Source organism: Dreissena polymorpha, chromosome 10 (assembly GCF_020536995.1).
Source record: "Dreissena polymorpha isolate Duluth1 chromosome 10, UMN_Dpol_1.0, whole genome shotgun sequence".
In the NCBI taxonomy this organism is placed as follows: Eukaryota; Metazoa; Mollusca; class Bivalvia; order Myida; family Dreissenidae; genus Dreissena; species Dreissena polymorpha.
The window spans coordinates 2,619,022-2,691,110 of NC_068364.1; the positions used below are offsets into that span (position 1 = coordinate 2,619,022).

The 72,089-nt window shown below is 35.1% G+C and overlaps 2 protein-coding genes and 2 long non-coding RNA genes across 24 annotated transcripts in view; all 4 read right to left on the reverse strand.

Moving 5' to 3' along the window:
- Positions 1-15,222, reverse strand: part of LOC127848420 (uncharacterized) — a 21,200-nt gene extending 5,978 nt beyond the window's left edge. Inside the window, exons 1-3 of one of the 6 annotated variants that reach the window (XM_052380882.1) lie at positions 15,070-15,222; positions 1,173-1,401; positions 306-524 (exon numbers count right to left, since the gene is read on the reverse strand). In XM_052380882.1, coding sequence (XP_052236842.1) covers positions 306-524; positions 1,173-1,368 — 415 coding nt within the window. In that variant the 5' untranslated portion in view covers positions 1,369-1,401; positions 15,070-15,222. Of the gene's footprint in view, positions 1-305; positions 525-1,172; positions 1,402-9,032; positions 9,164-14,746; positions 14,858-15,069 lie in introns of those variants that run through there. The other 5 variants (XM_052380884.1, XM_052380883.1, XM_052380886.1 and 2 more) reach the window with 5 other exon arrangements.
- Positions 15,223-19,936: 4,714 nt separating this feature from the next.
- On the reverse strand, positions 19,937-22,962 carry LOC127848745 (uncharacterized). 15 transcript variants are annotated; one of them, XR_008034677.1, is made up of 3 exons: positions 21,670-22,962; positions 21,090-21,495; positions 19,937-21,031 (listed from the first exon to the last, which is right to left on the reverse strand). It is a non-coding gene; the product is annotated as an uncharacterized LOC127848745 (long non-coding RNA). The 15 variants fall into 15 exon arrangements; XR_008034678.1 differs by having other exon boundaries at positions 21,612-22,962; XR_008034673.1 differs by having other exon boundaries at positions 21,090-21,553; positions 21,612-22,962.
- A 384-nt stretch (positions 22,963-23,346) lies between these two features.
- LOC127847517 (uncharacterized) lies at positions 23,347-58,645 on the reverse strand. Of its 2 annotated transcripts, XR_008034006.1 has the most exons (7): positions 58,432-58,645; positions 46,974-47,600; positions 38,725-39,093; positions 38,052-38,178; positions 37,366-37,566; positions 28,315-28,492; positions 23,347-26,655 (listed from the first exon to the last, which is right to left on the reverse strand). XR_008034006.1 is itself a non-coding variant. In XM_052379518.1 (4 exons), exons 2-4 carry the CDS (start codon positions 47,142-47,144, stop codon positions 37,867-37,869), a joined length of 852 nt encoding a protein of 283 aa, XP_052235478.1. In that variant the 5' UTR covers positions 47,145-47,600; positions 58,432-58,645; the 3' UTR covers positions 37,779-37,866. The 2 variants fall into 2 exon arrangements, 1 of the variants encoding a protein (XP_052235478.1); XM_052379518.1 differs by lacking the exons at positions 23,347-26,655; positions 28,315-28,492; positions 37,366-37,566 and having other exon boundaries at positions 37,779-38,178.
- On the reverse strand, positions 45,527-46,447 carry LOC127847520 (uncharacterized). Its single transcript, XR_008034007.1, has 2 exons — positions 46,240-46,447; positions 45,527-46,083 (listed from the first exon to the last, which is right to left on the reverse strand). It is a non-coding gene; the product is annotated as an uncharacterized LOC127847520 (long non-coding RNA).
- Positions 58,646-72,089: the final 13,444 nt, after the last annotated feature.

Consider the following 72,089-nt stretch of genomic DNA (forward strand, 5'->3'; position numbering starts at 1 on the left):
TACGGAGTAACATATTCAGCTTTCTATCTGCTAGTTTGGGTGTAAACATAATTCGAAGAAGTATTAGTAAATTGGAATATAGCAGATGATTTTGTATATCACCAGTTAAAGACAATTATCTAAACATTTCTTAATTGTGTGCAACAATTATCGACCCTTAAGCAGTGTTAAGAAAAGAAATCAAGATTGAAATTCAGAACTAATAAAACGCTAATTTCAATACTACATAGTGGAATATACTCATTAAGGCAAGGTGGTTTACTGTACTGTATTAAAATAATATGATATAAACACATATAATATACCTGGCTCTCTGGTCGCTGGATAGTAATACAAGGTGTCTCCCATTGACTTAGCAAAGTCAATGACTTTTTCGACGAGATCCATTCGTCCTGCAACCTTCAGTAATATTTGCAGATACACCATGTTTTCCCTGTTGAGAAATTCTCGGTTCTTCAGAAGCCTGAACAAACTTCGTACAGTCTTAATTTCTTCTAGGACATGGGACTGAATTCCACCAGCACCTGACAAGTGAAACGATTTGATTGACAGCTCGGGCGAAAACGTGTGTATACATTGTCTTCTAAAGTAAAATAAAATATCGACATGATCATTTGGTAATCTTTTTTTGTTTATGTACAAATATTAAGTTGATAATCGTTGAATGCAGACTTCTATTCAATATTTATAGACGATAAACGCATCGGTGATCATTAATTGTGACTTCATTTTCAAATGTATATAAAATTTTCGTTCGCTTAAATCAATGTTACTATGAACAGTCTCGATGGTCGTTATTTACTTACAGGGATATACACATTTCCTCTTTTATGTATCGCATTAAGTCGGTTTAAACATGTACATGTATTTTCCTGTAGTACATATATACACAATTCGTTTCCTTTGTAATATTTAACACTACATCGGTATAAATATTTTATTTTCATTGTTATGTGTTACATTCGACAATGTAATGTATAACTATACATAAGAATACACATACTATCGTCTTTGTAATATATAACACAACACCGATAAAAACAATTATTTTACCACATAATATGTTTCACTACACTGGTATACACATTTCAATTCACTTGTTGAAATAAGAATTCATTCTACAATATGTACAAATTTAACATAAATTTAGATAAAAAGAATCAAACTTTTACCTGAACACTGGTATTTCATTTTCTCAAGATCATGATTGCCAATATCGTCTGCAATTTGATTAATGAACTGATTAAACTGCCAATCGTCAGGGGGCTGCGGGAATACCACCGGAACGCCAGCCTTCGGTATAGGTTTCTGGAACAGCTTGGTGTCATGGTCACCGGCATCTTTGGTTGGAAGACGAAATTCAGCCATTTTGTCGGAAATGTCTGTATTTGTTTTATTTCACTGAAATGTATTACGTGTAAAGTATAATCTAATAAAACCAAAACACCAATAATCTGTGTATGAAGTACGTTACATGTAAAAGGAAAATATAACAATCCCTAATTAGACAAGGCTTTTCCGGTAGAGCATGCAATTCAAGAGTCCTATTCCGGTCGGATGACATCCTATTTTGAATACAAAATTCCCATTACCTTCTAATGGCCGTATATCAGTACAAGTGTATTATAATAGAAAATAGAATTGTGTAATGGCTTTTATGTATAATTAACATGAATATTCCTTAAATTTGTAAAACACGAGTATATAATACATCACACGCAATTCAGATACAGAAATGCAATCATGTAGAAATTATTTATTTGTGCAATAAAACAATTGTGTTATTTCTTGTTTTCCCTAAATATTGATATACGGTTTTATTAACACAGAGCTGGAAGTATTTGGGCCGACTAACGTGGGTAGTAATTAAATAAGAAGGCCGGAACATTGTCAAAAACCGTATTGTATAAAAGACACGTCAAATATACAAGGTGGTTAATAACTGTGTAGTTCAAATACTTATGCCAGTAACTGTCAACTATATTTCTGCATCAGAGAAAGAAGAGAGGCCGTTGAAAATATTTAATGGCCAATCTCTACATATAGAAATGACACATTCTTAACCAGCGATCCGTAGATTAGAGGATCCAGCCTTTATTCATAAAACATATTTAATTTGTTGACTAGATATGTCAGTCGTTCACCGATCAATTGATCAGTACTGTAAAACTGTATCGTTCATGTCATTCGCATACTGCCATGCATGTTATAGGAAGTAATAATATCCACTGACACGACTGTGTGTAATAAACTCACAGTACTGACGTTAAATTTAATAATAAAATATTTACTTGAACTGAACATGAATTCAGAAAAAGAACAGTACTATTCATAAATACTGTTGCGATTCAATTAAACATATATGTGAGGAAAGTGTTTTTCTGCTTACTTACCGACAAGTTCGTGGATGCACAATACGTAAGACATACATGCACATAAAATCACTGCCTTCTATGTTATTAATATAATTAAGGAAAGTACCGCGCACTTACGGTTACAATTCGGGAAATTGTTATTGCACGCGTTAAGTCATCAATATAATGAAAGCTTCCACGTTATAAATAGGTATGCAATTTTAACCAGGGTTAATCTATACCATTCAAACAATCTACCTGCATGGCGATAGTTTTTTGTATCGTTTATGGCTGCCTTAAACTTAGTTCCTTCAAATGACAGCACTTTCAGGTACTTACTAGAGACGAAACAACACAAGATATTGATAGAAATATTAAAAATATTTTTTAAACATGCGATAATTTTACAAATTTTAAAATGATTACAAAACTCGCGGTATTTTGAATGATGTCTTAGAAATGTCAAATGTCCTTCTTTAACTTTTCTCGAAATTAGCAACCTACAACCTACCTAGCTAAATAATTAAACATATAGATCCCACACAAACTATTGAAACTTGTAACTTTCATTTTTGTTGTTTAACTTCTTATTGATGTTGATTTTGATGAATGATTCGTCCTCATAAAGTTCATTTTTATTATTTTTGTTCCTATAAATAGACAGCAGGTTTCTGAACATAAACAACGGTAACTCAGACAAATGAGGACACACACTGTAAGAGTAACAAAGTCATCTTATTGGCATCTCCCATATGGGTTAACTGCACACTTGCTTAACAAGAATATCTAAATCATTTTAGATCCTTCTTATATTGTTGTTGACGTCTGATGATTAAATATCTTTTAACATAAATAGAGTCGGACTCTTCGGATTTCATCAATATGTCATAGAACCGAAATTTCACTTGATTATATGTGAATAGGTTTATTTTATTTAAAGGTCTATTTTAATCTCATATGGCAAGTAGATTTTTTTACTGTACGTAGTTTACGGGTCATTTATTTGCTTGTTCCGTGATATAAAAGTCTTTTGCAAACGAAACTCTTTTAGTAAAGTTCACAACAAAGTATTTATATTTGTTGACACCGGAGACGTGTAACCAATAAAAATGTTTTGGGCAGTGTTTACATTTCTTTGTATGACGATTCCATCATTATATCCATTCTTACCAAATACACAAGCATGTATTAAGAGGGATCCTTTGATAAATAAGTGCTTTTAAATGTACATAGAGAAAAAACTACAATACGATACTAAATTAACCAGCATTATTTAAAAAACCGGGTATATTGAAAAGAAAACTAATAGGTTAATTAGAAAACAAACACAAAGAATGTATGATTCGCGGAACTTACTAGCCAGTATTTAAACCATATCTGAAACGTCTCTTAAAAAATAAGTAGTCTAAACGATGAATGTGTCATGTTGTGTTTGTTAGTTTATTTAAAATGTTCATTTGTCAAAATCTCACTCAGTGGATATATCACATGTATTTATTAAAATATTATGTATACTGGTTTTCTTCGGACTTTGATGTTCAATACCTGTACTAATCGGTAATACTTGGGATATCATTCATACGACTTTTATCTATCGTTATTTAAAGAGAGGAAAATAAAAAGATTTTGATTTTCAAGACAGTAGGCACCTTGAGTATTTGTAAATGTGTCAGCTTTAATCGTTTTTACTAGATTCAACTAGCAATCTAACAATAGTATGTGTACTTAAAATATAACCTGATAATTGTGTTAAAATTAAGCGCATAAGATTAACTAGCGACACGGTAATTTAAAACCCGACATGCCACTACGAATATCTTAAAGCAAATTGAATGCCCGCCTGTTACAACGAAGTAAAGTCCTCGCATTGTTAAGAAAGACATCTTCTGCTTTAAATATAATAATCGCAGTAGAGTATCAGCTTTCTCTTAATGAAGTCTAGTTGAATGAGTTATTTTATACACGTTTCTCACGGCGAGTGGATGATTTGTTCGGAAAAAATCGTGGGTTGAACTTTACAGTAGCCGTTGAATAGCATGCCACAAATTAATTACGTCGGAAGAAATAGTACAGATAAATTATGACATCACCTTCATTTATAACTTCGCACAATAAACTTCGCACAGTAAATCTAAATGTTTTTACAAAATGTGTAAAACATTTGTTACGTGTACTGTATCACTGTAACATTCTCGAAGGCATGTCAGTAAACGCAAATCAACGAAAGACCGTCGATGTATATATACCGCACGGGATAATTCAACACAATACTCACTAGTCTGCAGTCAAGTGTATAATAGCGACCAATGGAACTCTATATTTTCTATAAGCATTAAACGGATATAGCAAACACGTTTTATATTCCTTTATCTGTTCAAATACTTCACTTCTTTAATTAGCTGTCTGTTAAATAAATCTGCTTTCACAGGCATATTCCATTAATTGTTTTTAGGGGACTTGTTCAACGTTTGGAAACATGGCGATATTCAAAATTATTGTCAAATAATAAGATAAAAATGTTAACATTCGTATTAAGCAATCATACTAACTCTCATGACTTTGAAACATGTTTAAAATATTGGTTTGTCAATGGATAATTCGATCTCGGTAAAATAGTAAAGAATTGGTAACGCTTTTTTTCGAAACTTTGGATAATACGTGACTTACTAACAGAGCGTTAATGTTTCGATTACAAATATAAGGTCTGCGTGACACATTGGTAGCGCATTCGCTTTTGCTTCCAGAAGTCCCGGTTTCGAATTCCGGGGAAGATATTATTGTAAATTTAGCATGCTTTCTTGCTATTATAAGCCGTTAAGACTGTTTAAAACATTATATACTTGAAAATTAACATAAATAAATTATTTTTTTTAAATATGAAATTCTGTAAATAAGTGACTTTAAACAACATATCACATTTTAAAGTTTCAAATTTTACCCGTTGTCAATCCTTCTTCAGATTTCATTAATCAAACTGTCGGTCTGGTTATATTTAACGCGCACTGCACTCCCTGTTTCTACACATCGTGCTCATCTGTATGCACTCATTTATAAATCGTTTAACTATTTTCCGAAAGCAATGAAAAGGACAACCGTTCAGTTAAATACCTGCAATTATATCGTATACTTTATTCGTCAAGAGTTACAGGCAGTGACACAATAGTACTATTATGACAATCAACTACGTATAATCACAAATATTAATACCTCTACAATCTGTATTATATATACCAAGTTTCAGTTTATGACTTTGCAAGAGGATATTCACTATAAAATGGTCTTGACATTGATACCCGTTACAAATAATATTGTACTTTATTGCACACCTCCAGCCCTAAGCGTATTTGTTCTGACCTTTATATTTTGTTTTAAACAAATTATAAAATTACCCCTTGTCTGCATATTGAATTTCATTGCATTGTGTATACAATAAAAAGCTTCCGGTTAAGTAGATGATAATCTATATGGCTTGTTCTCATTGAGTCGTGGGTTCCCTTTGTGTCGTGGTTATAGAGATCGCGTGAAATCACTTGAAAGAACGTTCGCAGGCGCTGCAGTTCGTTCCGGTAAAAAGTTTGACAGAATCGGCGTTCTTTTTACAGATCGAAAATGCGTCAAAAACAGGTAAATAATTCAATTAACCATAACCCGATGCATTTTTATACACAAATAAACACTATTTCTACCCTTATATTGTTTCTAAGTAACACAAAATCCCCTATTTATGAGTATTTCCCATGTTACATCGTCTGTTGACTTTTTTACACAAATGACGGTCTGCGCATGCGCGAAGCACTTGCTGTAAACACACTAAAGTTTAGGTCACACTCAACAAATTGTTCCTTAATTGAATTGTTAAAATCAATTAAGAAACAATGGGTTCACTTTGAGAATTCCAATGAAACACATTTTTGTTTTTATTTTTCAGAAACAACCTATCAGACTGATGAAATGCAAGGCATATTCTAGGGAAATGATGATGAGCGCATACAAGGCAGTGAAAGATGACCATATGCCAGTTGATAGAGCAGCAATCATGTATGGTGTGCCAAAACAAACACTGAGGGACAGAGTGTTGAACAAAGTCAAGATCAGCTCAAGGTGGGGAAAAGATTTATTATTCACCCATGAAGAAGAAGAATTGCTTGTTAGCCATCTGGAAGGGTTGGCCCAGGTTGGGTATGGCATTAATCGCTCTCAGTTGAACATTCTTGCAGGTGATTTGGCTGTGAAACTGGGTAGACGTTTAACTGACTCCAAACTAAGCAACAACTGGTATTATGCCTTCTTGAGACGATGGACGCACAGGCTGAAAGTCATTAAACCAAGGGGTCTTTCATCAACAAGAGCAGCCGCTGTCACACAGGAGAATATTGACAGCTATTTCAGGGATTTGGATGCTATTCTTACCAAGTACTCCCTGAAGTGTAAGCCACATCTAATTTATAATCTGGATGAGACTGGCATTCAGCCAGAGCATCGACCATCAAAGGTTATCACAGGAGTTTCGTCAAGCAAAACTCAAGCTGTCACCTCTCCGAATACAGGCACCACAACCATTATAGCGTGCGTAAATGCGGCCGGAACAGCACTACCCCCTTACTATGTGTTCAAGGGAAAACGGACAAACGATGACCTATTGAAAAATGCAGCAGTTGGTGCCAACTACGCCATGTCTGATTCTGGATGGGTAAACGGGGAGGTATTGATGAAGTACCTTGAAGAACACTTTCTGAAATTTGTTCAACGAGGATCAGGTGACATTTCCCAACCTATACTGCTCATATATGATGGCCATGCTTCACATGTCTCCATTGACATAGTCAACTGGGCAAGAGAGCACAATGTCATACTGTTTGTGCTACCCCCTAACAGTTCTCATGCCCTCCAACCATTGGACATTACATGTTTTGGGCCGTTCAAGTCTATTTTCCACAATGAATGCCATCTATACATGGCTAAGCAGAGGGGAAGAGTCATTACAAAATATGACATAGCTGACTTGTCCGGGAAGGCATACTTAAAATCCATGACACCAGCAACAATCCAGTCTGGATTCCGGAAAGCTGGCATATTGCCATTTGATCCGACAAAAGTACCAGCAGAAATGATAGTGCCGTCTAAATCATTCCCCAAAATAATTCCAGAATTGCCAATTAGGACCATGAAAGAGCTCCTAGATGAAAAGTTAATGGAAACAGCTCCAAAAGCCAAACTTGAAAAACCAAAAGCTAATAAAAATAAGACACAGGACAAAAAGAAGAAACCAAAAATGGGTGGAAAGGCCATTACAGAAGACTCTACATACTTTCAGCTGCTAGAATACCAACAACAGAGAGAAGAAAATAACACAAAAGAAAAAACAAATAGATCAAAACAAAATTTGCACAAATCACCCCAACCAAGCACAAGCAAAGGAAATATCGTGGACTCTGACATTGAAAGCGAAATTGAAGACGAAGATCCAGCTAACAACTGTTGTATATGCAAGAAGTTTTCACCGCCAGGATTAGATCAGTGTGATGAACATGTGATCGTCAAATGGGCCCAGTGCACAGCGTGTGGTCATTGGTGCCATCTGCGATTTTGTTCACAGATCAGAGTAGTGCGCCGGCTATCTGATTTCTTCTGTCCGCATTGTGCTGAAAGAGAGTGTTAAATCTATTGACAGTTACTTAATCTGTTAGGTTGTTTAAATAGTATTTTTATTAAATTGTTATGGATCAGTTAATGTCATTCCATCAGTATGTAATGTTTATAATTGTTCTTGTTGTTGTGTAAATAGTAAGTGACTAACAAGTAATTATTGAGTTTATGCACAACAATGACTTTTGCATATTTGTCAATAAAATCATTTGTGAAGATATTTTGCAATTACTGTTTATTGACTTTTCTTGCATTAGCTTTATTAACAGAATTTTGTTGTTTTAATTCTTAATTATTGATCAAATAATTTGTTTGTCATTTAAATTATTTATTGTTATAGAAAATAAAATTGCATACTGTATGTATTTCAATAAAATTTTATGATTATTGTTTGAAATAAATTAGTTATAAAACACATACACAATAAAATACTTACTTGGTTTGCATACTACATTCAATAAAGAATGTATCCAGCAGTTTATATTGCATTAGTGTGTTTACAGCATGACATATTTGCTTACATACAACAGCCAATCAGAATCCACGACTCAATGAGAACGTATTTCCAAGATGGCCGCTTGACATGATGTAAACAAAACAAATAGTTAGAAGTTTTTGTATTCGTTTAAATCAGCGAAAAGTATCCAAATTGATTAACAAAGGGTTATACTTGTGAAATTAAATCTTAATTGATTTGAACTCTTTAGTTAATAAAATATTTTACCGATTTATACACAATTACCCACGACTTAACAAGGCAATAGCATAAATACTTTTTAATAAAACATTACTTCTAGGACAGCACTCTCAAAATATAAATAACGGTGTTAATAAAAAATCATCAATAGGTCTTTTCTTTTCTCAACAACACTTCGAAACATATTACATTAACTTTAAACGCCGTGTTCTGGTTTCTTACCAATACGCCCTTCAAAGAATTACACTCTGCTGCCATTTTATTGACACGAGAAGGATACATTTGCCTCAATATTTAAAGATCGTAATGATAATCAACGTTTACAATCTACATACCTTATTCAAATGGAAAGAAAATATTCAGTAAAATAGTCCAATAGTTATTTTGATGTTACGTTACTTATAAAAAGAAATATATACGAGTTAAACTGTCTTAGTTACGAAACTGAACTTTGGTTGTGGGGAGAAACAAATGTAGTTGTGCGCATGCTTAATAAATATCGTAGAACGTTATTCTAAATATAGATTTTTAGAAAATAAGCAAGAAAAGGTAACTATATAACTGAAAATCGTGATTATATCCCTTGCCTGCTACGGTACGTAGAGCATAAATATATGTTTACAGACAATGCGGATGTATGATAAAACGTTGAAATTGATTTGCATGTTAATGTCCATGTGGTTTGGTTTGTGACTTTGTTGTAAGAAATGTATACAAATGTGTACAATTATGTATGTATGTGGTATATAGTTAACGATGTATTGTTTATGTATAATCGACTAACACGAAGCTGTGATATGTTATTGTGGTTATAAATCAGGAAATCGGTATTGCAAAAGTGTAATTACTCGCAATACAAGAGACCTTTTTAAGTCGGATGAGATCCGCTTTTAAACACTAAATGCCAATTACCATCTAATTGTTTTTAACCGGTATATTCGCCATGTGACTTAATGAAATACATTACTATTAAGCACAGCACATTTTTTAACAATCAATAGATGGTTGAACTCTGAATAAAAATATAAAAAGTGCATACTACCGTCACCGTGCTATTCATTTTTGTAATAAGTTGCATTATTATTTACTATGTACTTTTTGAGAAATTTCATTGCGTCCTGTATTTCTATTTTGAAAACAGTCATCTGAGTTTTATATCTGCAAAATAATGGGTTACACGTAATCTTAAAAAAAACTTTTAATATATATACAAAATTGAATGATATTAGTATGGGGACCAAAACATGGTTCATTTATCGATATACATATAAATATAAAACAATCATTTCTGTATATGCATATGAGTACAGATGTTTCAATTATTCGAAATATTTCATTCACAAGTGACAGCCTGTTCAGATTAATGCATCACCTTTCTACCTAAGTTAATCTCCATACAAGCCAGGTAACGTCATTGGTTACTTTGATACATTTTGTACAAGTTTTGGTGACATTTGTACATAGATCATTATGTTGTGACAGATGTGTGTATATTGGCCTGATTGTTTAATGAGTGATGTATTGTTTAATGAGTGATGTAATACATTTATTTTATATCCTTATAGCAAAAAAAGACAAAACTAGTTGCTCAAGTTATACTTATTATTAATTGCGGTATTAATATATGCTTGGAAGAAATCGTCCTATAAGTCAACTTTAATTACATTAAAAAGTCCACTTAAAGTTTAAACTCCTTGTTTTTATGTTATATACATATTTCTTCAAAAGCACACGTATCAGATTTAATAGGGACACAAATAGTCAAGTTGGTATATTCAAATAATTTTGCTTCAGTGTTAGTAGCCCTGACCATCAATATAAGGAAGTGAAACCTCAGCTGCTGGAGCAGTAAATTGCATCGTCATTATAAACAAGATTTAGTTGTCACTTTATTTAAGTGGCCAATTGCCAGAACAGTAGGAAACAGCACAATACGAAACAACATACACACAAAGAAGAATAAAGCTGGGGTCGCCGCCTTGGAACGGTCAATGCAAAGCATTGGTGGTTTAAACCGGTTTTAATGCGCTAAACCTCACACTTGGCCCAGCAATATTCATGATACATTTAAGTGTAAATAAACATTTAACCTTAAAACACTTCAACTAAAATTAAACAATATTAAAAGGGAATTAAAACGCATTCAATTTAATAACCATTTAATTACTTAATGGTATGAAGGAGACCACAGAGGCAGAGTTACAGCAATTGAAGAACGATGATTGAAGAATGATTATTCAAAATACAGTTGATTGATGACGATACCGAGTAAAAAGTCCATCTAAATTAATCCGTTATATTAAAAGTGTTCGATTTTTATTCTACTAGTTATACTAGTTAATTGAATTGTGTAATGATTTTAATTATATTGAACGTGTACATTCCTTAAATGTGTCAAATACGAATATACAATACATCACAAGAAAGTAATATATATAAATGCGTACATTTAGAAACTATATCTTTATGGAATTAAATAAGTGTTGTTGTTTTGTGTTAGTTGTTTTGTTCTACCTTCATATTGATGTCAGGTGTTATGATCAAAGAGCTGAACGTATTTGAGCTGGCGAAAAAGGGCATTAATGAAAGCAGATTCCCGGACTATTATCATAAGACGTGTCATCATGATGTTTCCTTTAAAAGCTGGTTAATAACTTCAAAGTGCAAATTCTTATATATACCCGTAACTGTCAACTTCACTTCTTTCATAAGAAAAATGGAGTAGCCGTAGAAAAAAAGACAATCGAGCCAGAAGTCTTCGGATTTGAAGATCGAGCCCTCTACCAACTGTACTTTCTAGCAAGGGACTATGAGCAATTGATGGGGTTGGTTTCGGGAAAAATATATTTGGAGTCTTCACAGGCTTCCCACAATGCCAGTTTTAAATTTGAACTGTTGCTTTATGTGACTACTTAAATATGACTTAAAAAGTAATACACATGACTAATAAAAACAACATTATTGATTATATGTTTTGTCTCATTTTATTGTAAATTACATTCAATTATATACGGTAGTATGTGAAACTCTTTGCCAATTATTTGGAAGCATATCGTTAACTTATATTATTCATTGTAAAATAAAACGTATTCAATAAAACGTATAGGCAGCTTCAGTATCAGTAATGTTCAAATTCATAGCCAGTATTGGCAATACACTTAACGTGTGAAAAATGACAAAAAATGTTTCATTCATAAACATAAATTAATCACATACTTCTGCACATCAAACAATAAAACGATTGAAATGTAAGAACAATTATTTACATCAGTAGAATAGGAATAACTCTGAGGCCAACCATTGAAGCGAGTGGCCTGTACTTTGTCGTTGCATTCGTATAATTTAATGCAAAACAAGTTAAGCTCTGAACTAAAATATTTTCTATATTTAGAAAATAAACAAGAGCTGTCACTATAGGATGACATATGCCTCCTATAAACGCTTTGATAGAAATTATGAGCATTTTTCAAAACCTAAACGCCGATTTTGAAACCTAAACACGGACCCATGTTCAAGGTCAAGGTCACAGGGGTGAAAATGTTTGTGCGTATGGAACGGCCTTGTCAATATACACATGCACACCAAATATGAAGGTTATATCTGAAGGGACATGGACGTTATGAGCATTTTTCGAAACCTAAACGCAGATTTCGAAACCTAAAAGCGGACTCAAAGTTCAAGGTCAAGGTCGCAGGGGTAAAAAAATGTGTGCGTATGGACAGGCCTTGTCCATATACACATGCACACCAATTATGAAGGTAATATCTCAAGGGACATAGAAGTTATAAGCATTTTTCGAAACCTAAACGCAGATTTCGAAACCTAAACGTGGACCCTAAGTTCAAGGTCAAGGCCACATGGGTAAAATAAATTGTGCGTATGGAAAGGCCTTGTCCATATACACATGCATACCAAATATGAAGGTTATATCTCAGGGGACATATAAGTTACGAGCATTTTTCGAAACCTAAACGCAGGTTTTGAAACCTAAATGCGGACCCTAAGTTCAAGATCAAGGTCACAGGGTCAAAGATTTTTGTGCGTATGGAAAGGCCTTGTCCATATACACATGCATACCAAATATGAAGGTTATATCTCAAGGGAAATAGAAGTTATGAGCATTTTGCGAAACCTAAATGCAAAGTGTGACGGAAAGATGGACAGACAGACAGACAGACAGACAGACAGACAGACAGACAGACAGACAGACAGACAGACAGACAGACAGACAGACAGACAGACAGACAGACAGACAGACAGACAGACAGACAGACAGACAGACAGACAGACAGACAGACAGACAGACAGACAGACAGACAGACAGACAGACAGACAGACAGAAAGACAGACAGGCGGACGGGCAGTGCGATCACTATATGCCCTCCTTCGGGGGCATAAAAAGAAGCCAATTTTATCTGAATGATAGTTACCTAAGAAATCAAGGACACTTAGGAATAATGAAATACAAGAAAAATTATCAGGGGATAAATTCAAATTACACCTTGCTAGTCCTTACTAAACACAAATGCCAAATTGCATAGACAGTACAGGACAACACTTACTGACATACAATTTATTAAATCTGGGATCAATCTTTGGAACGATCAACACTATATATAGTGGGTTCAAACTTGTTAAATGACATTTCAAGCCTCACATGTAGCCTTTAATCTTGCTATCTTAATTATAATGTATTTGTAAGTACATATTGTGTATTTCCGTTTACACAATTCCTGTAAAACAGATAAAATAATTATACGTTCCAAACTGAGTAAATAATGTCAATCGACTTTTTTCTAGCATGCACAGACGTATTCAAGGGCTACATCAAAGTACAGCAACACACGTGTATTGCTTTGTAAAACATACATTATGTTCAATGTAAGGATCAATTTAAAACGCGTATATAATTTAAAGCACTTGACGACTTTGAAAGCAGTGTAATTTAAAGTGCAATAGCTGTCAGAAGACTGAATGATAATCATGTCACATCAAAGGCACATTCCTTCATTACAGTCAGATATCTGCTGATTATTTTCAACTTTCTACAACGAAAGATATCAGTACCCATAAATGTTGCACAGTATACATTTTTACATCTTGCTGAATAGCTCAAATTGATCGTATCGAATTTATGTTTAATTGATAGTTTATCTTAAAATAAAATACACCTTCAATTACAAATAAACAACCGGAAACTATATAACATTTGAACATGAACGCACTATGATCTAGATCTATGAACGAATCTTAATTATTTAAAACTTCAAAATAAAACGAAATTTCTATCATTGCTCACGATTATATTTGGGAAATATGGCTGTTCACCAATTGACTTTGAAACATGGGATGGTGTCATTTCGGAAATAGGATGAAATTACTTACAAAAATGCATACCTCATAATCCTTGCGGCTTTAGTTCTGTCATACCTACACACTCATATTGATTCAATTAAACTTTAAGCTGCTGGCACGATTAAAATGTTTATTAAATGGAAATTAAGCAAACTGATGTTAACTGACATCTTTAATAGTATACTTTAACACACTGTTGTTAATTGATATCTTTAATATGTGTAACTGTCAAATATAAAGCACATGTCCTATTCACGGCAAAACTCCTTTGATTCTTATTTGGGCAGCACATATTGTCTGTTCAATCAACACACCTATTGTATTATCTTCACTAGATTACCCATCTATAGAATAATAATACAACGATCGATTGATATGTTTAACAGTAGATCTATCGTGTATTTCATGCAAGTTCTCTCGTTTTATAAGTAGTAATTATATTCTATGGAACGGCTGTATGTAATTAACTCGCAGTTCAGCTACATAACGGATCTAAACAACCTGATAAGCATGTACATGATATTAATAACAAACGTTATTGTATCAAGTTATGAAGTCACAGTTTCAATACAAACATCATATATATATATATATATATATATATATATATATATATATATATATATATATATTGTGTTGTTAAACAAGTATACGTTTATGTAACTTTGTAAGAACACTGTTTACACCTACTTACAAGAATTTGGATGAAACACACTGGGAAACCAAACTCTTGACTCTCCGATCGCTTTTGTTTCATGTATGCCTGTCAATGTCATAGTACCTTCGTATAAAATCCCGTTTATTAATTCAATATAGAAAAAGGAATAATTGGAGATTGATAGATATCGTTAAAACTCTGAATCATGAAATAAATTTTACCAAAATGATATAGAAAGTCTCGATGATTGGAATTTGATCTTCACACCAAAGCCGCCATGATGATGACACGACGTTTTAGATATTTCGAATGTATAACTTTTGTTCTCAATATTTCTATACAATTTTTCTACAACATACCTTGCTGAATGATCCGCGAGTTGTAATTAGGTATCCCTGACACTCTATCGAAACATTTGGAAAATAATTGTTGATTTATTTCTTTACAATAGTTTTGGTAAATGATTCATCTTGATATAGTGCATTTTACTCCATATGATTTCTATATTTAGATAGCGGTTTTTTTGAAAATAAAGAACGGTAACACTATTTTACCAACACGCAGACTGTACACATAGCAAACGCCTCGCAGTCGTTACCTCCCATATTGGTTAACAACACACACACTTCTCAAGTAGATAACGTCGTTTCAGATCTGTGCAATATTGGGTGGACGAATTATGTAAAATATTTATAAACATAAGCAGGGTTGGACCGGTTTCACCAATATGCCCTACACCACAAATATCACTCGCATATATCATATCAGAATCGTTTTAATAGGTCCATTTGAATATCATATGCAACGTAGAGCGTTTGTTATTATTGTGCGTAGTTGACATATTATTTATCTGCCTTTTTTTCGTCCAAAGCTTGAATGTGGCAAATATGAATGAATATTGAATGTTTACACAAATATTGTTAAGAACTGCTCCTTCATACGATGCAATAGCATCAAAGGAGCACTATCACTCGTGAGCAAAAGGTCATAGAATCATGCATGTATAGTTACTTAAAAAGAAGAATCGCGAACAAGTAAACAATTAATCAAGTCCAACAAAATAAGTTACCGGTCCTGGCTTCTCATTAGCTCGCATGTCCGCTATGGCGCGAATGACAACTTCGTTAATGATAAGAAAGAATACTTCTGCGTAATATTTTAATAACGACAGAAGAGTAATTGCTGATTCCTCAAAAGCTAAGAATGACTACCATCCTAATAGTTTCATAATTGTATAAGAGTTATGGATCTTTCCTCAAAGGTTAAAAATCTATTTCTAACTTATATTATAATAATCGTATTTGATGTATAGCTTTTCGCTTAAATTATGATCTTAAAATATGGCAAACATTTATGTTAAATACATAAATATTAATACATTTTTCCAGAAAATGACCTGTAGATTGATAGGTATTTAGACACATGAAGACGTTCACTTAATCCATACTTACATTTCAGATCAATACAAATCGAAAATAACGTGTTATACGGTGATACAGACATACTTTGATTTAAATGTTATTAAATTTTCACACATGTAAACGTATGGAACGCCATAGCTGCCTTAACATGACAACGTGCATTACATTACGTTATTTATCATTATATGATGTTTATTTTATATTATATGATGTTACTTTGGCATTATACGTTGTTAATTAATGATAGTAAGATGATAAGTTACCATTATATGATGCTCACTGTACATTATATGATGTACAATGCCCATCGTATGATACTCCCTCTCTATTATATGGTGTTCACGGTCCATTATATGATGCCCATCGTTCATTTTATGATGCACACTGTCAATTATATGATGTTCATTGTTAATTAAATAATGCTCATTGATCAATATATGACGCTCACTGTAAATTATATGATGAACATTGTCCATTATATGATGCTTATTGTCGATTATATAATGCTCACTTTTAATTAGATGATGCTCCCTGTCCATTATATGATGCTCATTTTGCATTATATGACGCTCAATGTCAAGTATACGATGGTCACTGTCCAATATGTTATGCTTATTGTCCATTATATGATGATAGTTGTCCATTATATGATGCTTATTGTCTATTATATGATGACCATTGTACATTACATGATGACCATTGTCCATTATATGATGCTTACTGTCCATTATATGATGCTTACTGTCCATTATATGATGATCATTGTCTATTAAATGATGATCATTATCCATTACATGATGCTTATTGTCCATTATATGATGATCATTGTACATTATAATATGACCATTGTCCATTATATGATGCTTATTGTCCATTAAATGATGATCATTATCCATTATATGATGCTTATTGTCCATTATATGATGATCATTGTACATTATAATATGACCATTGTCCATTATATGATGCTTATTGTCCATTATATGATGCTTATTGTCCATTATATGATGACCATTGTCCATTATATGATGACCATAGTCCAATATATGATGATCATTGTCCATTATATGATGCTTATTGTCCATTATATGATGCTCCTTGTACATTATATGATGATCATTGTCCATTATATGATGCTCCTTGTACATTATATGATGATCATTGTCCATTATATGATGCTCCTTGTACATTATATGATGATCATTGTCCATTATATGATGCTCCTTGTACATTATATGATGATCATTGTCCATTATATGATGCTCCTTGTACATTATATGATGATCATTGTCCATTATATGATGCTTATTGTCCATTATATGATGATCATTGTACATTATATGACGCTTACTGTCCATTATATGATGCTCACTGACCATTATATGATGCTCATTGTTCAATATATGATTCATTGTGATGTCTGGTCCATTTGCTATATTTTGGCTCTAGTTCGTTCTTGTTTGCTCATTATTTATTATTCTTAAATGCTCAGATTCTATTTTAGAAAGTTATTCTAAACGTGAGGTTGGAGGCTATTTAAATTTCCATGTTGATAAATCGTTATTGTTTAGTGTAAATTTTTCATGGTGTTGTGACAGTTTTAATTGAAAGGAGAGATACATAAGGCTGCATGTGTCATGGTTTAGTCAACATGAATGAAATTCTCAATAAATTGGGACTAAGTGGCGTCTGTGAGACTTTCGAACGTGAGAAAATTACCCCAGACATTGTTAGCAAATTATCAGCGCATGAAATGGAAATGCTAGGTATTTCTAATAGAACTGACATAATGCGTTTACGGATTGAAAGTAACAAGCATGGATGCTTTAAACCAAGTAAAGACGCGTCTCTAGGCGGAGCACCACAATTTAACATACCAAAGACTGTCCTGGAGAATCTTGTTGAAAATGGTTTTAAGATAATTGATATTGCACGCTTGTTAGCAGTGTCTGAACGAACCGTTTACCGACGAATGATGCGATATGGTTTAAGCAAACAGTCATTTCCTACTCTTACTGATGACAACCTTGATGAACACGTTACAGAAGTCATTAAGGAGTTCCCATTTTGTGGTGATAATATGATCATGCAACTCCTTCGCCAAAAAGGCATAAATATCCAGCGGTATCGTTTGAGGGAGAGCATTCACATACTAAACCCAACGGGGATTTCAGAGAGAAAACGTGGTCGACTACACAGACGTGTACATTTACATGTAAACACGCAGTGATTTTCATAGAACTCCACAAACTGTATGGTATGATCTGGTTCATGTATGTCTGTCTATGATGCCAACATCTGCACTAAGACATTAAATCGGTCGTTTTTATATATTATATGAAGTATAAAGAAGTAAAACTCCAGTTGCTCCTGTAGTATTATATCATATGTATTTGTGAACTATGCTCCTTAAAATGCATTTTTCTAACATATAGGCAAAACAAGCATATTTAAAGAAAATATATCCCCGCCGAAACGTATTAATATTGCAATGGATTCGGCTACAACTCTGAACTTTCCAAATCATTTTAACGAAACTTATGTAAGAGCCACCTTAGCATGATAATACGCATTAAATTTGAATTCCATCAGTCTATACGACAGCTTCAGATAAAAAAAATCCTCAATTTCAACTAATAAAGAGGCCATATTAATTCTAGAGTAAATCCCAACACAACTTGCCAGTGTACTTCCTCAATACGATACTAAACATGTATTTAATATATCATAACATTTCATACTATACTTAGGAAACAGCTAAGGACGGACAATTTTCTCAATGTATGGGCCAAAATGATTCCCGACAAAACTTCAGCATACACTACCCAATTATGGTGATAGGCATTTCTACACATTAGTAACTGAGAAAAAGTTCAATTAATAAATGGTTCCCAACTCTGGCGTTAGCGAGTCGTTTGCGACAGAATTAATGAATGCACCACCACCGTATTAAATAAGAAATGTGTCCACACGACACTGATGCCCCCAACTGTAACTTTGTCACTTCATAAAAGCATAACTGTGACAATGTTTTTGAGATATACATCGCCTTTTTTTATCAAACTATTAGTTTGCTGCATAATAGGTGTCATCTAGATAAAACTTGTAAGCAAGTTTGGTGAAGATCGTATGAAAACTACTTGAAATAGCGAGCGGACACCATGCTGAATGTTTAAAACGCACTAAGTGACCCCCTGACCTATATTTTGACCCCGTGACCTAGATTTTGGCTCAGCATGGCACATGTTCAAACTTGGCCTAGACATTATCTAGATAAAACTTGTGACCAAATTTGGTGCAGATCGAATGAAAACTACCTGAATTAGAGAGCGGACAACATGCTGAATGTCTAAAAAGAGACCCCGTGACCTAGTTTTTGGCCCGGCATGGCCCATGTTAGAACTTGGCGTAGACATTATCTAGATACAACTTCTGACCAAGTTTGGGGAAGATCGGATGAAAACTACTTGAATTAGAGAGCTGACACCATGCTGAATGTTTGAACCGCACTAAGTGACCCCATGACCTAGTTTTTTGTCCGGCATAACCCATGTTCGAACATGGCCTAGACATTATCTCGATACAACTTGTAACCAAGTTTGGTAAAGATCGGATGAGAACTACTTGAATTAGAGAGCAGAAAAGTGTCACCGACAGACAGACTGACCGACGGACAGTGCGGAAACTATATGCCGCCCGTTGGGGGCATAAAAACATTTATGTTTAATGTCAATCAATTACGGGGGCATAACTCTGGAATCACTCAGACCATCCCGACTGAATTTATGTGGACAACAACACAGTATAAAGAAATACATTTATTTTTTGTTTTCATGACATCTTTGTAAAAGTTACAAAAAAACAGCTCACGACAGACGCAATTCCTCAGTTTTAATCACATTGAATGATAAAAACAGATGTAGGCAATTTTGTGACAAGTCTTTACCGGGGGCGACTAGAAGCCGATTCTTGTCACCCTAGGGTGACTTCAGGCCGATTCATGTCACCCTGGGGTGACATGAAGCCGATTCTAGTCACCCGGGGGTGACTAGCGTCGGCTTGAAGTCACCCCAGGGTACCATGAATCGGCTTCTAGTCACCCACGGGTGACTTCAAGCCATTTCAGGTGGACAATGACCCAATGAGCCACACTAGACCACTGTTCCATTGTTGGATCCACACTATACTACCTGAATATTCTAAAACATATACTAGACCACTGGTCCATTCTTGGATCCACACTATACTACCTGAATATTCTAAAACATACACTCGACCACTGGTCCATTTTTGGATCCACACTATACTACATGAATATTCTAAAACATACACTAGACCATAGGTTCATTCTTGGATCCACACTATACCACCTGAATATTCTTACAAAAACACTAGACCACTGGTCCATTCTTGGATCCACACTATACTACAGGTCCATTCTAAAATACACACTAGACCACTGGTCCATTTTTGGATCCACACTATACTACCTGAATATTATAAAACATACACTAGACCACTGGTCCATTCTTGAATCCACACGATACTACCTTAATATTCTAAAATACACACTAGACCACTGGTCCATTCTTGGATCCACACTATACTACCTGAATATTCTAAAATACACACTAGACCACTGGTCCATTCTTGGATCCACACTATACTACATGAATATTCTAAAATACACACTAGATCACTGGTCCATTCTTGGATCCACACTATACTACCTGAATATTCGAAAACATACACTAGACCACTGGTCCATTCTTGGATCCACACTATACTACCTGAATATTCTAAAAAACACACTAGACCACTGGTCCATTCTTGGATCCACACTATACTACTTGAATATTCTAAAACACACTAGACCATTCTTGGATCCACACTATACTACCTGAATATTCTAAAACACACTAGACCACTGGTCCGTTCTTGGATCCACATTATACTACCTGAATATTCTAAAACACACTAGACCACTGGTCCATTCTTGGATCCACACGATACTACCTGAATATTCTAAAACACACTAGAACACTGGTCCATTCTTGGATCCACACTATACTACTTGAATATTCTAAAACACACTAGACCACTGGTCCATTCTTGGATCCACACTATACTACCTGAATATTCTAAAACACACTAAACCACTGGTCCATTCTTGGATCCACACTATACTACCTGAATATTTTAAAACACACTAGACCACTGGTCCATTCTTGGATCCACACTATACTACCTGAATATTCTAAAACACACTAGACCACTGGTCCATTCTTGGATCCACACTATACTACTTGAATATTCTAAAACACACTAGACCACTGGTCCATTCTTGGATCCACACTATACTACCTGAATATTCTAAAACACACTAAACCACTGGTCCATTCTTGGATCCACACTATACTACCTGAATATTTTAAAACACACTAGACCACTGGTCCATTCTTGGATCCACACTATACTACCTGAATATTCTAAAACACACTAGACCACTGGTCCATTCTTGGATCCACACTATACTACTGGTCCATTCTGAAAACATGCTTACCTAAAAAAAAAGTTTTTCTACAGGCTGAAACTATTTCACATTCAATAGGGGTCTTATAAGAACATGATTCATGCCAAATATCTAAGCATTTTGGTTTCAGAGATTCTAGAAATTTGACTATTGACGGCTAGAACAGTATTGTATTTTCTAAAATATATTTATACATTAAGAAGAATTTATTAAATGATTTCTTAAAACACAGAACTCGTTGTTTAGAATATTCATTAAAATAAAAAAGTATTATACAATAGCTCACTCAGAGCACTTTGTAAAAAAATAACAGTTCTGATAACCAACCCTTTTAAAAATATATGGCAGTGGCACTGACCTATTAAACGTAAGTCAGCATGAACAAACTGAGTATTTAGATAAACATTTTCCTTCATCACAAGTTTGTGAATGCATGTTATAAATAGAGCAAAACCACCTGCATATTTATAAATACTATTTTAAAGAAGACAAAATAACATTGATTTTAGTAACTGAAAGGCTGGGTATCAATTTCAAATTACTAGTATTACTTAAAGTAAACTTCCAAAATTGCAAGTATTTGTATGAATATCGGCAGGTTCGGGAATATTTAAGTTATTGATCGGCAACTGAAAACTGACGCCTGCCCAAGATAGTGTCATTAAAATAACCAGTAATGTTTTCATTAAAAAAACTATTTAACAGTTAAAGTTGGCCATTCTTTTCCATGAGACAATACAATAAACCTATACAGAACAAGACACAAAAAATCTTACAAAAAGTGAAAGGATAACATGATGCTACTTTCAGTGGAAATAATATAATAACTCATAAACGCCTTATTGGTGCAAGTTGGAAAGAATCAAAGGAGGTGTGTATGAAAATGAAACATGTCAAGTAATTATGCAATTCTTTTTTAAACTGGAAATGTAAAGGAAACTGAGTCATGCCTGTAAAACTTTTCTGCTGTACAATTTTAATATTCATTCCAAAACAAAAGTAACTTGTAGGACATGATTTGACCTTCAATTGTGACCACTTTAAGAATCCAAAACTGAGTTATTTCAGAGCAAAATTTTGGTCAAATTGTTTCTAAATCTATCAACAATCGACAATGGCTGAAGATTATCTGATAAATGTACATTTTGTACACAAACATATGCATACACACAAAGGGTAGATATTAAATGCTAGTTTTCCATTTTCCATTATCATTTGGGATGAAAAATGTACTCAAGTTATCCATACATGTTTTATCACACAAAGCATGGATTGTTAAACATTTAGTTTATGAGTTCTTTAGTGGGGGGATTGGGGGGGTAGGGGGGAGTGAGAGGGGGGTATAATGTGGGGTGTGGTAATTTATAAGATGTTTAAAAAAAAAATTTTGGGGGGGTGGGGGGTAGGGGAAGTGGGGGTAGGGGGGGTGAGAGGGGGGTAATAATGTGGGGTGGGGTAATTTATTAGATGTTTAAAAAAATGGGGGGGGTGGGGGGTGGGGGGGGGTAGGGGGGAGTGAGAGGGGGTATATATGTGGGGGTTGTAATTTATTAGATGTTTAAAAAAAAAAATGAGGGGGGGGGTGGGGGTGGGGGGGTAGGGGGGGTAGGGGGGATTGAAAGGGGGTATAATATGGGGTGTTGTAATTTTAATGATGTTTAAAAAAAGATTGGGGGGGGTGATATCCTCTATTCATTAAACATGAAATTTTAACTTATTGCCTTTGTTTCCCCTTATATAAGAAAGATATAATAGTGTGTTACCTCCCCTGTCCTGCTGATATTTATATTAATCAACAAAATTAAATATTAACACAATATTTAATATACAAAATATACAAAAAATCTCATATTCTGATAATATTTTTACTGATCCACTGTATTTCACTAAAAGGATGATGTTTCATTGAACTGATAATTATAGATTTAGGATTACAGACCAGTTGCTTCAGTAATATTGTTCAGAGTTTGCCCTGTTGGCCGCGTATGCATTCTTGAGTTATCATTGAAAAACCATTTATCTATTTCGGGTCACCGTGACCTTGACCTTTGACCTAGTGACCTCAAAATCAATAGGGGTCATCTGCGAGTCATGATCAATGTACCTATGAAGTTTCATGATCCTAGGCCCAAGCGTTCTTGAGTTATCATCTGACAACCACCTGGTGGACGGACCGACAGACCGACCGACATACCGACATGAGCAAAGCAATATACCCCCTCTTCTTCGAAGGGGGGCATAACAAGAGTTTTGTCACAGACATGACGATTCCCCTACATGCCGCATTGATACTGAATATTTAACTAAATATTTAACACGTTGTTTTCACAAAGTAAGAGAAACTAATTTTATTTTATTTTAAAGAATAATTTATTATCATGCAAGTGTGACCTTGACCTTGGAGATATCGGAGTAGGTCTTTAACATGACATACTGTTCCATGATGGTGAACAAATGCACTGAGTCATTCACAAATCTCACAAGGAATGACATAGTTATGGCCCAGACAAGGTCAGTTTATGGCAATATATGACCTTTGAGCTGAAAATGTGACCTTGACCTTGGTGATATGGACAGAATTTTTTCGCATCACACACCGTGTAATGATGGTGAACAAACCTGCCAAATGATTTAAAATCTCACAACAAATGACATAGTTATGGCCCAGAAAAACTCGTCTATGGGCATATTGACCTTCCAACTCAAAGTGTGTCCATGAATTTGGAGATAGTGCACAAATTAACCAAGTCATTTTAAAATATTACGATTAATGACAAAGTTATGGTCCGGACAAAGTTTTGGGACAGACAAAGTGATTCCTATATAGCCCCCCCCCCCCTACCACCAATGGTAGTGGGGGTAAAACAGATGGGATTTGTTAAAGTTTTTCCTTTCGCTTGCCATGGCAACAAGAGCCAGAGTTATTCATGGAATGCTTTTGTTTGAAAAACTTTAAAAGAGCTTCATGCAAGGAACATTCTTGCCAAGTTTAATTAATATTTGACCAGCTGGTAAGGAGATGTCATTTAAGTAAATATGTTGACACAAGATACAGGACGACCAACACAGACAGGTCACAATAGCTCATGAGTAACAATTTGTGAAAAAAAACTTTTAAACAATGAAAAAGATATCACAAAAATATGACAAAAACATGGGGTTACATACCATTAGGAACAAAACCAAAATACACGTCATTTTTATGCTTTTGGTTTGGGAAAATGGTCAAAATGTTAAATATGAGGAAAAGTTACCACTGAGGAGATAATATGGTTTTTAAAAGTAAATTTGAAGGTAAACAGCATAGTTTTTCTTAGGTAAAAGGGTCAATATACTTTGCTGCTGCAAAAGACGGAAACAAGCCCAGACAACACTTAAATGAACATCACATTTACAATGTAAACAAGCAAAATGTATTGCATGTAAATAAGACATAATTAACAAAATGCTAATAAGCAATTTCAAAGAATTGATATACTTTACACATTGTGTACACTACAATACATTAAAATATGTAAATGTTCATGGAAAAAAGGCTTATTTTCATGCTCAACCAACAATGAACCTATCATTAAAAAACATTATTACAAAATTACATGAGGCATCAAATTTGACCTCTAGTGTTCACATGTTTTTTCTTTTTTGACCTAGTGTTTGACATCTAAATGACCCAATTTCAAACAGAGTCCAGATATCATTGGGACTAATTATCTGACCAAGTTTCATTTAGATCGGACAAAAATGTAGACTCTAGCGTTCACATGGCATATATTGACGATGCACAAAAAACAAAGGACTATCACACAAGCTCAACATAGGGGCTATAGTGCTCAGGAGAGGTAATAATGTTATGGGGACAAATGTGCTGACCAAGTTTCAAGATTGCAAAAAAAATGTTGGCCTCTTGAGGGTTCACAAAGTAAATGTTGATTACACCAATATAACTCACATGCTACATTCAAAACATTTTTTACTACATACATATACACAACTAGAGCTTTGTCACAGACGTGACATATACCACAAAATGCTGCAGTGACATTTAATATTTTGCATGCTGTCTTCACAAAACAAGAGAAGCTAATTTATGGCGATATGGAAGAATGATTATGCCATTGTCTTTTATGGCCATTTTGACCTTTGAGCTCTTGAATTATTTTGCATTACATGTCGTCCAATTCGAATGTATCGTTACAGCCCTAGTTATGGTCCAGACAAACTTTCAGTTTAAAACGCAGTTAGTGACCTGTGACCTAGTTTTTGACCTGGCATGACCCATATTCAAACTTGACCTTGACAACATCTAGATACAACTTCTGACCAAGTTTGGTGAAGATCAGATGAAATTTTTGGGACAGACAGACCGACCGACTTTACCTTTGAATTCAAAGTGTGACCTTGACCTTGGAGACATCGACGTCCTTCTATTGCATGACACACCGTCCTATGATGGTGAACAAATGTACCAAGTGATTTTAAAATCTAATGATAAATGACATGGTTATGGTCCGGACAAACTTTCGGTTTAGAAAGCAGTAATTTACCTGTGACCTAGTTTTTGACCTGGCATGATACATATTCAAACTTGACCTAGACATCATCTAGATACAACTTGTGACCAAGTTTGGTGAAGATTGGATGAAATTTTTTGACAGCCCGACTGACCAAAAGAGTGACTCATATAGCCTCTATTACCAATGGTAATGGGGTATAATTATATGTGAATGTCATTTTTTATTCTAAACCAAAGAATGTGTTACAAAATGCTAGATCAAACAAATTGAACAGTTCCTCTTGCAGTGGTAGTGGATTACTTTCATCTGGCAATGATAAATTCATTCTGTTTATGCAGGTATTTGCAGTGGGCAGGAAATTAGCACTTTCCATAAATTGAATGGAAGGCTGAAGAGCAAAGCCCAAGGCAGGTTCCTCCTCTGTACCAGTGGCAAACCTTAATATGCTCCCAAGATTTACAGCACCTCTTCTTCCACCTGAAGATATACATAATACTAAAATAATTTCGGAAATGTTATACTGTGTATACACTCTTACCACTCTGCAAGTGTCAATATTAAGGATATATCAACTGTTAAAATCATGTGTGTGTGTGGGGGGGGGGGGGGATTTTGATGTGAAATAACTTTTTAGGAATGATTTATGACATTTTAAATTTTCATAATACTTACCTTGAAAATTTACTGGTATTAGCTAACTTACTTAAAACATCCAACAAGCTTTAACAGTATTTGAATGCTTGCTTTACAGAAATTATTCTATAATGTTTTGGGCAAAATTTTCTTTTAAAAGGTATGACATATAATGCATAAATATACTGTAGCACCAACAGACAGGGCAAAAACAATATGTCTCCCAGTATAGACTGGGGGAGGTTCAAGGTTTGATGAATCCGGAAGTCAACCAGCGAATAGTTTACACAGAAAATAATATGGCTGCCAAATAACATCACACACCAGTTTAAAATGCAGTTTAAGTATTGCCAGCAAATAAACTTACCTTGCAGAACAATTAACAGGAGGGTATATATGGAGGCTTATAGTGGTACACAACTGAGACTATAAATAAAATGCACAAACAAGAGTAAAATAACAAAATAATCGTTAGAAGATCTGTGTAATATATATTACACAAGTAGTCATTTCGCTTGCTATTGGAGTGTTCAACTGCAATATAGCGATTGAAATACTAAACACCAAATGCTCTCTGGTGATGACAATATCATTTAAGACAAGCATAGTTTGTAATAAAATATGCGTGGGACAAGACTACTTGGTTTCTAAAAGATGGACCTTTTTCAAATTAAACATAACCATTATGAACATTTGAACTCTTTAACTATGGTAATATACATGACCCTGCCTTTGTGAAGATGAACAAAATATCTTTTGACTGCTACTGTGCAATTGGGGGATAAATATAAACATTACCAAACACAGACAAGAGGATCATGACAATAGCTTTTGACAATCTTTTCCTTTGAAAAGTGGAGCTATTTAGACACAATTAAAGACTAAGTGTATACAAGATGTGTTTGTGAAACACAATGTCCCCCTAAATGACGTTTGACCTTGAAGGATGACCTCTGACCTTGAAGGATGACCTTGACCTTTCACCACTCAAAATGTGCAGCTCCATGAGATGCACATGCATGCCAAATATCAAGTTGCTATCTTCAGTATTGCAAAAGTATTTATAAAATAAGCGATTTGGGCCACATATATTTGACCTCTGACCTTGAAGGATGACCTTGACCTTTCACCACTCAAAATGTGCAGCTCCATGAGATACACATGCATGCCAAATATCAAGTTGCTATCTTCAATATTGCAAAAGTATTCATAAAATGAGCGATTTTGGCCACATATATTTGACCTCTGACCTTGAAGGATGACATTGACCTTGACCTTTCACCACTCAGAATGTGCAGCTTCATGAGATACACATGCATGCCAAATACGAAGTTGCTATCTTCAATATAGCAAAAGTTATTGCAAAATGTTAAAGTTGGCGCAAACAAACCAACAGACCAACAGACAGGGCAAAAACAATATGTCCCCCACTACTATAGTGGGGGACATAAAAAAAAAGGATGCATACCACAATTGAATGTATAAACACTGAATGGAACTTACTTGCAGCTTCACGCATGTATTTGATGAACAACGTGTATGTGGAATTCTCTCTCTGTCTTCTGTTTGACCCTTCAGCACTAAACTGTGGCTTCAATAGGTGTGTCAACATCTTCAACGTTAAAGGATTCGACTGTTGAGGTGTGAACAGGTGAATAACAGCTGGCAGTTCTTAAACAAGCTGAAAAGGTTCAACAAAATCTTGCTGTTCAAAAACTTAAACTCAAACTGCAATTTCTATTGCAAATAAACAGGATTTTAATGGATATACACATTCCAAAAACAAGATAGCCATAATATCCCTTAATCGCTCACGATAGAGTGATTGTTTTAAAATATAAAATTAATGTGCTCATAAGAATGGATTTGACTTTGTTATATTAAGATACTACATTCAATTTGTAGACCCAGAATCTGATAATGTCCAGAGTTATATATTCTGGTCATATAAGTCACATGGGTTCATTTTGTAAAACAAGAAAGAAGGCAACTCAACTGATGGATATGATTTGCAATATTTAAATGCTGGACATTGGCCAAATGCTTTTGTATGCTATTGGTAAAAAAAGTTATACTGGTACATCATGATAATAATGTACAACTAGAGCTTTGTCACATACCTGACGAATACCCCCATATGCCACATTGACACAGAATATTCTGCATGTTGTCTTCACAAAAAAATAAAAGCTTATCCTACCAAGTTTCATGTTAACAGGTCAAACCAAACTCAAGTTATTGAGCGGAAACCATGATACGGATCAACTCTCTTTACTTAAGTCACAGTGACCTTGACCCCAAAAGCAGTCTGAGGCGAGGTCTCGTCATTTGCATCCTTTAAATCATGTTTCATTACGGTATCTAATATGACATAGAAATTTTTGATTGGAAACCATTTTTCTATTGTTAGCCACGGTGACCTTGACCTTAACCTGATGCAGGGTTTTTTTTCAGCTGATTTTATAGCCGCTATTTGGTCATATTTCCAATGGCAAAACATATCCCAAATCCAGTAAAAAAATCCCAATGGATAGCCTCTGTTTTAAAAATTCAAAAATAACAAGGGCTGTTTGTAAAACATGCATGCCCCGCATATGGGCTGTCCGTTGTAGTGGCAGCCATTGTGTGAATACGATTTTTGTCACTGTGACCTTGACCTTTGACCTAGTGACCTGAAAATCAATAGGGGTCATCTGCGAGTCACGATCAATGTACCTATGAAGTGTCATGATCCTAGGCAAAAGCTTTCTTGAGTTATCATCCGAAAATCATTTTACTATTTCGGGTCACCGTGACCTTGACCTTTGACCTTGTGACCTCAAAATCAATAGGGGTCATCTGCGAGTCATGATCAATCTACATATGAAGTTTCAAGATCCTAGGCGTATGCGTTCTCGAGTTATCATCCGAAAACCATTTTACTATTTCGGGTCACCGTGACCTTGACCTTTGACCTAGTGACCTCAAAATCAAAAGGGGTCATCTGCGAGTTATGATCAATCTACCCATGAAGTTTGATGATCCTAGGCGTATGCATTCTTGAGTTATCATCCAGAAACCATTCTACTATTTCGGGTCACCGTGACCTTGACCTTTGACCTAGTGACCTCAAAATCAATAGGGGTCATCTGCAAGTCATGATCAATCTACCCATGAAGTTTCATGATCCTAGGTGTATGTGTTCTTGAGTTATCATTCAAAAACCATTTTACAATTTCGGGTCACCGTGACCTTGACCTTTGACCTAGTGACCTCAAAATCAATAGGGGTCATCTGCGAGTCATGATCAATGTACCTATGAAGTTTCATGATCCTAGGCCCAAGCGCTCTTGAGTTATCGTCTGACAACAGGCTGTCAAGTGACCTTTTTTCAAAAAGTAGGAAAAAATAGGAACTACTTTTGCAAGAAAAGTAGGAAAAAAGTAGGAAAAAGTAGGAACTTTTCCCTCAAAAGTAGGAATACATAATACTTATTTTTTAGACACAGGTCCAGGAAACATAGCTTGAAACAGAGCAGGAGTGCCATCACATGTTCTGTATGGATACCCACTTGAAGCTACCTTAAGGGCCCAGAAGATTTCAGCCTTTTGTACCTGTTCCTTGTGTGATGGATGTACTTGCATACAGATAGATTTATCCCCACAACCCTGAGAGCTGCTTGGCTTTTGGGCACTTCCAAACAAACGCTTTTGTGAATTATCATGCATGTATTTCATGTTTTCCTTGTGTTTTTATCCATCTGCATGACTTATAAGTTGATTAACACCAGAATTACTACAAGATGGACTTCATTCAGACAGTACAATATCTTGCAAACTCATTGCCGGTATCTCTCTTGCACCATGATCCCAGTGTTTTTCCACTGTTGTCCAACTTCTCCATCCATGAAGGGTTAAACTTTGTTTTCCCACTAGGAATTTTAGCACTTATAGTGTATCTATGATAATTAAGTTTCAAGCAAAGCTACCCTGATAAAGAAGTATACATGTAATTAGATGCTGTTCATTTTGGTGTATCATCAAATAAGTGGTTAGAGGTCTTCTGTGTATCGATATAAAAATGGTAATTATATTGTGCATGTTATATCCTTAAGCAGAAGACCAAATTTATTTAGTGATACACCAACTTGTTGTACAAGATTAATACTAGTATATAAAGCAGTGTAAATGCTCTGCAACAGCTACATTGTGAAACCTTTAAATTGACAATAGGGTGCAGTTATAATGACTTAAGTTACATTCAAAATGACTGGTCATTGCAGAGCAGATTATGCAACTGGAGATAGGACCTTATCACCTGACATCTTTTATGACAGCATTGATTGGGCAATGAAACAGTTGCACTACATTGTTTATTCCAGTTTCAAATAATGGCTTTTACATTATTGATGACTTTGCGGGAGTGTAATAATGCCGTTTAATAATTTTAATACTTCGCTTTAACACCTTGAAGTTACCTCACTAGCAATGGCATCATTAGACAAGAATTGTGTTTGTCCGAAACACAATGCCCACCATTGCGCAGCTTTGAAATAAAATTTCAATATATAATTTGGCAGGTTTAGAAATTATCTCCCTTTTAAAGCTTATTACTTCCCTTGGATTGTATTTTTTAACTTTTGACCTTGAAGGATGACCTTCACCTTTCACCACTCAAAATGTGCAGCTTCATGAGATACACATGCATGCCAAATATCAAGTTGCTATCTTCAATATTGCAAAAGTTATGGCCCATATTAAAGTTTTCGGACAGACACACACACACAGACAGACAAACGGACTGACAGTACAACTGCAATATGCCATCCTACCGGGAGCATAAAAATGTATCAGGGCATTTAGGCTCCCAAACCAAAATGAATGCTTGCGGCAAGCTCGCCGCAAGCTTGCAAAGCTAAATTTTACTTTGTACAAGCTTTCGGCAAGCTTGCGCAAGCTTGCAAGTATTTTAATACAAAATTCTGCAAGCTTCTGCAAGCTTGCGCAAGCTTTTTTGGATGCAAGCTTGCGCAAGCTTTTTAGTAACTGTTGGACTTTGAAAATTTCAAAGTAGTGCATGTCAGCTGAAAATAAGTAAAAATTTCAAAGTACAAAAATATATAAAAAGTTAACAAAAATCATTACTGCAAAGAAGATGATTTTTTTTCCCAGCATATTGGGATTCAAATTTAATGGCATAAAACACAGAATCTTAATAATCAGGTAAACATTTTTTTCGGCCTAGCTGTTTAACATGACATAAATTTTGACCTTTCACGACCTTCTCAGAAGCCAATCAAATTTAAAATAAATTTCCCGCCACTATGTCTGAATGAATAAAATCAAACAATCTCTTGGCTAATTCGAGAAAATGCCCCCTCAAACATTGACCTTCGAAATGAATAGGCATTCTGTGATACGATTTCCAAATGATCTCTTTGCAAAGGCTTAATTGGCCAGTGTTTCTCTGCTGTGTAAATCAATAAATGGGTCAACATCGTCTGGTGAAGTTGAAAATAGGACTTGCATTCAAGGCTATGTTTCCATATTTAACAAGCAAATTCGTTGAATTGATATCCCCCGCCAATATGCTTCTGGACACAAAAGTGTTATATTTGACACTCAGCTAAAAAAGCATTTGTGTTACGATACAAAGGGCCATAACTCCGTAAATAACAGATGGTGTACAATGCCATTTGGCATGCATCATCCCCATATCCATATATATACTCATACCAAGTTTCAATAAAATGCACCAAAGCACTTCCATGACATGGCTCCGGACACAAAAGTGCCGGACGAACGGAAAGACGAAAAGACGGACGGACAACGCCAAAACAATATTCCTCTGCCATTGGCGGGGTATAATAATAACCACCATATTGTATGCGACACAAATAAAGATATATGTAAAAACAAGTGATGTGTTTGTGAAACACTATGTCCCCTTTTGAGGCTTTTGACCTGGAAGGATGACCTTGACCGTTTTCCACTCAAAATTGCAGCTCCATGAGATACACATGCATGCTAAATATCAAGTTGCTATCTTCAATATTGCAATAGTTATGGCCAAATGTTAAAGTTTGTGCAAATCAACAAACCAACAGACAGGGCAAAAACAATACATGTATGTCCCCCAGTATAGACTGGGGGACATAAACATCGTTATTGCTGATATTTCAATTCACCTTGAATTTATCTTATTTTTTGCTAATTTTGTTCTTCTGTAATTATTATTTCTTTAAAATTTTATAAATAACAAGATTTGGTGCTTTTCATCCTTTTAAATGTTTCACACAATGCTTTTTTAATTATATTTTTATGTTATCAAAATGAATCGAGTTTCTATGCATGATAAACTATAATAGAAATGTATAGTAGTTTAAATTTCTAAAACACATTTTTCCAGTCTCAAACTCCATGAAATGATACATAAGTGACAATGTTTAATCAGATAAACACTGACCCTCAGCTGACCTGGACCTGGTTTTCTGCTGCCCCAATATTCCCTGACAATGCTGAGCCCTCATACAAGAACCGGATTATAAAACCATCTGGTTAACAGGCTTTGGATTGGTTACTAGTAATTCACAGGAAGTTGTTTATATGTATTTGAATCAAGAGTGTTTAAACAACTGACTGACCTAAATTGAAGGTATAATTCCAAGCAATATTGTAGTGTAGAAAATCCCATGCAATTCTGATAGCAAGGGAGTATTGTGTGAAAAAACATTGTGTAATTAATACAGTGTGGAAATGAACAATAAGTTTGTTTCAAAAGAGGTTCAAAGTGGCTGGTTACTGTGTTTTGGAATTCTTCACCAAATTCCTGTGTTGCTGGAATACTACATTGTAGAACAGCATAAAAGGTTTGTATTTTGATTTCTGCATTTCTTTTTAATTTAGATTATTGAATAATATAATTTGAGTTATATTGATGTACTGTGTTCCAGTGGGAAATGTAAAAGGACGATCCATGGAAAGTCAATGTTGTGTGCCAATTTGAAGGAAAAACAACACAATTTCTAACAATAATAGATAAGAATACAAATATTGCTTTTAAATATATAGTTAGTACTTATATAAAACAACATTTCAGATCATATCATAGGATGGGGGTAAAAAGGGAGACTGCAACAGCTGAGCAGCACAAAAGCAGACAGTGTACAAACCAACACGAGTACAGCTTACATACGGTGTAGTGGAAGCCAACAAGTTTAACATGAAGTCTCCACCCAATGGCTTGAGTTGGACCACTGTGATCAAAGTCTGCAAGGGACTTATCATTGGGAGGAATGTGAAACGGTAAAACAACAAGCACACAGAATATATTAAAAAATTGAAACTGAAAATTGCCAAATGACATTGACCTTATCTGTTAAAATACCAATTCAAAGCTGACCTACATTTTTGTTTAAAAGCGGATATTTGTTGATTTCTGTAGCATATCAATTTCATGTCATGATCTAGTCATGTAGAAATTATCAGGTTTTCTTTTATCACAAGTAAATAATAATATCACTATGCTATAACATGCTTATACCCTGTTTTTACAAATAAACTGTTAGCTCTGAACTGTAAAGCTAATTTTCAACTTGCAATGAGTTTCATAAAAAAAGCAGAATAGCAGATTCCTCAGAGCATCATTATGAAACATATCAATTAATCTTTTAATATTTTAACTCATAAAATTGCTTCCTGCTAATTATGGTTGCAGTCACATTTATTGAAATAAAAGGATATAAAAAATAATAACATTATATACATTTCAGTGGTATTGATTTCTCTTTTTTTCAGAGCTCTGGTGTTTAAAAGGTTCACCTTCATCCAGAACACGAAGTGTACATTACTCAGAGGCAACTTTCACAAGAACGGCATGCTGGAGCCTATATCAACAAAAGTAAACAATTGCTCTGCTGGATGTTCTTTTCAGCTGGGAACAACTTGCAAAGTCCAGCGCCAATGGGTCTGGGAAGGCCAATAATACTCTAATATCAACAACATGTTTGCCTTGTGTTGCCACACAGGCTGTGAAACATTTTGTGTTAAATGCATTTAAAAAAGACAATGGTACACTGTGCCTGTCCGATTCAGCTTTCAACGACATAATTAACAGTAAATGTGCAAATGCTAGAAGGGCACTAACTTGTTGAGATGTTCAAATGTGTCAATTATGTAGATATGTATATACTATGTTATATAAACTGTAAAATATAAATTGTTCATTTGTACTCTTTACTTTTTTCTGATTGGAAGGTTGAACAAACTTGAAAGTACTATTCTATGGAATCTGCAAGCTTGCACAAGCTTGCGCGAGCTTGCAAATAAACATCATCAGCAAGCTTGCACAAGCTTGTGCAAGCTCGCGCAAGCTTGCTGCGAGGTTCCAATTCTAAGCTTGCGCAAGCTTAATGAATCGCAAGCTTGCAAAACAAGAATTAGCAGCAAGCTTGCGCAAGCTCGCGCAAGCTTGCTGCGAGGTTCCAATTCTAAGCTTGCGCAAGCTTCCTTTGCAAGCTTGCCGCAAGCTTGCGACAAGCTTGCCGCAAGCATGTTAAAAGAGCTTGCGATTTTGGTTTGGGCTCTGTGCATTTATCTTTAATAACTAAACATGATGTACCTATGATATCAATAGAACATCATATCCGTTGTCATGTAATACAGAATTTATTACATTATATTTGTAAATGATGAAAACTCTGCAAAGCATCAGTTTTATCTTTTTTCCAATAACTTGTGTAATAAATTCCATATTACATAACCACTCATACAATACATGTATCTCTATATCTCTACATTCCAAACAGCAATATCATGTAAACATGCATAAGGTTTGGTCAAATTGTTGTTAATGGAAACAAAATAAAACTGGAATAAACAATGGGTTCCCTCAGCTCTTGCATCACTGTGAACTGTGTAAGGTAGTGAAGTCTGCAGTGTACAAATGCTAAGGAAGTAAACAAGGCACTATTGTTACTTAAAAAAAAAACTTGTCAATAATTTTAAAAGTTACATAAGAAATAAATATTTATGCCCCTGAAGAGGTGCTAGCAGACAGTCAGCATGGGTTGTCAGGTCTCATCTAGATGAATGCACATTAACAGGGATACAGTCATGCCATAGATTCATTCATCCTGCAAGTTTACTAAATTAACTCTTTAAAAAAAATAAATTCTCCATTGAAAATGAAAAAGTAGGAATAGTAGGAAGATTTGGTAAAAAAATAGGAAAAAGTAGGATCCTGATGAAAAAGTAGGAAATAGTAGGAAAAAGTAGGAAAAAGTATGACCGCTTGACAGCCTGTCTGACAACCACCTGGTGGACGGACCGACCCACAGACTGACCGACCGACCGACCGACATGAGCAAAGCAATATACCCCCTCTTCTTCGAAGGGGGGCATAATGAGATTTTTCAGTGCAGAAAAGGACTGGTAGGTTGAAATAACCATTTAAGTGATTGGTTTCAGCTCATGTCGTTCTATTTTATGATAAGTTACCAACATTTTCATAATTTTTTAATACTACTAATATTACATTACTTAGCTTAAATTACTTATTTCAAGGGTATTAGTCATGTTCCCAAAGTGGTGAAAAAAAGCCCTGTGATGGACCCCGAAATCAATCCCGAGCTAAGTCTTGATACAAGGCACTATCCTAGTTTCATCAACAGGTCAAACCAAACTCAAGTTATTGAGTGGAAACCATGCAACGGACAAACTGACAGACAAGTGCACTCCTATATACCCCCCTAAATTTTGTTTATGGGGATATAATAATTGAATGAGAACTTAATTGTTTTACATGTTTTGTAATAATACATATATCATCCTTCTTCGCTGGTCAAATGCACAATTCCATTATGTTGAAGCACTCGTTTTGTTCATAACAAAGTCATGAATGAAGATATATAATTTCGGTTATAAAATAAATGGTATTGTCATGTATATGGGTTTGGTTAAGACATTTAAGTGGTAGTCTGCAAAACCACACATTGGGCTTACACCAATGGAGAAAAAAACAACTCACCTATACTTATTTTAAGGGCCATACAATTAACTTTAAACAAGCTTACAGTTAGTATTGCACGCAATACATGTCCCCTACCATCAGCTACCTGCATTACTTGAAGGTTAGCTGTGTTTATACAGCAGCATCTGTCTAGATTTACAATGTTATTTGTGCATTTACAGTTACAGCATGCATGATAGTTGAAGAATGTGAATTTAATGTATGTTAATTGAAACCGAATTTCTATTTTTAGTAACAGTGACCTAGATATTTTACCCTTTGACCCCATATGCAATCCCACACCAGATCTTCCCCTAAGCTACCTACAGACCAACTTTCAAACAAATCCATCGGCCCTAAGTGAAGTTATCATCCGGAAACCACCTCGGATAGAGTAGACACACAGACAGACAGACTGACATCGACAGACACTATAGTCCCCTCTGGAAACAGGCAGGGGACTAATAAGCATGTTTTGTATACCGTAATAACTGTTGGTTCATCCGCTGTACATTGGTTTAACTGCTCTAATCAGAACGTCTATTTGCAACATTCAACGTTATTTACCTGAACAAGACCAAGACTGTCAAGACCTTTTCTTGGGTCCTGGATGTACTTGTCTACAGGCAGCACTTGATTGAATACTGTCAAGACCTTTTCTTAGGTCCTGGATGTACTTGTCTACAGGCAGCACTTGATTCAATACTTTCTCCACTAGCTCTGCTCACATAATTCTAGGTAATCTTCCGTTTTGAAGAGTGCTCAGAGCTGGAATGTTAAATGTACCTCAAAATATTTATATAGTTTTGTACATGTCTCATTGGGAAATCAACTCCTCACCCAAGAATAGTTTTTCACATTAGACTATGTAAATGACCAACTGAAAGCAAAATAGTTGATTTCCCCTCTAAACGGGAATCCTCACTTAACCGGAATTTCCTCTTGGTCCCAGGGCAATTTCATGGCAAGGGCATAAAAATGCAATAAAATATTATTAAAGTTAAAAGTTAGAAGGTTTTATGATATCTAAAAATAACACCTTAAAGTGACCGTCAACTACGAATGATTTTACTGTGGTTTAATTAGGGCGGAATTTTTGCCACATATATCAGAGTTCAAGAACCCTGTATGTACAACTGGGATAATGTATTTTTCAAAGCCTGAATGACTTGGACTTTGCCTTTGGAACACTAAGTACAGGCCACTATATGGCACTTTGTCCCAGTCAAATAAGCTTAATTTAATAAATTTACCCAATATTCTGCCAACAGCTTCATAGTCATCTGACCACTCTCTCACTGGCTCGAAGTATTCTTCCTTAATGCACTGCAGGACAAGAGAGAATAATTCCTTTCTTGGACCTCCAAAATCAGCAGCACACTGCAAAATTAAATGACAGGTACAACCCACTAGATTTGTTACAGACACTAATGTTCGCATTTTTTTTACCAAAATGGTGAATCACCGCATGTTAAAATTGGGTCTTGCACATATACACTTTTTTCTTTATGACACATCTCTAGTTTCAAGTCAATTACTTACACAATTTATGAGTAGTTTGATCCACATGTTGGAGCAGTCAGAGAGAGATGATCAAACCCACAGCCGACCAACCAACAAAATGACAACTACATACTCCTTTGCAAACTTTGTTTGCTGGGGTGTAAAAGATTACGTTATTCCCATAGCATGGCTAGGCAAGAAGCCGCTGACACTAAAACAAGGAAATTCAATGCCCCAGAATTTCCAAACCTCTTTGCAACATTCTTTCTATATTTTTCAAAGTTTGAAAAATCATATTTATGAAAAATGTAATACAGTGAAACACAATAATCACAAACAGGGAATTATTTTCAGTGAAGTAGACTTGGAATTGGAAAATTGTATGGTCATTTGTTTTTTTTTCTACACTTTATATGTATTTACCTCTCCATAGAACTGAACTTCAAGGCATTTCCTCATGTCGCTTATTGCCCTTATTTCCTCAATTGCTGTTTTCAGTAGATCGCCTCTGTCTACCAAAATGAAATTGGTTTCACCATAAATGCCCGTAGATGATGTCTCTTCTGTTAGTTCTAATGGTCTCCCAGTGACAATCTCTTTTTGAAAGATCTTTAGCACATGAATAGGATCAGACACATCATTGGATTTACAAAATGTAGTACACTTTTTAACTAATGTACTTAAATAATCTCCATTATGCTGGTCCTCACTGCCCGGGTGTACATTGTCCAGGGTCACCATGGAAGTTATGCTGGAAATCTCTGGTAAATCATGGAATTCCATGGAAAACCCCTGAAATTGAAACAACAGTGGTGAGGGGTGTATAGTGTGGGGGTCTGGGCATTTATTACATTATCTTCCAAAAATAAGACAAGAGGGCCTGAAAGGCTCAAAGTCGCTCACCTGAGATAACAAGATATTATTGGGACAAATCTTCTGACCAAGTTTCATTAAGATTGGACAATAAATGTGGCCTCTAGAGTGTTAACAAGATTTTACTATAGCCACATAAGGAAAAATGCCTCGCCCCTTGGCAGCCATGTTTTTCAAGCAAACATAATTATTTTCGAACCCATCCAAGATATCATTGAAACCAATCTTCAGACCAAATTTCATGAAGATTGGACAATAAATGTGGCCTCTAGAGAGTGAACAAGGCAAATGTTGACGTCGCAAAACGGACAACGGACAAAAGGCGATCACAAAAGCTCACCATGAGCATGATGTGCTCAGCTGAGCTAAAAAACATGTAAAACAAAATATATTTTTTGAGTGGGGGGATTTTAGGGTGGGATGAAGGCACTGAAATTGTTCGCTATTGCATAATTAAAGAGGCAACTTATTTTTCAAAATTAATTGCAAGTTTGAAATGAACACATTTATGTTTGTAACTCTATACAGATTACTGTTATGGCATGTTAGTGAAATAGAAGATAATAAAAGGTAAAAGTATTTAATATATTAATAAATCTGTGTTAAATACATCAATAACGTATGTATGTTAATATGTGTTTATATTTTTCCCAAAATGAATATTACATTACATTTTTTTTTGAATCAGACTGTTCACACAATTTTTGCCCTTTCATAAATCACACACATGTTAACATTCACTTTGTGAATTTATTATGCAATGTCCCTCCAGGATTAAACAATTAAAATTGAGGCCTGTGAAATTAATAACAGTGGCCTGTACATTATTTCTCCTCGTTTCTAGGCCTGTCTGGCCTTAAAATTGTGACGGTCCCTTGCCATGTCTGCTCTGAACTCGTTGGTGGGTAACTCACAAATGACTTTATTCATAGATTCACACACAAGACAGATAAAACCTCAATACAAACAAGCAAATTCGTTGAATTGATATACCCGGCCAATATGCTTCTGGACACAAAAATGTTCTGGACGGATGGAGAACGACCTTTGACCTCAATGTGTGACCTTGACCTTAGCCCTTAGGATTATGGGTGTTGAATGTGAAGCACCCCCAGATGATTGAGAACATCTATGGCAAGTTTCATGGCTCTGGCTCATGTGTTAATGGAGATAAAGCTCTAAGCTTATATTAAAAAGCATTTTTTCACGACACAAAGGGCCATAACTCCGTTATTAACAGATGGTGTACAATGCCATTTGGCGTGTGTCATCCTCTTATCCATATATATATACTCATACCAAGTTTCAATGAAATCCGCCAAAGCACTTCAAAGATATGGCTCCGGACGGACGGACGGAAAGACAGAAAGACGGACAGACAACACCAAAACAATATCCCTCCGCCTATGGCGGATAGGCGGGGGATAATAACTCATGACTGCATGCTTTAACAGGACAATACGAGATGTGCCCCTTACATTATAATACATGATGTCTCCTTTTCTTTTTCTTTTCTTTTTTATTATAAATAAATGCGTGATACATCAACTAATGTATTGTTACATAAGCGAAAAGGTATATGAAAGAAAGAAATTAACATAACCTGTCATAACACATTATATATTACATCTCTCTTCATAAAATCATAATGGGACTGTGTCTTTTAAAGGGGCCTTTTCACGTTTGGGTAAAATGACAAAATTGAAAAAAGTTGTTTCAGATTCGCAAATTTTCGTTTTAGTTATGATATTTGTGCGGAAACAGTAATATTGAACATGTACTGAACATGAACAACGCAAAACAAATTAATAATTTGGAGAGTTCTGTTGTTGTCGTTATATTTTGTGAAACTTAACAAGGATTGCTTATATAAAGTATAATATACATCTGGCATTGTATCCAGAACAGGGGCTTAGCTAGCATTTTTTAGCTGTAGGCCCGGATATAATACATAACAAGAGGGCCATGATGGCCCTGAATCGCTCTCCTGACTCATTAAGATCAGATGAAAACTATGACCTCTATTGTCTACACAATGTTTTTCTATGATTTGACCTAGTGACCTAGTTCCTGACTCTAGATGACCCAAATACAATCCCAATCCAGATTTCATCAAGATAAACATTCTGACCACAGTTCATAAATATTGGATGAAAACTGTGACCTCTATTGTCAACACAAGGTTTTTCTATTTATTTGACCTAGATTTTTACCCCAGATGACCCAAATACAATCCCACCCAGATTTCATCAAGAATTCTGACCAAATTTCATAAAGGTTGGATGAAAACTGTGATCTCTAATGTCTACACAAGGTTTTTCTATTATTTGACCTAGTGACCTAGTTTTTGACCCCAGATGACCCAAATAAAATCCCAACCCAGATTTCATCAAGATAAACATTCTGACCAAATTTCATAAAGATTGGATGAAAACTGTGACCTCTATTGTCTACAGAAGGTTGTTCTATTATTTGACATAGTGACCTTGTTTTTGACCCCAGATGACCCAAATACAATCCCAAACCGGATTTCATCAAGATAAACATTTTGACCAAATTTCATCAAGATTGGATGCAAACTGTGACCTCTACTGTCTACACAAACAAATTGTTGACGGACGGACGCACAGACACACGCAGGCACGCACAACGGACGCCGGACATCACACGATCACATAAGCTCACCGTGTCACTTCATGACAGGTGACCTAAAAATATGTGTCGGAGATAAACATGAACAGTTGTGGTTAAAATCCCATAGAAACAAGAGCTGTTTGTAAAACATGCATGCCCCCCTATATGGGCTATAAGTTGTAGTAGCAGCCATTGTGTGAATACGTTTTTTGTCACTGTGAATGGTGGTGGTGGTGGTGGTGGTGGTGGTGGTGTAGTAGTAGTAGTAGTAGTAGTAGTAGTAGTAGTAGTAGTAATAGTAGTTGTAGTAGTAGTAGTAGTAGTAGTAGTAGTAGTAGTAGTAGTAGTAGTAGAAGTAGTAGTAGTAGTAGTAGTAGAAGTAGTAGTAGAAGTAGTAGTAGTAGTAGTAGTAGTAGTAGTAGTAGTGGTAGTAGTAGTAGTAGTAGTAGTAGTGGTAAAAGTAGTAGTAGTAGTGGCAGTAGTAGTAGAAGTAGTAATAGTAGACGTGGTGGTGGTGGTGGTGGTGGTGGTGGTAGTGGTAGAAGTACTAGTAGTAGTAGTACTAGTAGTAGTAGTAGTAGTAGTAGTAGTAGTAGTAGTAGTAGTAGTAGTAGTAGTGGTAGTAGTAGTAGAAGTAGTAGTAGTAGTAGTAGTAGTAGAAGTAGTAGTAGTAGTAGTAGTAGTAGTAGTAGTAGTAGTAGTAGTAGTAGTAGTAGCAGTAGCAGTAGCAGTAGCAGCATTACAAGACCAATACTTAAGAATGATCAAATGGGAAAAGGTAACATAGCACCAGCAGTAAATATGGGGCTCATTTACAGGTCAGATTTGGAATCTCTGCTGTAAAATGAGATTTTGAATGAATTAAAGGGAGGCAAATCTGTAATAAAAAGAACATGCATAAACCGTAGTTGTTTCCCTTGTTTGAACCATGCTAAATCCTTACAAGTTTGGAAAGAATTGGATGAAAAATTTGGACTTTATTGCATAAACACCATTTTCTCAATTCAAGGGGAGGTAATTCTGTACTTCATGGACCAATAATGCTCATTTTTTGTAGGGTTCGTGTCCTCATTGATATAAAGACACTGTGCAAATTTGGAAAGGATCGGACAAAAAATGTGGAAGATTTTTGAAAGTTTTCACAAAATAGGCAAAAACGAATAAACATGCAAAGTTCAACGAGCTCCTGCGGCCATGTTTTTTGAAGAATCAAATTTCTTTGAACAACTTTTTCAGGGGAGCCCTCAAAGGTCATCCCTGTGAAATTTTTTGAAAATCTGATGAGCGGTTTCTGACAAGAAGATTTTTTAAGGTTTTTACCATATATGGTCATGGCGGCCATCTTGGTTATGTGATCAAATTTTTTTTAACAATTCTTTTGTCCCATGACCTAGGGATGCTCCATATGAAATTAAGTTGAAATTGGCTCAATGGTTTAGTAGAAGAAGATGTTTACAAATTGTTTACAGACGGACGGACGGACGGACGCCGGACGCTGAGTGATCACAATAGCTCACCTCGAGCTATCGCTCAGGTGAGCTAAAAACGGGGGGTCCGAGTGTCATCCCCTGGACAATTTTTAAATCCTATAACGCCTGTGGTGAGATTTTAAGCTTATCTAGACAAATAATAAGATATTTTCAGAAAATACAAGACTTTTGCCCGTTTTTCTTTGATATTTTACTGTTTTATCTCGATGTTAGTGAACTAAATTTTACTGTATTATCTTCATACCAGAGAACTAAATTTTAAAACAATATGGAACAGAGAAACATTTAAAAATGTAACACCACACTTATTCACAAGTCAAACCATGGGAATTCTTTCCAATAACACTGGCTGCATGTCTATAACGGCACCGTAACGTGTTGAGTGTTAAACTAACTTATAGTTCATCTATTACACTAATTATTCTAACAAGTGCATCAATTACAAGAAATCAATATTTCTACACTTAACCGAGGCAAATGTGTTGATGATTTCATCGATCGAAACATCCGTTTCTCTGTGATTAAATTTCCGCGGTCATTAACATCATTCGGAATGTTTCTGAATCGATTGTCTTAGGATAATGTCAACATGAAATGCAGATTTCTAACCCCTCACCCACCTCAGGGTCAACATTTTAATGTTAAAAAAAAATGTAGGCCCTGGCCTGCTTTGCCTAATAGCAGCTTTATATCCAATGTTTACATTTATCGATACAAAGCATTTAATGACAAACTTCAAAACATGCCAAAATCTGTGAAAAGGCCCCTTTAAACCTCAGAGTTTTAAATGGTTATTGAAAATGGAACATCCCATATGAACAAAATTCAATTTAATTAATATAGAACTTCTTTTTAATTAAATAGTGAATTGAAGTTCATTAAATCAAGTTAACAATTAAACAACATGTACGACCAAAGTTATTCACTAAAATAAATGTTCCCTATAAAGTTTCCATAAAATTGTCGCTGTTATCTCAGATTCAGGCTATGTTCAGGACAAAATAATTTTCTAACAAATGCCAGATATACTCATCTCAGGTTTCAGCTAGGAAATGATGACAAACTGTGTTCACAACAAAAACAAGCTAGAAAGTCGAAACACCTAAAATCAAAGCGCTGAAGGCACAGATATTGTTGGCTATTGCATAATCTTAGACGCAACTCAGTTTTCAAAATTATGTTATAGCTTTTTATAACTCAAGTTTGAAATGAACGAAACCCATTCAAATTTATAAAGAGTTTGTCTTAAAGCACAGGTTAAGATGTGTTTTTTTTCCCAAATAATTAATAAAAAAGATAATTTAAGCTTCATTTTGGAAAAACAGGGCTTAATGCATATGCATAAATTGTCATCCCAGTACCACAGACTCTCTTTAAACGAAAATCAACATAAAATCAGAGAGTGTCGTCCTTGATTGGCTTGTGCGCATTGCACAGGCAAATCAGTGTGCACAGGCTAATCTTATTTGACTTGCATAAAGCCCTGTTTTCCCTAAAAGCACCAAATATGTACAGATTTTGAATGTATTTGAAGTTTGAAAGCAAAAGCCTTACTTTAGAAGTAAAGTGGATCTTAAAACAAAATTTAACCAAATATTCAAAGTTACTAAGTCAAAAAGAGCCATAATTCTGTCAAAATGCCAACCAGAGTTATGCAACTTGTCCTGTACAGTCCCCTTATGGTAATTAGTGTTGCAAGTCTGAAAGCAATAGCTATGATACTTTAGGAGTAAAGGGGATCAAAACACAAAACTTAACAAAATTTCCAATTTTTTAAGTATGAAGTGGCCATAATTCTGTCAAAATGCCAGTTAGAGTTACATTACTTTGCCTGCACAGTCCCCTTATGATAGTAAGTGTTGCAAGTTTATGAGAAGTGCTGACGAGGTTCCAGGAACATCCATCCATACAGATCTCTGGACAGCACAAAAACAATATGTCTCCCCCCCCCCCAATATTGGGGGAGACATAATTTGTGCAACTTTATTTATTGGTGTTAGTGCAAGTTATTGACACGACACGAAACCATTGCAATTTTTTGCACATTCACACACACAAACACACGGACAGGGTAAACACTATATGCCTGTAGCCATTTTATGGTGGGGGCATAACAAAACAAGAGCGCCGCATGACGGAGCAATATACGCCCGATTCGTGTGCCATTGGAGATGATACACTGATGATTGATGTATTTGTTTTGGAAATAAGCAAAAAAAACAACAACAACTTATATAACTGATATATTCATATATATGCATTGATATCAATAAGTGTACACTTAGTCTCATTTGTTCTCTAAAACACAATATTTAAATCATAATTGTTTAGACCTACATAGGTATAGAATGGCAGTATTTCCTGTACTGATATTACTTATCTTGAAACTACTGACCAAGTTTGGTAAAGATCGGATGAATACAATTTGAATAAGAGTCCGGACAAAGTGGCGCTGTTGAAAATGGACTAATTGACCCTATGACCTAGTTTTTTACCTGGCATGACCCATATTCGAACTTGGCCTAGATATCAACTAGATGCAACTACTGACCAAGTTTGGTGAAGATAAGATTTATACAATTTGAATTAGAGTCCGGACAAAGTAAAATGCACTAATTGACCCTTTGACCTAGTTTTTGACCCAGCATGACCCATATTCGGACTTGACCTAGATATCAACTAGATGCAACTACTGACCAAGTTTGGTGAAGATCGGATGAATACAATTTGAATTAGAGTCCGGACAAAGTGGCGCCGTTGAAAATGCACTAATTGACCCTATGACCTAGTTTTTGACCCGGCATGACCCATATTCGAACTTGGCCTATATATCAACTAGATGCAACTGCTGACCAAGTTTGGTGAAGATCGGATGAATACAATTTGAAATAGAGTCCGGACAAAGAGGCCCCTTTGAAAATGCACTTATTGACCCTATGACCTAGTTTTTGACCCGGCATGACCCATATTCGAACTTGGCCTAGATATCAACTAGATGCAACTGCTGACCAAGTTTGGTGAAGATCGGATGAATACAATTTGAATTAGAGTCCGGACAAAGTGATGCCTTCCGCCCGCCGCCCGCCCGCCAAGGGGTTTCACATAATACGTCCCGTATTTTATACGGGCGTATAAAAACATTGCTACTAATCCAAAATAACATAATTATTTATGCATTAGTTGGACATAGTTTTTTTTTCTTTTTCTTGTCATAATTTGAACCATTGATTTTAAATATGCATGTACCTTTAAAAACGTGTAACGTTTAAATTAACATATTGTATTTATTTAAACTTGACACACTGTGCACAGCAAACTGACAAACGCAGATAATCTGCATAACAGTGATTTTAAACAATCTAAAATATGATTTGGAGAAAAACTGCCGCAACACCCCTTAAAACAAAAACTGCCGCAACACTCCTTAAAACAAAAACTGCCCACAGACAGGGAGCAATGACTTCCAACTGACTGTCTCCATTAAAATATAAAGAGAACTGACGAAGCCCCTGGTGGCTATTTTTTTTATAGAACAAAATTTCTCTGACCAAGTTCAATAAGTATTTTAATAATTAAATCTGTGTACAGTCTGGTTTTGATTATAACATTTTTATATGGCGAGCAAATACATGCAAGTGTATTCACTTATAAATACCGTAAACAAAGTGCACGTACCTGTTGATGAATTATCTCTGAAGCACTTTCAGGAAGTTCTTCATCTGAATTTCCCTGTGAAGTATACAGGTACGTTTCTGTATGGTCCAGATTTGTGGCTATACAGGACACAACATGGTTACGTATTTGACCTAAAGAAACTTCCTGTTTGCATATGTCACACTTTGTCATTAACTCTGTTTCTTCATCTTCTGTTACTACCTCAACCGTCAAACACTTTTGAATGGGTCTAATATAAAATTTACCTTGAGGTCCTACAACACTTTTTAATGTTTTAACATCCCATTTACAATTAAGTTGTTTCAATACTCTGCAGCTACTGTTACAACGTAACAGTTCAAACCCCCCACACTGTTCAAGTTTAGGAAACTCTTTAATGATAGTGTCATGAACACTTTGTTCTTTTGCATCTCCTTCAAAAGTTACTTTTTTTCATACCCAAACCTGCCTTGTACAAGCATTCTTTTTCAGCACTGTTAGGTACCTTATTTTGATGATTGTTTGAAAGGCACATAAAATTAGCAGTCCAAGTTCGTGGACGTTTTCTTTTGCCTACAGAAGTACTGGTACTAGGCTGCCTGCACCTACTTGGCATAAATAAAGAGTTCCTTTCTCTTAATGTAGCGTCTGAAAAAAAAAGCCAAGGTTATCTTTCTTACACATTATTAACTGCATTCTGAAACAGAGATGAATATTATTTTGCTGTTCACACAATATATTAATTTCAAATATCTAGAGCACTAAAACATATGACAATGTGCGCTACAGCACTGAGATATTCATTGTGTTAGCCAAACGAAAAACACACACAAATGAGCAGTTGTGCAAAGAAGCTCTACAGGCCTTTTTCTAAAGATTCTGTGGGTCAGAATATCTTACCGATTCCCAATGCAAAATATGACTCAATATGTCTTCCTAATTTGTAGGCAATTTTCCAAATTATATAGTAAAAGCCAAAATAATATGTAAAAAAATTAATCTTATAACAAGACGGCCATGATGGCCCTTTATTGTTCACCTGAGGATTGAGTCAACATATTTTTGTCAATATTATAATATTTTTGTCAATATTAACATGTGCCATATTATTGCAATATGGCACATGTTCTGAACAAATTTTATTAAGATTTGGTCAAACATGTTGCCTCTAGGGTAAAAACAATCTTTCCTAAGATTTGACCTAGTGACCTAGTTTTTAACCCGGGATGACGCATTTTCAAACTCATTTGAAACTTCAATGAGAATCACATTCTTACCAAGTTTCATAAAGATTAGGTAAAAAATGTCGCTTCTAGGGTGTCAAAAAGCTGTTCTAAGAGTCCTAGTGACCTAGTTTTGGACCGCAGGTGAATTTTTTTTCAAAATCGTCTTTAAAGTCTGCAAATTCATATAACAGCCCAGAATCCTCATGGACGAGATTTCTTACTAAAAGATTTCATTCGGAACTCGCGCACTGTTGTTTTTTTCCGATTTCTGAGCGCGCGCAGTAGGTACAATCATGGTCTTGAGCAAATAATTTTCTTCTATTTTTTGAGATGACAATGTAAGGAAAAACATCACAATAGGGCTATATACATTGACATATAAATAACCAACTAACAAATAGTGGTATTTACTATTCAAAGATATAGTAAATATTGATTCATTCTCGTTTTGAAATATGCACATCCTGCAGCTTTTGTTTGACGCATGCTCAAATATCAGAACAAGAGGGCCATGATGGCCCTGTATTGCTCCACTGCTGAAAAAAAGCTGAATCAAATATTCTCTGCATGCGCAAATACTTAAATATAGGCCCTATTTAAGCACATGTACATATTTTGTGAACCCTTAGTTTGGTCAAATTTAACCCCAGGGGCATAATTTGAGCAAACTTTGTAGAGGACTACTACAGTACAGCCAGGGGTTTTTTTTAGAAAAAGGGGAAGACGCTGGACGCTGGGTTAAAGGGGAAAATCGAGCGCGAAAGAGACATATTTGGGGGAAAAATAAAAACTGTTCCTTTCAATGTCTATAACTCACCTACAGACTTCATGTTTTTTTTAGAAAAAGAGGCATGTCTCTGACCTTTTTGTTCTTAAACACATGAACAAGTATGATATTAAAGTCAAAGTCCTAAAAAAGTTGCAGATGTAGATCTAATAATGGGAAATGTTTTCAACTGGGGCCGGGGAACGATGTCAATACTATGATCTCAATTTCATGATGAATGGGTTGACGATCTAGATCTGCTACAGTATTGGCAGGGAAAGGTGCGGCAGCTGCCGATTGTCTACTTTTACTTTCACAATAATCCGACAGTATTAATCGATGTTGATTACATGTACCTCCGAATCCTGCTGGGTTTCAACGGTTTTTGATGATTCATTCTTAAAAAATGCGTCAACGCAATTAATTTTTTCCGAGTCCGAACGTTTTATTTTGTTCGTGTATGAACACCAATTGTGAGACTTTTTTTCTGTTTTAACGTTTTTATCTTGGCTTTCACATAACCCGGATGAAAACTCGACTGGTTTCCGGTAATTAATTGACGAAACATCCTTCTCGCGCAAGACCGGAATCCAGTAAAATAGTCACATGATTAATACGATTAGTTGCCCGGTTTCCATGACGTAATTTAAGAGCTATATATAGAATCACTGGGATTCCCAGATTTGAGTGTTCGTCGGAAGAGAGAGAGAGAGAGAGCGAGATCGTTGTACATGGTACAAATTGGATAAGTGTCGACTTCCCAAAAGAAAAAAAAACATTTCCTTGAGGGTAAAATATTATATTTTGGAGAAAAAAATTATATTTTTGGAGGGGAAATTGTATTTTTAGGGGAAAAATTCTGGTAGGGGAAGACGCCGAATATCGGCGTCACTTTCTTAGTAAAAAAAACCCCTGACAGCCAAAGCGGCACAAACATAATCCGCGGCTATGCCACGGCCAGAATATTAGTCCGCAGCGGCCGAATCATGTGTTCACACGGCGTATCGCCGTTGCACTCGGCATCGAGCAGCGCAACGACGCCGAGTCTGTATTAACCTCGCGTACTTTCGCGGAGTAAATCCGCCGCATACGTACGCGGCGGATCGAGTGAAAAGATATCCACATACATGTACATACATGTATGTGTAGCGTAGAATTAATTACGCGCAACTGTTAATGTTTCGTTTGATTATCATTATTAAATTTGTAATCCGAAACACACTTCCGAATTTAATGCTAACGCGTCCTTTGGCAAATTCTAGCGTCAAATAAACAGTGCTAAAATATCCTTTGTTTCATAAAAAGCGCGCGAAAATTATGCAGACATGTAGAACGTCGTTTGGAAAGTTTGGGTGTATTTTGTGTTGTATAAATACATGAACATCACGTCAGGCGTAAATCGCGTGTTCAGTGGAGAAAAAAAAACGTCCCAATTAGACGTTATTTCATCATCTCTATAAATAGTAACAAATGCCAAAATGTATTTGATACTTAAGGAAATATCGAGAATGTTTGTGTATCGTAAATATTTACCAGCATTTGCTTTAAAACTGGAATATACGGGATTATCGGGTAATTAGTAGCGATATTAACTGTATAATATGAACAAAATAAAACATGTTTATATACGCATATTCAAACAATAGTTATAATAAGCTGATAATTAACAAAACTACAAATACGTCGTCACGGTCTTGATTATTGATGTGGCTTCAAACTGCTAATTTTCTCAGCTAAAATATAATAGCAGAATCAACATGCAATTAATTTATAAATCCACCAAATGCTGGAGCCTTGGCCACTTGTATGTGCGAAAACATAATTACGTAACCTTGTTGATGTGTGAAATACATACGCTACGGGCGGGAAACAAACTTAATAATTGGCCAGACACATTAACTATGCTTACATGTATATGCTAATACAATCCGCGCACAATAAATTTATTATGATTTTAATTATTATTAGAATTGTTCTTTCAAAATTTGTTAACTACATGTAACTAATAATTTTAAAAAGATTTTTTATTTCATGATGCGCATCGACTCGGCATCATGTCGCGGATCGCGGCATGCCTCGGCGGACAGATGCGAAGTTTCGCGGCGAAATGCGACTTGCCGCCGCATACTGACGCGGCTTCAACGACTGACGCGGCATCGACTCGTTTCGCCTTGCCGCCGCGGATCGCGAAATACGTTTGTTCCCCTTTGGCTGTACTGTATATCTCACTACATGTACATACAAAATATGGTAGCCCTAGGTCCTTGAGTTAAGGACAAGAATATTTTAAAAGTTTTCACAAAATAAGCAAGATATAGGCGTATATAATGTTCAATTTTGTGACCCGCGGGTCAGGGTCAAATTTTAACCAAAGGGCATAATTTGAACAAACTTGGTAGAGGACTATAAGATGTTACTGCATACCAAATTTGGTAGCCATAGTCTGAATGGTTTTCGACAAGAAGATTTTTGAAGATTTCATAAAATAGGCGCTTTATAAGTGTTTATTCAATTTTGTGACCCCCCCAGGGCAGGGTCAAAGCCCTAGGCCCAATGGTTATGGACGGAAAAAAAAAGAAAGTTTTCACAAAATTGGCCTTATATAAGCATATGTTCAATTTTGTGACCCCCGGGGCAGGGTCAAATTTGACCCAAGGGGCATAATTTGAAGAAATTTGGTAGAGGACTATTAGATGTCTCTACATACCAAATTTGATGGCCCTAGGCCCAATGGTTATGGACGAGAAAATTTTGAAAGTTTTCACAAAATAGGCCTTATATAAGCATATGTTCAATTTTGTGACCCCCGGGCAGGGTCAAATTTGACCCCAGGGTCATAATTTGAAGAAATTTTGTAGAAGACTATTAGATGTCTCTAACTACCAAATTTGATAGCCCTAGGCCCAATGGTTATGGACGAAAAGATTTTTTAAGTTTTCACAAAATAGGCCTTATATAAGCAAATTTTCATTTTTGTGATCCCCGGGGCAGGGTCAAATTTGACCCCAGGGGCATAATTTGAACAAATTTGAAAGAGGTTCACCCCAGGAACATTCCTGAGAAATTTCATCAGAATTGGACTAGTACTTTAGAAGAAGATGTTTTAAGGAAAAGTAAACGCACGCATATTGCACTGACGCACGGACGACGGACACAGTACCATGACTTAAGCCCTGCTGGCTTCTGGCCATTGGAGCTAAAAACCCAGACTGGACCGAGTTCCGAATTACAACTATTGCATTAGTCAAAACTTAGAAGTTATGCTATTCCAGATATGAAAACACTATCACTGTTTGGATTCCGATTGTAGCCATATTGCACTGTGTTTATTGAAAGCTGCATAGTGTTACGTCATTGGTCGTTTATAAATAACTTGTTTATCTATACATAGCATTGGCATTCCTGCCATAAATTTTCAGGCCAAATCTGGGACTTTGACTTCAAATTTCCGGGACATGTATACATATAGCGCTATATATAGACATACATGTACGATATATGCACTTTTGGTACGCATTTTTTTCGCGATATCTTAGCAATGTAATTAGGTAAATTTCACATGTAACTTACCTATACAGCGATTTTCCTTGTCCAATTGGGAAAAGTACCCGTACCGGTCCAATTGGGAAAAATCGAGTCGTGAAAACCTCAAAATTGGGAAAAATCGAGTCGTGAAAACCTCAAATTGGGAAATTGGTGTATTTGATTTTTTGCTCCCAAATACTTTAAAATTGATAACCAAGTGTTTTCAAGCTGTCAATATTATATAAACCTAGGTTCAAGCTATAGAGCTGCAAAGGGAAACTAACTAAATGTTGCTTAAAAAAAAAAAAAAAAAAAAAAAAAAAATTTTTTTCATTTTTTTACCTTTAATTGGGAATTTAAGGACAGCAATTGGGAAATTTGTATTTTTTTCGTAATTGGGAAAGTGCCGTTTACCGGTACTTTATAAAGAAGGAGGAAAATCGCTGCTATAATAAACAAAAATTAACATCCATGAGATCAATACACAAACAATAAGTCCAAAAGCCTATCAGAAATACACTAGATCTAGTAACATCAAATTAAGCATTACTACTTTCATTACTAGATACAAGCCACATGTTGTTGGTGTTAGAAAAAGGTTGCGAAGTTGCTTTTGTGTACATAGTCACATGATCTGCAGGAAACACGTGGGCGTATCAACTGCCACATAAAAACTTTGTAGTAGATCTTTACTTTTGTATGAAAATTATGTAGCGCATAGTTGTAAAATAAGGTGATCTTTACCGTAAACGATACTTTTACAGATAAAATTTTGTAAAACAAGCAAAATGTGCCTTATTGGTTATGCCTATACCTCCCTGGTTATGCTTTTTGTCTATTAGGTAGTTCAGTGCTGATTTGATTTTCATTCACTGTACATGTATACACTCAAACAAGGACTGTGTGTAACACATTTTCCAGATTTCCGATCCGGGACATATGGCAGGTATGGGATTGCATTTTGATGAAATTAATATGCCAAGAATATCCTGTCGATTTAAGATGATTTTTTTTATTTTGCCATGTGTGTTTATTAATATTTTGCATTTCAGAAAGATTTCAATTGTGTAGTCCTTTTTGTGAACCAGCATTTTTTTTCCTTCTTTAACTAGTACCGGGAAACGGTACCTTTCCCAAAGCCTACCGGAGGCTTCCCAATTTTAGCACCGGACTTTTTCCAATCTCCAAATCTACCATTTCCAACGTTCCTCAGTGCCTTTCCCAATGGCTAGTGCCTTTAATGTTCACTGAAAATATCTTTTGAAATCGTCGAGCCTTTCATTTTCGGTCCTTTATTTCATAGCGCAGAAAGTAAACAAAACTTTTCAAAGTGGCGCAACTCTAACCGTCGTGTAAAATGTGACTGGTTTACATAATCGTGATGTGTGATTGATTTTTCCCGTGAAAGAATTTCATCGTTACATAAATCAGTCTTCCTTACATAAATAAACTTTATCAACACTAATTTTTATCAGCAATTTCATCAAAACAAATCTTAATTGGACATCAGAATGAGTCAATTAACGCCAAATACTACTGGAAACGATTAAAGAAAGAAACAATGACCAGCTGTTAATTGAGTTTGAGCGATTGCTTTTAGTTAAATGTAACTTTGTGCCTGTGTCACTGTGAGGAGAGATAAGTTTGACTTTGATCTGATTCTCACCTGTTTGGAATTAAACATATAATTTGATAATTCCTTATTATTATTTTAAATTGTTATTAATTGATATCACTGAAAATGTTAACACAAAAATTACTTTCCAGGGCTTGTGAGACTTTTAAGTGCTTAAACACAATTATTAATATCATTTTTTATGCAACCTCAGAGATAATGCTTAAAAAAAATTCCATTGACAGGCACATTCCTACTGAAGTGGCAATTACACAATTTTCACATGACATGTTATGATTGTCAAAATATCATCACTAGTAGTTTTTCTGTTAAAACCTAGAGCTTATAATGCTTTGTGATGCAGAATATACATGTACCCCCTAATGATAGATAAAATGCATTTTAAGGATTCCCAATTCATCAATTTTGCAACTCGATTTTTCCGCAATTTATTGATTTTGCGACTTGTTTTTTCTCAATTTGAAAATTTTACGACGCAAAAATTCCCAATTGGGGAAAAAAAACGCTGTTAACTGATTTTAGCAAAAGATTAGAACCTGCACATAAGTATATATCTTTTCGTCTGAAGTAATTTTATATTTAAGAGTAAGAAACAAAATCAATGTGTATTTTGTTAACAATATCTATTTTAAATATCTACAAAGTGATATTCTGACATAATTCACACACTTTTAAGGGGTAATGGTGGTCTTTACATGTAACTAATGATAATTGCATGTGTTAGCAAAGATTAAACAAGAAGAACTGAAATAAAATTTGAAAAACAATTTGCAATAGGAAAACGATCGTAAATTAATCATTATTTGGATTATATAAATCTAAGATGGCCAGGGCTTTCCTTAGACCTCCAATCTCAAGAGTCAATGACTCTTGGGACCAAATTTTCAAGAGTCAAAATCAAATTTGTATGAGTCATAATAATAACGCAGGAGAGTCAATGATCTTTTGTACTTAAAGCGAATTACTAAGAGATATATATATATATATATATATATATATATAAAGCAACAAATTTACAAATATCTAAACATTTATTTCTTAATATATTCCAGTCAATAAAAGAGATAATGCAAACATACATTGTGACCAACATTGTGAAAAATACACTCGCACTTGTAGTGACACAGTGTTCTCCGGAAGCACCGGCGGCCGGCGATTTCGCCGGCTACTGACAGTCTAGGCGCCGGCTACTTTCCCAAAAAATATCAATTGAAAACGGCGCAAAAAACGCCCGTTTTAATTCCAGTTGTGACGCGATTTTTCAATTTCGTCTTTCTATTAACTAACCGGATGTTTCTATTCTAATGCGCGTTAATTTTGCAACGAACAGGAAGAAGCACGGATAAAACCGATCGATACAGTACACTCCACGCGTTTTCCCCAATTTCTCTCGCTTCTCCGCGGGCAGTGACCTGGAGGGAGATTAAGAAAATCCCGCGATACGCGGCGTTTGCATGATTTTGGACGCGGCGGTTAACGATCGGCAAAATTGATAAGCCGACGCGGCGGCCCTCGGCGTTGACAACGCGGGGGAAACTCGATCCCGACGTGGTTGTAGAAGTAGTTGTTGTATAGAAAACTCGTTGATTTACGACAAACAAAGCGTCGTCTTTTAACTGATACTTACCAATTAATATAATTACAGTTTGCAACATTGTTTTTATTTTGATAATTTAATCCAAAGTTTTCATGTTAGCAGGTGTTTTTTCTATACTGAACATGTAGACAAATGACCGAGAACCCTATTAAAAGTCTCGCAAAAATTCGCAATATGTGTGAATTGACAGTTTTACGTCATGAAAGAAAAACCGCTTCCTGTCTTAAGGCATGAAAAACGCACTGTTCTCGCCGACAAAATTGGCTTCCTTTGTTTGGCAATCAACACGCTAAACCAATGGGGTGTTTATAACTCAATAGCAACTGTCGAAATATGTAACTGCACGTGCTTAGCTCCGCCTTTCGAATCTTTTACAGGGAACAAAGGGTGGAGTTTAACAGTTAATTGATCACGTGTTTTACGAAAAGTTGAGTCCTGAATGGCCGTAATTACTTGGTCTAAGCTTTGACACAACAAATAAATCTATCTCGGATTTTCCGACAAAGGCCATTTTCCCAACTTTTTGTACAGTTACTAATAATGGCGTCCGCGTGTTTACGAAATTCGAAACACATTCATCTTAAATAACGGTGTCTTGTTGGATAATTACTGAATTTTATTTTTTTTTATTTTATTTTTTGGTATGCCCAGTAGCACACTGCTAACGCGGTTAGATTCTGACTATGGATCTTGAGATTCAGATTATTAAAAAACAGTTGTTGCAATTTCATGTTTCTTTTTTCAAAGTTTGAGAGAGAGTTATTCAATAAATTTCAAATAAATATTTTATTTTCTATGAAAAATGCTAGGTTACTTCAATCTAAGAAAAACTCCCTAGAATGCACCAGATTGCACCATTTCACTCATGTACTTTTAAAAAAATCCTGGGGGAGACCCCCCATACCCCCCTGGCAGGAGGGGATACCCCTCCCGCACCTACCCCACTCGCCACTTCGCGGCTCGTGCACGCGACATGCCGCGTGCTTAGTCACTGGCTACTTTAAAAATATTTCTGGCTACTTTAGATTTTATGGAGAACACTGGTGACATACATGTAATATATATCAGGGGTGTCAATTGTCCCAAATTCGAAATACGGAAAATTAAGCAGAGATTCAGAGACCGTAGGATAAAGGGAATAGAGGGCAAAGCCCCTCCAGCCCTTGCTTATTGTTATTCTTTATTTTCTTTCTATGTGCAATTTCTTGCGAGTACAATGCAAAATTTTATCAATCAGACCATCCGTAACACCGCATGTGTATTTGTCATTCTATAAAAAATGTTATAAAGAACGTTGGAAATAAATTAAAATCGACAAACCATACCGTATCCGAAAACGTGTAGAGATACGTCGTTTGCGAATGAAATAAAATATGTGTTTTGTTTGTCTGCAGAAAATGAAAGCCAGTAATAAGTAACCTAGCAAATACGCAATTAATATATAATTCGGTTGACATATTGTTTTAAGTATGATATTGCAGTGCTTTACTTTGCTAATAGATAATTTATAGTTGGCGGACAACTATAGCAACGTTCGTAGAATGGTACGGTTTTGGGAAAGTAGCGAAGATGTTTTAAAACAAAACAAAAAGATGTTTCGTCAGTTACTTCTCATGTCAGTGCCAGCCGTTTACAATCAAAATACCTCCTTAAACTAACTAATTGGATTTCCTATCATCTCAAAATCGACCCTGGACGGCTCAAATCCGGATTTAATTATTTCATGTGCCATCTTTACCGAGGACGTGCGACAAACACGCCGATTTTCTATGCCGTCTCAAATGGTCAATTATTACACCTATGTTGTAATCAATTAGCAGATGCAGCATCCAAATTTGTCACTTTGCCACACGGTCAGTTATACCAGTTCTATCGTTATTATTAGCAACTCTGATGCAAAGCGTGTAAATTTACTTTGTAGACAGTACATATGCCAGCATAACTTTCGCGCGTCTTTGAACGGAGCAAACATGGAATAAAACAGGGTTGGGTACACTGTATTCAGCATTGGAAATACATTCTGACATATTGTGGAAGTATTTATCAAAATATTGTGGATAGGGATGTTATAATTATATATTGGATATTATTAAAACTGATGCGGGTGAGTCCATTCTGCTTTGGTGGGTTAAATACATGTCGTTTCTGCAAACAGCTGATAACAAACGCTCAGATAAATAATGGAACGTTGATACACGCGTCATCGAACCAGCAGTGTTTTAATTGGTCATTATTAGATTTCTCAATGGGCAAAACTCCGCCTACTGGGCGGACTTGTGCTTCAATGATTGGAAACGGGCGATAACGGTTAGCGTCTACCAAAAGATACTCCGCCCAAAGCCAATTATCGATTACTCTTAATAACTTTTGATTTTTTGACGCAAGTCGGTACATTCCCCCGGGTCAAATGTGACGCATGACGTAATTTTCTCAAGAGTCAAACTAGGGTATTCTGTAATTTTCAAGCGTCAAAACCCGGGAGCTCGGGTCAAAGGAAAGCCCTGGATGGCACAACCATAATTTTGATTAAAATAGTCCAGTTTAACAAAATAAATCAAAGTTTGAAAGGTAAAACAAATTTTGCTGTTAACTTGACTTCAAATGGCCTTGTGACTTGTTCGACATTGGTTTGCATTGGCATGTGATTTGCTAACGACAGACAGGAAAAACAATGACACTGTACTGAATAACCAAATAAACATTTAATAAAATAGATTAGAAAAGTGTACCTGTCGAGATCCTAGATCCAGATGCGGCCGTATCGCTCTCAGCCATGGGCATGGATTGCCAATGCTGCACTGCATTTTTAAACTTAATTCTTTCACCAATGGTCACCAGACCTAAATTTGTTAACTGGTTATCTTCTAACGATTTACAAATCTCAATAGAATCTATTTTTTGACTCATACAATTTTGATACAGTGAATGTAAACCAATTGAATGCAAAACACTCCTTACGGCGTCGTCTGCCATGATGTAGGGGTGTCATTGTATTCTGTAGATTACCGCGCAATTTTCCGGTGCGTGCAAAATATTTGGCTTGTAAAATTCAATTTTTAGTAGTAGTAGTATTAGATCTATAATGAGGAAAGCACTTTATATAATGATGAGTGACCAATACCTAAATAACGAATAGCTTCGTATATTAATGTCTAAACTTCATATAAGAAAATTAAAATACATATATCTTCATATCAATACATAATATCTATGTATCGAAGTATAATACATATATATAATACAATTTTATCTGTATCTCTCAATGTTTTATGTATATATAAGGATCTTTTATATTTATTGCATAACGATTTATGTTCATATAAAGATCTTTTGCCTTCATATAAAGAAGTAATACCTTTATATAATGGAAGATTGTCTGTGTATAATACATTTGTATCTGTATATTTTTACATGTTGTCTATATATAAGAAAATTATTTCTTTATATATTTATGCTTTATCTGTACTAGAGTTGCGACACCTTAAGGGTTTCGCGGGATGGAATGAGTGGGGAGATCAAATCAAATTGAAAGCCGATTATTTCGACAAAAATTTGGGTACGAAAAAATATGTGGGCAGTGGGTACGAAAAAAAAATAATTTGGGTACGAAAACAAATTTGAGTACGAAAAAAAAGGGTACAAACAAAATAAAGGTACGAAAAACTATTTGGGTACGAAAAAAATGGGTACGAATAAAAAATTAGGTACGAACAAATTTGTGTACGAAAAAAATTTGAGTACGACATATGGGTACGAAAAAACTTGGGTACGAACAAATTTGTGTACGAAGAAATAATGGGTACGAACATAATATGGGCAGGAAAAAAAAACTAATTTGGTTACGAAAACAAATTAGAGTACAAAAAAATAAAGGAAACAAAAAAAAATAGGGTACGAAAACTATTTGGGTACGAAAAAAATGTGTACAAATAAAAATTTGGGTACGAAACAAATTTGGGTACTAAAAAAATGGGTACGATTTTTTTATTTGGGTACGAAAAAAATGGGTATGAAAAAAAAATTGGGTACGAACAAATTTGGGTACGAAAAAGATTGGTACGAAAAAAAAATGGGTACGAACAAATTTGGGTACGAAAAACTTTTTGGTACGAAAAAAATGGGTACGAAAAAAAAATTGGGTACGAAAACAATTAGGAACAAAAAACATTTGGGTACGAAAAAAATGGGTACGAAAAAAAAAAATTGTTACGGAAAAAATTTGGTACGAACAAAAATTTAGGTACGAAAAAAATGGGTACGAAAAAAATTGGGCACGAAAAAAAAGGGGTACGAAAAAAATTGGGTACGTAAAATTTGGGTACGAAAAACATTTGGGTACGACAAAAATGATTACGAAAATCGAAAAATTGGGGTATGAAAAATCTAATTTGAATTGTCTAGCCCGTCAATTGTCTCCTGGGGGTGAATTGTCTTGGGGTTGCTATTAAGGCTACATGTACTTCCGGCCAAGCCACATGTTTATAGCGATTGTGCAATAAAAAACACCACTTTTTCGTGATTTAATCAAAAACTAGATTTTTCCCAGTAATAGCGAATACGCCAACAGGTAGATCGCGTTATATGTACAGTTAATGGAAAATTTCATAGGGCCATACATTGTAACTCTGTGAAAAATCATCTGACCAGAACCGGCTGATAATATGCATGTCTCCTCTTGGTAGTGAAGCTTCCCATTAAGTTAAATTGAATTCCAGTCATTAGTTGCTGAGAAATAGTCCGGACAAAAATTGTGCATGGACGGACAGACGAAGCGGCGACTATATGCTCCCCCCTTAAAAAATTTGGGGAGAGCATAATAAAAAAGTTGTGGCAATTTAAAGGTGGTACGCAAACTTTAAAATAGATTTATCAATTATATGCTTATTCTTAGTGAAAAAAAGGCCATAATTGTTACAAAATGCTTGATACAGTTATCTGCTTTTGTTTATACATTGGGGTCATGTTGGTTAAGAAGCAAAATACATGTATGAAAGCAATATGTCAATGGACATAGGAAATATATTCGAGGTGGTACGCAAACATTCCAATGCGCGCACCTACGCCGGGGTGAGTAGGATAGCTACACTATATATATATTTCATATATAATAGTCGAGCTCAAAAGTAAATATACTATAAACAACAAGCTTACCTCAATCACAATTTTAATGCAATGCAGTTAAACAATAAAGTTACAATGATATGCCAGGGATTGAAACTAACTTTTTACTATTGTGGGCAACCATCTTTAGTATTTTGGTTGCCCAGATAAAGAATAACGAGCCCAGAAATATGAACATGTGAATATTATTATATTTTTTTAATAAAATAATAGATAATTATATACATTTGCTGACAATACACATGTTCAATGCATGATGTATTATTATGAGCCTGAATTGAATCATGTCCTATTCCTATATAATGAATGTTATTTAACTAGTATTGATCCATGGTGATCAATTGTTTTTCAATTTTTATTGCACTGAATTGTTTTAAGATTAAAAAAAAAACAAGTTTACCAACTTTTGAAATTGAGTTGCCCAGGCCAAAATCTACTTGCCCCGGGCTCATGGGAAACCACTTATTTCCATCCCTGTATGCTCTTCATTTTCTGTTCTTCCATCCCATTCTCAAAATTAATTTTAAAGCACAATATTTTTTAATAACATTTGTATGAATTACTAACCATTATCACCCAAAACACAATTTTACAACGCTGTAATCGTGTCGTAGAGATTTAGTTTACTATTATCAGTGTTCTCTTTAAATACCGGCAGCCAGCGATTCTGCCGGTTACATTTACTCTTACATTTACATGACTGCTTCTTTTCCCAAATATATCAAGTAAATGTCATAAATGCTTTTCTTTTACTGCATAGTTGCCGGCCATATAACTGGTACTCAATTTTCTGGAAAACACTGAATTATGCATGAAAAACACACAATACTTAAAATCTTAGATTCGTTTTTAAAATAAATTGACACTTCCAGCTTGTCGCCATTAAAATCCAAAGATTCAAATAATTTTCCACGAGGTACGTCAACAATTGCGTAATCAAATGAATGAAAAAAAAAAGTAAAGAAAGCCGGACTTTACATAAATTCCAGGTTGATAAACACAACAAGGTAAAGGTACCTTGTAGTCGGTGAGATATAATAATAATACAGTTAGTAAGGCTCGTACCTTGGGTACGGTAAATATACTAAAACGTACCTGGGAATTTAAACACTAAATCGGTTGTTGTCGGGTATTTTGTAAAAATTAATTATGTTTACATTTATGTCAATTTTCTGTTCAATGGCATTTATATTATCAAAACTCATTGTTAAAATCAATGATGTGATTTAATTTTAAATCTTAAATTGTTTAAAGTCGCGTCATTGTATGACGTCGTCAAGTATAATATTTTCCGCGACATCGCACGCTCACTTTTTACCATCATAGATTTTTTTTAAAGAAACATTTTTTGGTTTGCAAGGTCCGTTAAATGGGGAACACCATATTCGGTATTATGTTTTAACAATTAATTCATGCTGTATAATAAATATTGAATAAGATATTTCGATATTGATTGAAAATGTTTCATATGTTATTTATGAAACCTCTTATTCTAATGAGTGTATGCTATTATATTATACTTTGAAAAGCATATCTGTTGTACTATAATCTTATTATTCAAATTAAATCGTTAATTTAACAATGCTTGTCGTCAGTGTTAGTCGTAAATGCTTGTGATCATTGTCGTCAATGTTAGTCGTCAATCCTTATCATCATTATACATGAAGGAAATAAAAGCAGAAACAGAGACGTATTCTTGATTACTTGCTTATTCCTACGACGTCCTCTCAACACTCAAACTAAAAAGCATGTTGATGCAGATTTTTTAAAAGAGAAGGTTGTTTAAGGTTAACAATATTGTTTTACGTTATCGGTAGCATGTTTAACGACATCGGATTTTTGGCGGATATACAACTCGGATACAATCTAATATTTGCGGGTATGTTTAAGTTTATTTACCGTACCCAGGGAACATGTAAGTAAAGTTAAGAGTACCCGGGGTACATGTACCGGTAAGTAGTACCCGAGCCGAGAATGACCAATCGAGCCTTCGTAAGTGATTGATGGTGTATGGGATAACATGCACTGAGGGTGTATATTTTTCATGAACAAGTCAATTGAAGGTGTTAGAGATGCATTGATCCATAACATTAAAAAGGGTAATTAACCAAGGGCTTATTAAAATTAAAACGATGATATTACATTGTACCAGCTGTTTATTGTTGAGTACTGTAAGCTTGCAATATTTTAAATAATGTAAACAACTTACCTTGTATTAAGTTGGCACATTGTTGTCAGATGTAGAAACGTTTTATACTTATTTCTGTTAAGTTGCACTGGCTGAACCAAAAGAATTATGTAGTCGTTTCTGAATAATCACGAAACAACCTACTAATGCATATGTGCTTGCCAGTTACTGAGTTTGTGCATTTCCATTCATTATATTATCGGCCTTGGCAAACAGCGTAGACCCAGATGAGACGCCGTGCGATGTCTGCTATTTCGTTACGCTGAAGATTTCCATATCCACGGGTGTTTTTGTGTCAAATGTTATGGTTTTTCAATAGATCGTATACTTATCTACAAAACAGCGAATTAGCGTTCACTTTACATCATCTATGTTATTTTGTTAATACTTTCTCGCGTTCTTTTCGAACTTGTATTGACAGCCATTGGTCGACGCCGTCTGCTATTTCCAACGATGAAGATTTCCATATCCACTGGCGTTTTTTTATGTCAAATGCTAGTGTTTTCCAATTGATCGTATACTGATCTACAAAACGGATAAGTAGCGTTCACTTTACATCGTTTGTGATGATGTTATTTTGTAAATACTTTTAAGCGTTCTTTCTGTCGAAGTCGGCCATTTTGACGTGTGTGAAAAAATACCGACTTTCCCGCAATTACCAAAATCCCCAGGAATCCCCGAGATCCCACGAAATCCCCATTAATATTGATTATTTATCGAAAAACTGCGTATTTTAATATAGATTGTTGCGAAATACACTGAAATAACTAATGAAACATTGTTTTTATGAAAGTTTGATTTCGGATATTTCGGTAGGGTATCGGTAAATCCACATAACGCATTTTGTAAATCCGGTTATGTAAAACTTGCGAAATTTTTTCGTGATTTCATCAAAAACTAGATTTTTCCCAGGTATAACGCCTACGCCAACAGGTAGATCGCATTCTTGTCCATATACATGTCAAATTTCAGCAAAATTAACCGACCCGTTTTCAAGGCGCCCAAATCGCGACTATATGCACCAACTTAATGAAACTTAGCCCCCTTTATCATTCGTTCGATTGAACGTCATCAATGATGACGTCCAATACATCACTCATTCCATACTAGACTTGCGACACCTTAAGGGTTTCGCGGGATGGAATGAGTGGGGAGATCATATACAATTTTCAGCTTTCCGGAAGCAAGGACCCTCTGGACGTGAACCATCAGCTTTCCAACACTATATGATTCCAGTTCCAAAGCACATATTGCATTAGTTCAATGGGAAGAACATAAAACGTCATATTTACAAATCTCTGAAAAACAAACAGTGCTAAAAAATATTTAAAGTAGTCATTTACTATTTAATTGATTATGTCCTCTGATTGTTGCATTTTTAATTTAAATATGTGTTCCTATATGCATTTATTGTTGTATTGACTTAAAAAACTAAAATGGATGCCAATTCTTAGTTTGCTGTCTAAGTCTACCCTAAAATTATACATGTTTCTTGCATAATTGAATTATCAAAAACTGCATACTTGTAAAGGCATTGACAGAGTTATTTGGTTAAGTTAGAGACAAAGTAAAGCAAATATATTCATTTTTCTTAAAATGAATCATCCTCTGAAGCCCCCACTGGGATTCAAACCCAGATCTCTTTCCTCTGGGAAGGAAAGTATTCTATCTTGAAATACAAGGGCAAGTAAGAGGAAAATTTGCAATTTTAAACCTATAAACATATAAACTTAATTTTTCACATGAACTTAGAAACAACACAGACATCTCTGAATCTGAAACACATTACAGTTACAATTCAGGTTTTTAGTATTGTGCATTGTACATGAATGTTTAAATATTGTATTTATCCTTGGTACACAGAACTGCCTAAAGATGCGTAAAATACCAGTATTCAAATCTGAAAATATCCCATGTGTTTGTTTCACTCTGTAAGTATCCCTATTTTATTTCAATAAAGAAGTTTTTCCTTCTCCTGAAAATTTAACTAAATGTCAGTTATGCTACTTTTTCATTCAGCAAATGACATGTGTCCGTAATGTCAATTTTGAAAATTTGGTAAAAACAATATTTTTACCAAAAAGGTAGACTTAATATTATTAAACAGTTGATGTATGTCACCTTAATAAAAAAAAAAAAAATGGGAAAGAAATAAAATGTTTAAAAATGTCAGTTACATGACTTATAACATTAAGTAGACGATATAGCTTTGATACTTTAGGATACGAGTAGACCTTAACACAAATAGGATAAGAGTAGACCTGAACACAAAATTTACCCAAATTTTCAATTTTCTAACTATAAAAGGGGGCATTATTCTGTCAAAAAACAGAAAAAAATGGGTACGAAAAAAATGTGTGTACGAAAACAATTGGGTAAGAAAAAATTATGCCAAAAAAATATATGCTAAAATAGCTTGGGGTCTTGACCACCAAAACGGCTTGGATTTTAATTATGCTGAAATAACTCGGGGGTCATGACCACCAAACTGGCTTAGAATTAAATTATGCTGAAATAGCTCAGGATCTTGACCACCAACCTGGCTTGGATTTTTATTATGCTGAAAAAGCTTGGGATCTTTACCACCAAACTGGCTTGGATTTGAATTATGCTCATAGTTCGGGTTCTCGACCACCAAACTGGCTTGCATTTTAATTATGCTGAAATAGCTCAGGATCTTGACCATCAAACTGGCTTTGATTTTAATTATGCCGAAATAGTTCAGGATCTTCACCACCAAACTGGCTTGGATTTTAAATATGCGGAAATAGCTCGAGGTCTCGGCCATGAAACTGGCTAGGATTTTAATTATGCTAAAAAAGCTCGGGTTCTTGACCACCAAACTGGCCTTGATTTTAATAATACCGAAATAGTTCAGGATCTTGACCACTAAACTGACTTGGATTTTAAATATGCTGAAATACCTCAGGGTCTCCCCCACAAAACTGGCTAGGATTTTAATTATGCTGAAAAAGCTTGGGGTCTTGATCACCAAACTGGCCTGGATTTTAATTATAATTTATACCGAAATAGTTCAGGATCTTGACCACTAAACTGACTTGGATTTTTATTATGCTGAAATAGCTCGGGGTCTCCGCAACCAAACTGGCTTGGATTTTAATTATGGTTAGAAAGCTCGGGGTCTTTACCACAAAAATTGACCACCAAACTGGCTTGGATTTTAATTATACCGAAAAAGTTCAGGATCTTGACCACTAACCTGACTTGGATTTTAATTATGCTGAAATAGCTCGGGGTCTCTGCCACCAAACTGGCTTGGATTTTAATTATGGTGAGAAAGCTCGGTGCTTGACCACAAAAATGGCTTGGATTTTAATTATGCTGAAATAGCTTGGGATCTTTACCACCAAAGTGGGCGGGGCCCTGGGGTGGGTAATGTGAACATGGATGGTCGAGACACTGTGTTGTCATAAGAAATCTTAAGTATTAATTTGAAGTCAATTGGTAAAAAATGGTGCGGCAGAGGCCGACGCGTATTCCCATGCCGCAAGTTTGACCCAGGGGGCGCCCCAGGGTTGGTAATGCGGCCATGCATGGTTGAGATTGACCGTAACTATTGTCTTAAGAGATTTCGAGTGCTTGACAGGTTAATGTAAGCCATCATGGAGACGGGTGGTTTATGTGGGTTGGTGGTAATTTAAAAGATGAAGTTTCAAAAATAATTATAAAAATAAAATTGGGGGGGGGGGGATTATGGGGTGGGGCATGGGGGATAGTTTGGGTGCAGTGCATTGTGGTATGTCAGGTAAGTGTTGTTTTGTCAAAGTATGAATCAAATGTGATCATAAATAAAGAAGTTATGGCAATTTAAGCAAAATGTTCAATATCTAAGTATAAAAGGGGCAATAATTCTGTCAAATGCTTGATACAGTTTTCTGCTCTTGTTTATAGATTGGGATCATGTTGGTAAAGAAGTATGCAAAATATGAAAGCAATATGGCAAAGGACATAGAAAATATTTGAGGTGGTATGCAAACTTTAACATAGATTTATCAATAATATGCATATTCTAAGTATAAAAGGTTAATAATTCTGTCAAAATGCTTGATTCAGTTGTCTGCTCTTGTTTATAGATTGGGATCATGTTGGTAATGAAGTATGCAAAATATGAAAACAATAAGTCAAAGGACATAGAAAATAGTTAAGGTGGTATGCAAACTTTAACATAGATTTATCAATAATATGCATATTCTAAGTATAAAAGGGGCAATAATTCTGTCAAAATGCTTGATACAGTTGTCTGCTCTTGTTTATAGATAAGGGTCATGTTGGTAAAGAAGTACATGTATGCAAAGTATAAAAGTAATTTGTAAAAGGACAAAGAAAATATATGGGGTAGTACACAAACTTTAACATGTGCACGCTAACGGTAACGCCGACGTGATCAGGATAGCTCCATTATATATATTTCATATATATTAGTCAAGCTAAAAATGAGTGAAAATCTCTGACCTGTCTCCACCCCATCCCCTTTAACTTTTGACCCAGGGGTCAGATCAAAATTCCATATAGTGCAGGGTCGCACATAATGCTCATAGCTACCATGTGTTTAAGTTTCAAGGTTCTAGTGCTAATGGTGTAGGAGATAGTGGCTAGGACAGACGGACAGACTGATGGTGGAGATAACCACAATGAACCTGTTAACAGCCAACTAACGCTGCCAACAAAGCACAAGCTTTACGTGTCAGGATGCGGCACTATCTATACAAACTGCATAAGGAATTACAAGACGCTTAGGGTTTGAGGGACACCAAACCTGATTATGAGTCTTCCACACCTTAAGCATTTTAATAACCCTTTGCATGCTGGGAAATTTGTCGTCTGCTAAAATGTCGTCTGCTGAATTTCTAAAATAAGCATTTCTTCAAAAAATTTTCAAAGAATACTATCAGAATAGCAAACAGTTTGGATCCTGATGAGACGCCACGTTCTGTGGCGTCTCATCTGGATCCAAACTGTTTTCAAAGGCCTTTAAAATTCGGTTCCCGCACTGAAAGGGTTAAATATACTTATTTGCTTGTGTACATGTACCTGATAATAAATTATTATTATTACCTGTTTTGGCATCAACAAGCTTTATCAATTGGCCCTCAAATTTTGCACATAAACGCTACATGATCAACCAATATGCCTTTTCATTTCAAGTCGGAAAGCAATTTAGCCCTTATTCGGCCATTATAGGGTGGAGGATCTATTTAAAATACAACTATTCCAGATACAAAAATATGAATTCATTTATTTAATGCACTTATTTTCTTCTCTTTTGCTACGAAATGACCATAAACCAGCTTTCCCAGTCATATTTTGCACTAGCAGATGATATTTCTTTTTTTACATATGAAAGGTAAAAAGAAATTCAAGCAGCATTTTATAATATAAATTTTAAAATGCACTCAATCATGCACTTCCAAACAAAATTATTGTAATTCTGTTATTTATAATCATATTAATAATGCCTCATTTTTCTCAAGTTTATGGTTTACTATCTTTTTTTCCCAATTTTATGGTTTATCTTGATTATTTTCTGAATTCAAAAGGCACTGGCTTAAAAAAACTGTCTATGCATGTAACTGTATATTGAAATCTCTTTATGAGTGATTATAAATGCATGATAAAATTCTAACATGTTATGTAATAGATAAATCTATATTGTTTGTATTTTTTCGTAAACATTATTAGCCACCGTTGTTGTCAAACATATATTTTTGTTTTATTAATGACGTTGTTTCACAGATTACTGTAACAGAGCTACAGATAAGGTGGGCATTTGTGCAAATACCCAATGTAAAATTGCCGATTACGCATAGAAAAATAAAACCATGCGTTCCGAAACCCCATTGAAATTGCCGATTACGCATATCATATTTTTCCTTTGCATAACGAGTAAATTTGTCCCGGAAATACCCTGGTCCGAAATACCCGGATTCTTTCCGCTTTGTTCAAGGGCTTTCAGTATAACCTTCAGTACAATAATATGTACGGAAAAAAGTGTCTTTGTGACTACGTGTTATTGTTGTGAAAATGTCGAAATCGTGAGGCCTTAAAAATGGAAACATCGTATCCTAGGCACAAAGAAACTCAATTTAAGATATTTAACCGCAGGCAACACAAAATCAGAAGCGGAAAATATAGTGAAACTAATTCTTGACGATATTATGTCGGAGGCAATTGCTGTCAGTGCTTACATTGTAAGAAAACTGGTGGAAAAAATCGTTGAACTTTTTTTTTGAATCAAGACTGTATATTATGGATACATCTACATAATTACACAAAATCTCTGAAACTAATCAATTAAGAGTGGAACTACAACCAGCTTATTCAGATAAGCAGGTGAGAATTTAAGACAATGAACATACCCAATTTTAAAACAAAGGTACCCAATTGTCAATTAAAGTACCCGTTGTGGGTACCGACTTTTTTGTACCCAATTGAATATGAAAATACCCAATTGAACTCAAAAGTAGTGGGTATTAACCCAATTACTCAGAAAAGTTATCTGGAGCTCTGCTGTAACGTACAATCTTTATACGGAATGAAGGAGTTTTTATTTACAAGTACACTTTTTGTATTTTTTTGATAGTCTACTTAATTTTTGTTTTACTGTTAAATAAAATAACGCCGCACGCGTCAGACTAATGTCGTTAAAATCTAGAGTTTAAATGAAATTATGTCACACGATATACGTATAAAAATATTTAACTGCATGTCCGACTTGTCGTCATTAATTCAAGTCGTCATTAAATTCAAGATTTAAAATGAAAATACGTCACAAGATATATGTACTTCATACCATACGAGTTTTTTAGGATATTTTCAGATCTGAATACTGGTATTTTACGTGTTAAACTTTAACTGTAATGTATCGCAGATTCAGAGATGTATGTTTTGTTGTAAAGGTCATTTAACCCAACATATCTCAGACACAAAGAGTGTCCAAATTTGTGCAAACAATTAAATTAAAACTAAGACATTTATCGATTGTCATTACCTGCTGTATAATTTATTTGTGTACTGACATATATTCAATTGTGGTGAAATCAACCGGGATCACCTTGGTGAGAATCTGGTGGAAAAATCACTGCACTAACCTGAGACATCAGTCTGTCATGATTGATTGCTCAGTTGTACATATTTTTCTCATTCTGGCTACCATAACTTTAAATGTCGCTTTTTATGATTTTTGACTGGCGCGACTTTATAGTTATGGACCAACCCCATTAGGAAAGTCAACCAGAAAATGCCGAAAAGTCGACAGTTAAAAAAGACCGGTCCAAAACAGCTTTTAAATGCAGTTATTGGCCCATATCAATCACTTGATTGGAAAGATTGACATTTTTCACATTTAACTGATACATTCTTTCACAAAATACTATCTTAAACATTTAAAATTTATCTATTCTGCTCTTACATATCGAGAAAAACAGCGATGTGACAGACTTTCTTGAAATGCGAATCTCCCGAGATTTCACGGTCATATGATGGTATTTCTACTTTTAGTAACATACCATGTGCTCAAGTGTTTTCAAATTCAGAATGACATTTCCCGGTATTTTAGAATATTCTGGCTTGTTTTGTGAACAAATTGTAGTGTAAATACAAACTCAAAGTAAATATTTAAAACTACCCGATTCACACTGAAATCATTTTTATAATCCACCAGACTTGTTGTTAATCACAAATAATAGATTTCAGAAAACGAAAGTAATGTTTACAATTTCAGCAAAAATTGTCAAGGTCGTTCGAAAGTATCCAAATTAAAACTAGTCTTGGACAAAGCGACAATGGCGTCAAAATTGTGAATTTCAGACTGATGAGAGTTATTTTCATCTATTGTAAGATGCATTTGAAACATTTGAACCTTAAAATATTCCTCAGTGCAGTAATTTATATTCATTCACCAATATATGTAGAAATGTATCCAAGAAAATGAGGTATTCTTTGATTTATAGCATGACATAAATATGTTACGACTCTGGTTGACTTTTGATACGGGGTTGGCTTCATCATACAGGTATGTCAATACTATATCAGTGTCCGACAAATTTCTTATTGCATGTTATAGATATTACATGTATGTGCACATGTATGTGTACTTAAATTCGGACAGCACGTTAAGTTGGAAACGTAAATAAAGCGTTTAGATGATCAATACGACTGACTCGTATGGTGTTAATCAATGCAATTGCTCTTTTTAACACAAATACCGAGTTTCAAGAAATCAAGAGTATTAAATCATTTATTTACTTGTGTCCGACTTTAAGTTCTGTCCGAATTTACGTATTGCATCCGTATGTTACGACACTAGTGTGCAGTCAGTATACAATACAATAATTGTTTCAATAATGAAGGAACTGATACAGTGTAACGGTAACGATACAGCGTGTTTACATTATATTTTATTAAGAGGAAATGTCAATGCCAAATAATTCGCGAGATACCCCGGTACTTTAGTTGAAATTCACAACGAAACTTTTAATGGAAACTAAATGATCTCAATGATGTACCCGCTACGAAATTTTTATTTACAAATAAATACACCCATGCCAATTTGTGCGCGCTTTTTATCTGGACCAGGGGCCTATACGTTTGTATAGGTCCCTGTCTGGACAAAGAAATTTATTTATTAAATGTAGAAATTTTGTAACCTAAAATAGCTGTACACAACGTGTGCAAACCGTTCGCAGGTGATTTACGCAAGTTGCAATTGAACGGTCCTGATTGGGAGCTTATTTCATCAATCTTTAAATAGAATCATATGCCGAAATTCAATTGACACTTTAGAAAATTTCAAACGTTTGTGTTATGACTCTCATCGTCTATATTACCCCTCCCATAATTTGGTTTAAAAAAAATTTAAATTGGGCATATATGGGATTATTGATTAACAGTCGATCAATCCAATTATTAATTGACAATGCAAACATATTAGCAGGTGTTAACCCGCGTGTATTAATATTCATTTTCGGTTTCTCGTTACCGTTTTGAAGAATCCGCTATTGTTTGGAATTATTTAATGTTCGGCATCCTTGGATATTTAACGACATCAAAACGTAGTCG

Bases quoted from the DNA above. Each gene is read 5' to 3' on its own strand.
- LOC127847517 (XM_052379518.1), bottom strand. From the start codon at position 47,144: ATGACAAAGTGTGACATATGCAAACAGGAAGTTTCTTTAGGTCAAATA. The intron at 39,094-46,973 runs GTACGTGCACTT...TTTCAATTTCAG, and splicing joins CAGAGATAATTCATCAACAG to GGGTTTTCCATGGAATTCCA. The intron at 38,179-38,724 runs GTAAATACATAT...TTAATTTTGCAG, and splicing joins AAGTTCAGTTCTATGGAGAG to TGTGCTGCTGATTTTGGAGG.